Below are 69,542 nucleotides of genomic sequence, written 5' to 3' on the forward strand. Positions count from 1 at the left end.
GAGCCATCCCTAAGTAGAAAGGCTTTTATCTGGAATAATAAACTTGCAGTTGTATCCTTGGCCTTCCTTCCTTCACTTCCACCATTGTAACTACTCACACTTTCTCTTCTGCTGAGTGGAGTAATCACACACACACACACACACACACACACACACACACACACACACACACACACACGCCTGTGCTGTTGTGGTGTGTCCATCCTCTTCGGCTTCCAGCAGAGCCTCTGCTACCTCAACCACTTCTCAGCAAATCCAATTTTCTTCTCTTGTTTTTCAACTCCCTGGAAGCTAAAGGGGATCCAATAAGAGCCACAGCCTGAGACAGAAAGACTGTATTGGTAGTGGAAAGGGACAAGAGTGATATGCACCAGTCAAGACCTTCGTGGACAGGATCAGAGAGAAGACTCAGTTGTTCCAGGATTCCACAGAGGCTCTGGGTGAAGGGGGTACGTTTTCTTTCCAGTCTGAACTCTTTCTTTGAATGAAAACTTCTCTAGCTCACAGGGAGTGGGCCCCAGTATGAGGGCAAGGTCTGAAGGAAGAAATTTTACTATCTCTAGAGACAAAAGGACTTTTGTGTTTTATGATCTATGGGTGAGATGGGGTGGGGAGAGGGGAAATGGTTTATTGGAATGAAAATGACATTGTAAGGAAGAAAAAAGGAGAGAACCAGTCTGTAGAGCCTAAGATGGAAAAATGCACTGTGCAGTGATGAGCAGAGGAAAAGAGAACAGGGCAGATGGAGTGCAGTGATGGGCAGAGGGAGGAGAGAGCAGGGCACATGGAGTGCAGTGATGATGGGCAGAGGAAGAGAGAGGGGACAGAGGGAGTGCAGTGATGGGCAGAGGAAGAGAGAGCGGGGCAGCCAGAGTGCTACAGAGAAAAATGTCAGAGGTAGAAAGGACTCCTTGGCCAACTTGTGGTTGTGTTGTTTCATTGGAGAAGTTTCAGAAAGGGTGAAGAATTATGAATTCAAACCTCAGTGGCTCATCTATGAGACAAGGCTGGAAGCTGTGGTTGTTCTAGAAAATGTACCAAGGGTAGGGATATGATATGCACCAACAAACAAAAACATTGTTAGAACTTGAAATTTGCCCAACCTAGGAGGAAACGCCAGTCCCAGAAGGCTGGCCGGGAAGGCTGGAATTAGTTGGCAGGAGGCAAGTCTTAGGGCAAAGCTGTTTGGTTGTTGTTGTTGATTTGTTACCCTCCACCTTGCTGTGTAGCTGAGGATGACCTTCAGCTTCCAATCTCTTGACTCCAGTCCCTGAACTCTGGGACCACAGGTGTGCACCACCATGCTGGGGTTGTGTAGTGCTGGGACACTCTAACACCGAGCTACAGCCCAGGTTGAGACTATTTGACAAATGCCTGTCACTAGGTGGACAGTCTTGGGGTAGAAGCCTCAGAGTCACAAAGGAAGCTTCCTATTCTGTTCCCAGCAGCCCTCACTGCAGAGAATCAGGCAAATGAAAAATGCAGGTCTTGCCAGGCACAGTGGTGCATGCCTTTAATCCCAGCACTCTTGAGGCAAAGGCAGACACATCTCTGAGTTCAAGGCCAGCCTTGTCTATACAGTGAGTTTTAGAATAGCCAAGTCTACACAGAGAAAACATATATTGAAAACCAAAACCAAAACCAAAACAAAACAAAACAAAACAAAAAAAGTGAAAAAAGAAAGAAAGGAAGGAAGAAAGAAAGGAAGAAAGAAAGAAAAATGCTTGTCTCCCTAGATATCATAGAGAAGAAAGATGTTACTAAGGAAGGAAGAGGAGGCACCTTTGACATGTATCAGACATTTAAGAAAAGGAATTTATAAAGAACTGTAGGGTTGCCCACCCCCTGTTTCCCTCTCAACTTTGGGGAGGAATCTTCCCAGGGTCAGGCCTAGCCAGGGGCACCAAAACATTGGGCCAGTTCAGATCCATGGAAGCCTGTTGGATTTGAGCCCAGAGAAACACATGTTGCTGTTGCAGTTGCCTTGGTAACTGGAGGGACAGGCAGAACACGGCTTCCCAGTCTTGTAGGGTGCCTCCCCAATCCAATTGCCCCTACAAGAGAACAGGCCCAGGGGGGAACAGGATTAGGATACAGGAGAGTTTAGGTGAAACATCCTTCACAGATTTACATGTTTCAGTCCTGGGGTCCACTGCCTATGTGACCTTGAGCTTGGCACCTCTGTAAGCCCTGGTTTCTTCCTCTGTAAACCCAGCAGATTTCTCCTCCATAGGGATGCAGAGAACAGCAGAAAATGCAGCCTGTGCACATATGCACAGCATCATTGTGCTTGGAAAATAGTGACATCTGGTAAGGTTTGGTTTTTTCTCCTTCCCTAGCCTCCCTGGAGGGGGCAGATTTGGGTTCTGGTCCTGAGTTCTCATCCTAGTGACATCCGAGCCACTTCATTTCTTGGAAACTGATATTATCCTTTGGATAAAATAAATGAAACTGTGTCCATGAAAATTATGGGAAATGACCTTTGGGAAAAACCCTTGTGGTATATGTATGCTGTGCAAATGAGAGCTTGAGTAATTAGCTGATGGGGATAAGTAGGCATAAGTGGCCTATTCATAGAGTCTCATTATGGCCACTACCCTCCATATCTTCAAGTCTTCACCCTTAATCTAGATATACTGCTATAGAATTACCCTCTCAAAAGACCACTACCTGCCGGGCAGTGGCGGTGCACGCCTTTAATCCCAGCACTTGCAGAGGCGGGTGGATCTCTGTGAGTTTGAGGCCAGCCTGGGCTACAGAGTGAGTTCCAGGAAAGGTACAAAGCTACACAGAGAAACCCTGTCTCAAAAAACCAACAAAACAAAACAAAACAAAAAACAAACAAAAAAACCCACTACCTTTTGTGGAAGGGAATGGGGAGTTATTGTCTAATAGTTATAGGGATTTCTCTGGGCTGATAAAAGGGGAAAGGGGAAAGTTTAGAAGGGATGGCTGAGCAAACGGCTCAGTTGGTAGAGAGCTTGCCTTGCATGCACAAAGCCTTGGGTTCAGTTCCTAGTACCACATATAACGGGTGTGGAGGTCATGTTTATAATTCCAGCACTTGGAGGTGGGGGCAGGGGGATTAGTTCAAGGTCAACATTAGCTAATTAATGAGTTGAAAGCCAGCCTGGGCTACATGAGACCTTGTCTCAAAAGAAAAACAGAGCAGCAAGACGACTCAACACTCAAGGCACTTGCTGCCAAGCCGGATGACCCGAGCTCAATCCCTAGATTGATAGAAGAGAATCAACTCCATGAAAATTTCCTCCGACCTCCACATATGCACTGTGATGTGTGGGCACCACCCCCACGAACAAATAAATCACTGTAAGATAAATAAATAAATGGCAATGATTGCACAGTATTAGGATAATAATTGTCACTGAATTCTTCACTTAGGAAAGACTCAATGGTATCTTTTATGTTCTTCCTTCTCTGAAAACCTAGTCACCTCCGGCTCTTGCTCTAGGCTACCCCAGTATCTTATCTCTGGCCTTCTGTCAGTTATCGTCAACCCCTAAGGCTCCTTTTTCATACTTTAAGTGAGTGAACACTCCTTATAGCCAGAAATGGAATCTCCTCCTCCCCCAAAAGTAATTGGGTTAGTTTTATGTGTTGCGTGTTTTGTTCTTGCTTTTGAGACAGGGTGTTTTGTAGCCCAGACTGGACCTCACTATGCAGCCTAGGTGACCCATGAACTCTTCTGCTTCCTCCTTCACTGTCCTGAGATTACACCGTGCACCAGCATGTCTGGCAAGTGCTCAGCAAAGTATGGACTTCTGAATTCATAGCAGATCTCATTAACTTCTTCATTCATCCATCGAGCTCTTCAGGATGTCCATGGATATCAGGATTGGTGCCAGATACTATAAACTGTATTTTTTAAAGGTCCTCTTGGGAGCCAGGCATGGGGTGTTCCTATAACCCCAACAATCAGAAGGTCAAGGCAAGGAGGCCCGGAAGTTCAGTCTTCTTCATTGAGAATTTGAGGCCAGCCTGGGGCTATAAGAGAGCCTGTCTTTTTTTTTTTTTTTTTTTTAAAAAAAAAAAAAAAGACACTCTAGGATAAGAAGGGGTGGAGGTGAGGGCCTGGGTGATAGAATCAAAGAAATTCTTTGTTTTTTGTTTGTTTAACCACTTGAGGGTAAGTTCTACTTTCAAAAAAGAAGATAATGGTTAAATTGGGTTGTTACCTCCTATTCCCAGCTCTGGGGAAACTGAGGCAGAATGTAATCACTGCAGGTTTGAGGCTACTCTTGGCTAAGCAGTGAGTTTCAGGTCAGTCTAGGTTACAGAGTGAGACCTGTGTGTGTGTGTCGGGGGGGGGGGGAGTTGTTTTGAGCTGAAAATCTGTAATGTTTGTAAGTCTGCATACTGATATTGGATGAGAATTTTTCTTGCCATTTCCCTGTGTTTCCAAGAGATTTGTGTAAAGATGGCTCCTGATCTGCCTATTGCGGTGATGGGTGAGTCTGGGAGAGAGAGCCGTGTGCATGCGCTGTCCGTCTTTGCTCGCCATCCAATCCGCCCTCCTACAGGGGCAGGTGTTCTTAGTTGTCTGTTTCTTGGGGTGAGCTCAGAGGACTAGCACTGCGCCCATATGCTCAGTGATGCCTGGCATTGGTGTGGAAGGCTAGCTTCATGGTGAAATATTAGCACAGCCACTTGGTGGGCAGATGGGGCAATTCAGGCCACGATCCACCCCCCACCCCCACCTTTCGCCCTCCTCCTCCTCTCTCCTTGGGTACAGAAGAAGGATTATTGGCTGAGGCTGTGACTAAATGGTACAATACTTGCCTAGCTTGTGCAAGACCCAGTCCTGGTGCCACAAAACAAACAAGCAAGCAAGCAAACAAGCAAAAGCCTTGTCAATCGACTCTCTTAAACTGCCAAACCAGTCTGGCATTGCACTGGAGGAACCCTGGTGCGGTACTTACTTAATGGCATAGTTGCAGACCAGGTACACAGCCTGCTGCCAGGTGCTGCCCCACACATTGATGCTGCTGCAGGTGTGAAGAGCACAGCCCAGCCGACTGGAGGATGCCCACACCATCTGCGGAAGCACAGAGACAAGTAGGCCGAGGCTTGGAGGAGCCCCAGAGCCCTGAGCAGCATGGTTACTGGACCCCATCCCAGCTGAGTACAGTATGTGAAGTCTTGGGGCCCCGGGGGCTGGAGGACAGGAGAAGAGGCCATGCCTGCCTTATCCTAAGGGGTTGGGGAATGGCTTGAGACATTTATTCTGTAATAGTGTTTCTCAAAAATAACATTTTACTGAAACCAACAGTAAGGAATATGTTTCATATTGTTACACAGAGAAATATGTGCACAAGGCGCCAAAGTGTGATGAAGGAATTAGGGGTGTTGCTTGTAGTAGAATGCAGGCATGCCTGGCAGTTCTAAGGCCCTGGGTGTACCCAGCATACCAGAGAGCGTTATGTATTTATCTGTATCATGTGTGATGTGTCACTATTGTCTATACCCTTTCATTCATGTTTTCTTAAGATTTTCCTTTTAGTGACAGCCTTTGAAAGTCATTGGAGTGTTGGAGGTTAAACACAAACGTTTGAATCACACACGCTTGAATCAGTATTTCAACATCACCTGCTGTGAGATTTTGAGTCTCTGCTCCTCTCTGTGCCTCTGATGGAGGTAATAATGTCCCATGATTTTGTCGAGTTTTTTTTTTTTTTTTTTTTTGAAACAGCCTCATTATGGGTGGCCTGGAACTTGAGATATAGACCAGGCTGACCTTGAACTCATAGAGATCTGCCTGCCTCTGCCACCCAAGGCATAAATCACCATGTCGGGCTATTGTTTTGAAGATAGTTGGAAAGGCTGGGTGAACAAAACAGAGAGTAGGAGTTTTGGGAAACCGAAAATACCCAAAACATTCAAAACAGAACAGTGGAAGGGTATGATGCCTGTAATCTCAGAAGGTGAGGCAGGAGGATTTCTGTGAGTTCCAAGCCTGTGAGATACAATACATCTCAATTCATTGTCTGTACCACTTTCCAGAAATGTATGCCTTACATAAAGGAAAGCTCACACTGGGAGTGGTGGGCATGTCTGTAGTCCCAGCACTCAGGAGGCTGAGACAGGAGGATGGAGAGTGAGAGACCAGCCTGGGACACACAATGACCCTGTCTACAAAAGAGAAACAAAAGGAAGCCCCCAGGGCCTGCTTGAATTCTCACTCTGCCATCCCCGTTATTCTCTGAGGTGCCAGGGTCTGCAGAGCAGCCCTCTTGGCCGACAGAGGGTACCTGGGTATAGTGGGAGCAGACAGGACCGCTGCAGAGCCAGGGGCAGTGTGGGGTACAATCCTTTGGAGCTGGGAATGAGTAGTGCCGCTTTTCCTCAGACCAAGACTTCACGAGATCTACCACAGACCGGTACCTGGGGAGGCCAAGAACACGGAAGAAGGTGAAGAGAGGGTGGGAAAGTCAATCTGTCCCCAATTTGTCTGGTGAATCACTTCATTTCTTCATCACATTCCCCATCTGTAAAATGATGGATCCCCTAGAACTGGAGTTACAGACAGGTGTGAGCTGCTGTGTGGGTGCTGGGAATCGAACCCAGGTCCTCTGGAAGAGCAGCCGGTGCTCTTACCCACTGAGCCAGCTCTCCAGCCCCTGGGCTGCACTTTTTCTGAAGGGAATTATCTGTTAGCTTTCCTTTCCCCGACTGCCCCTTGGTGTTTTATCTTAGTCTCCATCATGATGTTTAACACTCAGGCATAGAGTCAGAAGAGCAGTCAGGAGTGACCTGGGAGTACTCACACTGGCAGTGTGCAACCTTTCTCTGTGAGCTTCGGAAGGGCTGGCCGTCAGGCCACGGACAGGGAGATGGAACAGTGAGAGAGGGTGTGTGAGCTTGGGGAAGGACCTGGTCACCAAGATCAGCTCTGCCGGGCTCTGAGAGATCATTCATGATTCCCAAGGCTTGGCACTGGTTCTAAGCAGCCGGTGACATGCAAAGGTGCAGAAGGGCCCAATGGTCCCAGGAACTCGGTCATCAGACCAACCTTGATCCCTGCTGAGGTCATGGCAAACTCAGCACGGAGAGAGTCATGTTTTCCTAATGACCTTGGTTGGTAGAATAAAAATGTGACATATGACCATCTCTTAAATGTTTCTGTGTATGTCTGTGTGCACATGTGCACACATATGTGTTCATGAGGGGCATGTTGTATACATGTGGAGGCCGGAAGTCAACCCCAGGTATCATTTCTTAGATGCTATTTACTTTGTTTTTTGAGACAGTGTCTCTCACTGGCCTAAAATTCAAAGATTAGGCTGATCTGCCAGTGATCCCCAGGGATCCTCTGCCTCCATTTCTACAGTGCTGGGTGTGTACCCCTGTGTTCGGCTTTTTATGTAGGTTCTGGGGTTTGAACACAGGTCCTTGTGCTTGTCAGACGAACTTTACCAGCTTCCCCTCAGCCCTTATGAAACCCACAAGTCTAGCACTAGCTAATCTGGGTCAACAGAGGCCCCAGGTTTTGGAATATAGTCAAAACTTCCTCAGGTCGCACATATCAGAACTCAGGCGCCCACATTCTGACTCCGAAGCTGGAATAGTGACAAGAGCCAGGCTGGTGGTTCAGTTCCAGTGTCATTCCATGTACTCATCTCCTCCCCTCCGCCCTCGCTCCACTCCCCACAGCCCTCATCGCCTCCCTCTCAGAAGCAGCATGGACTCTCTTGTTTGTCTACCCCGTTTCGCCTGCATCTCCTAACTAGAGTGAGTTTCTCTGTGTGCAGAGCCTATCCACCCGGTTCATCACAGGAACCACCACTGTGCATAGCACCTGAGCCAGAATAAGGACTTGGCGTACTTTGTCGAATGACTAAATGAAGAAAGGGCAGAGATTCACTCACCGGCCAGAATGGATAGAGAGGTTCTGGCCCACGTATTTCATCAGCTGTGAGGGTCCGTGGGCCCAGATGCACTGGGTGGCCCAGGCTTCCGCAGACCTGGCCAGCTGTTCATCCCAAACCTGATGAAAGAAAGACCGTGAACTTGCCCGAGGGTAAATAACCACGTGACCATAGTGAGGCGCTCACATGCCCATTTGCACTATGCTTTCTCAGTCTCCTGAGATCAACACACACCCGGAGAGATCAGAAAACAGAGGCTCAAAGGCTTTGACGCCCAGGTCAAGCACAAATCCACAGCTGAGCCAGGGTCTGTGCTCCTGTCTCTGGCCCTGAGTCCCGGGCTCTTTCTTCCCCACTAGACCTCAAACTTAAAGCCCCCAGCTCTGTTTAGAGTCCCAGGGCATCTGTAATAGTTATCAGCAGTCCTTCCATGTGACTGAGCCCAGAGTGAGGAAGAATCATTGATTTTAAGTTCGCAGTATTTTCATTTAAAAATCGAATTCACGACTTCTTTTAAAAGTGTAAAAACATACAAAAAATTAAGATTAAAAATAATAAAAGATTAAAAAATAAAAAGGAAGTGAGCACCTTTAATCCTGGCATTCGGGAGGCAGAGACAGTTGGATTTCTATAATTTCAAGGCCAGTCTGGCCTACAGAGCAAGTACCAGGCCAGCCAAAGCTACATAACAAACAGATACTGTTACAAACAAACAAACAAACAAACAAACAAACAAATAAATAAATAAATAAAAGATATCAAAAGAAGGCAAAGTGGAGTATTCTCTATCTCTCATCACTCCTGGATTGTCACTTAAGCCACCCTGTACCCTTCCCCACCGGTCTCCAACAGGAGTATTCCCTGTAACCCAGGTATATAGATACACAAATGGCTGTGAATACTCTGTTCTGTATCCAATTCTTCATTTGACAAGATAGGTGGCCCAGTGACCATTCCACATCGGTGCCTAGTAGACCCCCTCCTTATCCTTCTTCGTAGTGATAGAAGTTTCCTGTGTGGGGTGAGGGGATATCTCTTAAACAAACAAACAAACAAACATTCCCAGGGCTGGAGAGCACTTACTGCTCTTACAGGAGACCTGGGTTTGGTTCCCAGAACCCACATTGCAGCTCACAATTGCCTATAATTTCAGTTCTAGAGTGTCTGACAACCTCTTCTGTTTAAGGGAAGCCTGGACTACATGAGGCTGAAACAGGATAACAAGATAGGGAAAATTATGGGGACGTGGGAAGAGAGACGAGCCCTGTCCCCTCAAAGCCTCCTAGCAGCTAATAACATTTTCCATTGCTGACAAGACCTTGTCTCAAAACCAAGCCAAGGGTAGGAGAGAGATGGCTCATCAGTTAAGAGCACTGGCAGCTCTTCCAGGGGACCCAGGTTCAGTTCCCAGCACCCACATGGAGGTTCCAGGGGATCCAATGCCTCCTTCTGGCCTCCCTGGGCACCAGGCACACACATGGCGCATGGGCATCCATGCAGGCCAAACACCCACACATGTAAAAATAAATAAATAAAATTGTAACAAACAAAACCGCCAGAGCCAGTTTCCTTCCAACTCTGACTCCCTGGAATCCTTTGTGTTAGTTTTTGTTCACTCAGCAAATATTGAACAATATTCCCTGGCACCAAGGACTCAGACTAGCAAGGAAATGATCTGTCAAACAAGCATGACTCATGACAACCCCGGGGCATGTGGGAATGTGGAAAGTGACCCAGATCTTCTTGGGGCTTGGAAGAAAAGGGTTCAATGGTGAGGGTTGCTTGGTCTCACCTGGTCTCACCCTGTTCTGTGGGCACAAGCTGCCAAGCAAACAAGAACGGGAGATGCTAAGAAGCCCAGCCCCCCACCCCACACACACACGCCCAATTGCTGCCTCCCACTTTTTCAGGGAAAGCAGAGCAAAGAGGGAAGGCAGGAACAAGGTCAAGGCACTGAGACCCTCGCCAGCATTCCCGGAGAGAGTAGCTGGCTGGCTTCCTGAGTTCTATACCACGCTCAGTAAGTAAACGCCTGTTGGGGCTATCTCCACCCATACACTGGTGCTCAATTAATGTGTCATTTGTTTGGAAACCAGAGACCTTCTGGGTGGCAGTTTCAGTGTTAATAAATGAGTGAGTGAGTCAGCAAATACATACATGACAGCCCACCCTCCCCACCCCCACCCACCGCAGCTCTTATTCTGGCCCCTTTACAATTACCTCCTGACATGGGATATTGGGCTCTGTATCTTGTTGGTGGCCTTTAATTTTTCTTACCCATCCCTCCAGCCCCCACAAAAGTAGACTTCTTGAGGGAGTAAGCCTTGTTCTCCACAGTACCCAGAAAAGGCTTAGCGCTCTGTCCGGCTCCAAGCAGGAAGTGGCTCATAGGGACCGCTGAAAGGAGGTCACATTTGTTAGGCTGGAGGAGGTCTATCAGCTATCTCTTTTCCTAAAGATGCCTCTGTGGGCCGGCAGCCTGTCTCTCCAGGCTTTGGGGACAATGGTCCCAGGGAGGAGTTGGGATAGGAGGATATTCCTCCTCCACACTGACGGTTTTGGTTTCTGGGAGACTGAGCTAAGAGACTCGAGGATGGACTCTTTGAAGAAAACATTCCAACCAGCACTGAGATTCAGCTCCAGGCATTCCTCAGCTCAAGATACCCTGGTCCTTGCCTGTCCTCCACTGAGACTGGGAATGAATGGTCTGGGTGTGTCAGGCAACCCTCTCTGGTGAGAGACAATAGCCTGGAAAGTCTCCCACCCCCTGCAGGTCCCCAGTGTGGAGGCAAAATTCTTGGACAGCATATTGTGTTAGAGAAAACTCCCACCTTAGCAGACCAGGCTTGCAATCGAGGCTGGAGGACCCTAGGCAAACCTGTCCTCTGACTTAATTCCTTCATTTGGAAAACAGACAAAATACTGTCTTGAAGGAAGAGGGTTATGTGAAGGACCTGGCAGGGTGTTCTACAGATAGTATTCTTTTTTTCCCCACCCCACCCCCACCTCCATTCACTGAGAATTTATGCCATGGCCTTACTTTCTGTATCTGTAAAATGGATTACTCATTTTCACTGTTTGCTTGGACTAGGCAGGCAGATGGTTCAGCTCTTCAAAGCTAGCCAGCCTCTCCAAGACACAGTGAGCAATCTGGTGTTGGCTGGAAGGTGCACCAGGAAGGCTTGGGACTCACCATATACTCCATGTTGGCAGCAGGTGGGTGTACGCTGGCCCGGATGTGGTTGTGATAATCCAGCAAGGCACTCATGTCCCGGGCAGAGATATGGCGCTTCCGGCGGAACCGGGGCACCCCCAAGCCAGACAGGGACCACACAGCTATGTTCTTGGGTTGGCCCAGGACCAGTGTGGTGTTGGGCATCCTTAAGGCCCCCACTGTGTGGCCTGTCCAGAGGAGAAGGCCTGCCAGGCCCAGGATGCTGGCCAGAAGAGGCATAGCTGTCTGGGATCGTGTACCTGGTGCCGAGAAGAGCTGCTGCCTAGAAGAGGTGGGTGTGAGAATGTCAAACCCTGAGAGCTCTCCTTGGGCACTGCCAGTCCAGAGAATGCTCCCTGGTAACTTGGCAGAGATCCTCTGACCCAGCTCTTGTCCAGATACTCAATACTTCCGCCTTCCTCCCCACTGGACTCAGTTGCTTAGATGATGAGAAGAAATGCCCAGACAGTGGCTAATCCAGACCGGGCTCTGGAGCAGGAAGGTGCTACCACTTCAAAGCCAAGACTCTGTCACATTTGCCCAGGAGACAGACGGCCATCTCCTCTGGCCAAACATCCTCTTTCCAACCCCATAATGTTGGGCTCAGCCGATGCCCACAGAAGCAGAACAGGCCCTTTTCTCAGTGCGGCAGCCTCAGGATGGAGGGGGTGACATGGGAAGAGCAGATGCCAGAGGGTGACAGAGGCAGAAAGGACATTGGAGGTCAGAGAAAGAGACAAGAGAAACCAGAGGAAGGAGACCGAGACAGGGACTGTAAAGGAAATGGGAGGGAGGGAAGAAAGGAGAGCTGGAATAATAGAATGAAGGAAAGAACACGGAGAAGTAGAGGCAAAGGGAAATAGAACAGGAGAGGAGGAAGAGGAGAGGAGAAGACAAGAGAGGGCGGGAGAGGCCAGCAGAGACCAGGCATCAGGTTCACTGGGGGCACATACCCAGAACGGGCAGCCCCAGGAGGTGGCCGAGAAGGCAGGGTCTTCTGTACGTGTCCTGGTAGTGCAGCGATTTTAACAGTCCCCGGGGAGCGATGGCATCTGACGTCCCAGCCAGCAGCCCCCTCCTTGTCCAGCCAGCACATTCAGCGAGGGAGGCTCCGCCTGCCTCTCCTGTGGGCTTTGCTCTCCAGCCCTCTCCTAGTCCCTTTGCCATCTGGAGTGTGCAGGGGCTGTGGCTAAGCTGCCAGCCGACTGGAGGTATAGCAAAGGGGTAGGAGTCCTGGGAGGACATGCCCAGGCACCCAGGGAGATCCCAGACCCAGTGGAGGCCTCTACTTGCAGAATAAGGCAGCAGGAGAGAGTTCCAACTTCTTCCTAGGAAGCCCTCCAGCCTCAGAGTGGGCAGATATGATGTGAGCTAAGTATGAGCATCTGCTCTGTGCCGCATCTTGGGATGAGAGTTCTCTACACACAAGCATGGCCAACATTCAGAGGCAGGTGCCACGACCCCTCCCTGTCCCACTCTGTAGAGGAAGACTCTGAGCCCCACAGAGGTGAAGGCAGAAGGTCACAGTCAACAGAGCCTGGGTTCAAATCCAAGTCTGCCTGCTCCCCAGGGCCCTGTTAGTACAAGCAACTGATGTTCTGTTCTGTATCCAAACAAAATACAGATGCGTGGAGTAAGCCCTGGAGAAGGCTTGTGCCACTCAAACAGCGTGGTGTGTGTGTGTTCAGCAAGGGGGTTCGAACCCCTTTCTTCCAGTCACTGCAAAGCGTCCATGAACCACTGTTTGGTGAACTGTTTTAGCCTCACTGGTACAAATGAGAGAAATTAAGGCACCTGCCTCATCAAACTGTTGTAAGAGCAAATGAGTCAATGTTTGTGAAGTTACAACAGCAGCTGCCACACAGCGTGTTTTCTGTGGGTGTGTGCATTCGTGTTCATGCACACCCATGTGCTCCTATTTGACTGTGTACACTTGAGTGTTAGGTGTGTGCCAGTCCCGTTACCTGCGCATAGGCATGCGGGCTTCTGTGTCACGTACTTCCAGGTGCATGCGTGAACACATATAGACATGCATGGGTGTGATTAGATCCCAACTGGTCTCTGAGTTGCTGAAATTGTGGGTTTGGCACTCATTTTTCTCCTCTTTGGTTGCTTGTGTTCTGCACAAATAACAAGCATCCCTTTAACACTCGGAGACAAGAAATGTGTAAAAGAAACAAGGATGAAAACCCCCTAGCTGGGGCTGCAGAGTTGGATCAGTGATTAAGAGCACTTGTTGCAAAGGACCTGGGTTCGATTCCCAGCATCCACACGGAGGCTCACCACCTCCTAGGGCATCAGGCACGCATGTGGTACACAGACATACATGCAGGCAAAACACACATACAGGACGAGGCTGAGTCCCTGCCCAGCTGGTGGTGCAGGGCTGAGGATGGGCTGGGACACTTGAAACCCTAGCTCCAGGCTGTTACCCAGACTGATCCTCCACAGCCCAGACGATGCAGTCGCCAAAACACACTCCTGCCGCAGCAATGTCCCTGGCCACGGCATCCCCAGCTTGGCCAAATGACCACTGGCAACTAAAGGAGGCTGTGGGAGACTGAGCTCCCTGACCTCAGCAGGACCTTCCCATCCCGTAAGGTAAGGAAAACAGACACAAACAGCACTAGCTCTTGGGGACTGGGGACAGTCAAGGCCAAACCCCTCTGGCTGCCCAACCTAGACCACTCCCAGGTGCACTGCCCAAGCCTCACCTCAGAGCTTAGCATCAGTGGTCCCGGTTCACAGGGCATCTCTGCGGCACAGATGGAGACACTGCTCCCCTGTGGGCGAGGCTGGCCCCTTTCCATGAGGCAGGTTTTTCAGCAGATAAAATAGCCAGGGTGAGGTAGGTAATAATTAGGGGTGGCCCAAATTAGGAACTCTTGGTTAATGTCTCTCAGTGGATTCTACTCCCGCTGGGTTCAGCTGCTGTCTGCTGCCTGCCTTCTCTGGACTTGACAGAGGAAGGGACGTTCTCCCAGAGAGTGGCACTGAGGCTGTATAGTTGGTGGGTCACAGGGCAGGCTGAATCCAGACAGCCTGGGTTGCTGGACCATCCACAAGGATTATTGTCTGAGTGGCCACCAACAAACTACTCAATCATTCTGTGCCTCAGTTTCACAGTCTATAAAGTGGAACCACGGGACTGAAGAGAGGGCTTAATGGTTAAGGGTGTGGGCACTGCTCTTCTAGAGGACCTGAGCTTGGTTCTCAGCATGCATGTTGGGTGCCTCACAACTCCTGAAACTCTGCTGGCCTCTGTGGGCACCTTCACACACACACACACACAAACAGACACACACGGAGGGGGGTGTTAAAATAATAAAAATATGGGACTGAGGCCAGGCATGGTGACACACACCTTTAATTCCAACACCCGGGAGGCAGAAGCAGGCTGTGAATTCAAGGTAAGCCTGGTCTACATAGTGAATTCCAGGCCAGCTAGGACTACATAGTGATATTCTGTTGAAAGCAAAACAAAAGAAAAACCTAATTTATCACAGCACACCTGTGAGGGTCAGAGGACAATCTGTGGTAGTCAGCTCTCTCTCTTTCTACCATGTGGGTTCCAGAGATCAAACTCAGGTTGTCAGGCTTGGCCGCAAGCTCCTTTATCCACTGAGCCATCTTGCTGGCCCCTGTTAGTATCTCTTTAAGACACTCAATGAAATGCCTGTCATAGCACAAGCTGCTGATACTTATAATAACAGCTAATAATAGCATCAGCAGGCAACATATGTGGACACATGGGAGGTGACAGGTTCTAAATGCTGTACACACCAAGTTTTGTTAAGTTTCATTCTGTCTTCAGGATATCAGCACCCCTGTTCTCCAGCTGGCAAGGTGGAAGTTCAGAGAGGCTAAGCAGTTTGCTCCAGGGGAAATGGGATTCTAGGCTAGGTCTCTCCCACTCCTGCGCACGAGGTCATATCCGAAATGAGAGTGTGCACCAGGAGACTGCAGCTGGACAGAGGAGCCCCAGCAGTGGGCAGGCCCTCAGAGATCATCTGGGCCCTTCGTCAGTTGAGAAGAGAGGTTCAGAAGGGTTAAACAGCTTGTCCAAGGACAACACACAGCAGCCGGCAGACTCAGGACTGCAGCCCAGGTCTGTCACTCCACATCCATGCAGGAGGAGGGCAGCCATTAGAACAGAAAAGCCATAGGGGTTTTTTTTGTTGTTTATTTGTTTGTTTTGAAACAGGGTTTTGCTATCTAGCCCAGACTGGCCTCGAAATTGTAGCAATCCTCCTGCTTCAGCCTCCCTACAGTTTTATTTTATTTTTTTTTAAATTTTCATTTACAAAAAAATATATTTAAATATGTTTATGTGTATGTGTAGTTTGCTCACATGTATGCAAGCGTATCATGGGTGACTGGTGCCTTCAGAGGTGAGAGAAGGAAGTAGGATCTCCAGGAGCTAGGGTTACAGATGATTATGAGCTTCCGTGTGAGTGCTGGGCCTTTTTCAGGAGCAGCAAATGCTCTTAACTCCGGAGGCAGAGCCAGGTGGATCTCTGTGAGTTCAAGGCCAGCCTGGTCTACAGAGCTAGACAGGCACTAAAACTACACAGAGAAACCCTGTCTCAAAAAACAAAACAAAACAAAAAAAGGATTCAAGGCCAGCATCAATTACATAGTAAAGTTTGAGGCCAGCGTGGGCTTCATAAGACCCTATTTTAAGAATCAGCAACAAAAAAAAAACACACCGCTCACTAGAGATATGACCCAAAGCAACAAAATTATAGAGAAAAACACACCAAAATAACATCAATACTAGAAAATAGTCTAAAAATATGGGGTGGGACATTGAAGGGGCTTCTAATTCTTGACTGGATTCAGGTTCCACGAGTGGCTCCCCCGGCAATACATCTTAGGCTACATGCTCCACATCTGGCTTAAAATTTTTTATGTTTATTTAGTGTGTGTGTGTGTGTGTGTGTGTGTGTGTGTGTGTGTGTGTGTGTGTGTGTGTGTCTGGTCAGAAGACAACTTGTGAGTTTCCTCTTTTCACCATGTGGGTCCTGGGATCAAACTCAGGTTATCAGGGGTAATGGTAGGTGCTCAGTACACAGACACATCTTGTTAGTCCCACACTTGGCTTTTATGTTTTGTTTTGAGACAGTCTCAAGTAGCCCATGAACTCAATATATAGCCAAGGATGACCTTGAACTTGTTTTTTACTACTATTTTATGTCCATTGGTGTTTGGCCTGCATGTATGTCTGTGTGAGGGTATCAGGGGTCCTAGAACTTGAGTTACAGACAGCTGTGAGCTGCCATGTGGGTTCTGGGAATTGAACCTGGGTGCTTTGGAAGAGAAGCCAGTGCTCTTAACCACGAGCCATCTCTCCAACGGTGACCTTGAGCTTCTGACCCTTCTACTCCTCGTCATGGGCCACCGCTCCCAGCAGCATGTTCGGCGCTGAGCATGTTCGGCGCTGAGGAGGGACCCAGGGATTTGCGCCTGCTATGAGAGCACTCAGCCAAGGGCCCAATGAGCTGCACGCCCAGGCCACATTTCACTTTTTGTGTTTGTGTTATTTTAGCAAGCTGACGATAACAATGACAGTAGTTTCCCAACCACATTTCCCACCTGTCACTGCCTTAGCTATGTACAGGAATTTTAATCTTCTTTTAACAGTTGAGAACAAAGCTTCAAAGAGAGAGGCAACTGCCCGAAGCACATAGCAAGTACATCTGGACACCAAGATTTGACCTGAAGCCAGGCCTGTGTCCCCAGAACAGCAGAATGGAGTGGCTGCTGGTGACCGTCCCTGACCTAGGGAGCGGGGCTGGAGAGGCTCACAACAGCTCAGAGTGGCTGGTGGCTTGGCAAATAAATATACATAAAATACCTCTGGGCTCCAAGGCATTGTTCTTTGCTCTCTCTGCATCCGACACTGCATCGGCTCTTCTGTGGCTCTCTCAGAGGGGAGCAGGATGGTGTAGTGGGTAAGGCCCAGCATTTCAGAGTCCAGAGCTCGGTATGACTCACACCAAGTCCCAGGCCCCCTCTGCAACTCTTTCTTGACTGTAAAATGGGAATAAGAAATCGGTGCTTCCAAGCTGGGGCTGGTGGTAGAGGTCTCGTAACCCTGGCTACTCCGGAGAGCAGGGCTGGAAGATGGTATGTTGGAAGTTAGCCTGAACTTGGTGAGAGCCTCTTTGAAAAAAGGGAAAAGTGGGGTCTGTGGCTAAGGGGGAAAGGTGCTTGCCGCCAAGCCTAATAACCTGAGTTTGAGCCCCGTGGGATCTACATGATAGAAGGAGAGAACTAAGTTGTCTTTTGCAAGTTGTCTTCTGACCTCCCCCCTCAAGCCCCCACACTAAATAAGTAAATGTAATATATATGTAATATATATTTAATGATATATATTATTATATATAAGTATGCATATTTAATGAAAATAGGGCTGGGGATGTAGCTCGGTGGTAGAGCACGTGTCTAGCATGTGGGAGGCCCTAGGTTCAGTACTGGGAAGAGAAAAAGGTGCTTTTTTATTCAGTGTAGAAATTCAGTGAGAATGAGACTGGCTAGCAGGGCAGGCAAGGTCTGTCCAGTGTTAGCCGGGAACGGGACCATTCAAACGAGCCCGTGTGTGGTCCCATGGACTGACCTTCAGGGTGGCACAGTGATTGAGCGTGACAGAGATAAGTGTGCTCATCTTTTGGAGTGCTGGTGCAGAGAAGCAGGAGGGGGGTGGGCTGCAATGCTGTTTTCATTGATCACATATTTAAACATACATGACGTGATCTTTTATTTTGAAAAAAAATGTGGTGTGGTGATTTGATACAAATATATAAAATATAGAGATCAAATCAGGGTAATTAGCATCTCCATATCCTTGATTATTAATTTTTTGTCTTGAGAACTGTCCTAGTGTGTGTGTGTGTGTGTGTGTGTGTGTGTGTGTGTGTGTGTGTGTGTGTGTAGATACAAGAGTATGTGTGGAGGCCAGAGGTTGACAATGGGTTTCTTCTTGATTACTCTCTACCCTTTTTGTTTGTTTATTTTTGAGACTGGGTCTCACTGTGTAGCTCTGGTTGGCCTGAAACTCACTATGTAGACTAAATTGGTCTCAAACTCACAGAGATCACCTGCCTATTTTCCCAGTTCTGAGGTTATGGACCTGAGCTACCCTGCCTGGCTCCACCTTTTCTCTTGAGAAAGTATCTCTCACTGAACCTGGAGCTCACCATTCAGTTAGACTGGCTAGCCAGGAAGTCCCGGAGATTGTCCTGTCTCTGCCTCCCAGTGATAGGTAGGAGTATAGGCAAGCAGAGCCATGGCCAGCTTTCTCCACGGGTGCTTAGAGTCTATCTCAGGTCCTTGTGCTTGTGAGGCAGGCAGGCACTTAACTGAGTGTGCCGTCATCATCCACCCCCAATTCCTTCTTGTAGTTTTTTGTGTCTTTGTTTGTACTGCTGGAGATTGGACCCAGAGCTGCACGAATGCGAGGCAAATGCTCTGTCTACTGCTGACCTCTCTCCTCAGGCCTTCTCCAGCTCTTCACACAAAGACTGTATGTAATTTATATCATGATCTGGGGAACATTTGCGCTGGTGACTGCATGTAAAAGATTCACCTAGGCTGGGCGGTGGTGGCACACGCCTTTAATCCCAGCACTTGGGAGGCAGAGGCAGGCGGATCTCTATGAGTTCAAGGCCAGCCTGGGCTACCAAGTGAGTTCCAGGACAGGCACCAAAACTACACAGAGAAAACCTGTCTGGAAAGAGAGAGAGAGAGAGAGAGAGAGAGAGAGAGAGAGAGAGAGAGAGAGAGAGAGAGAGAAAGAAAGAAAGAAAGATTCACCCGGTTGTACACAAGATTGGGTTAAAGCTGTTATACCTAGTACAATTTTAAGGATTATGTAAGGTTTTGAAAATCTGTTTAAAAGAATCCTCTTTTGCATTGGCAAGATGACCTGGTGGGTAAAGGCACTTGCTGACAAGCCTGTGTACCTGAGTTTGATCCTCAAAACCCATGAGAGAGAGAAGTAACTCCTGAAAGTTGCCCTCTGACCTCCACATGCATACCATGATATGTATGTATCCCTTCCTTCCATAAATAAATTAATGTTTACAAAATTAATAAAGTGTTCTGTCAACAAGAATATAATTAAAAAATTCTAAGGAGAAACAAACACGAGAGCTGGAGATATAATGGCTCAGTAGTTAAGAGGGTTTACTGCCCCGGGAGCGGAGCAGCATTTGGTCACAAACACCTATATGGGGCAGCTCACAGTCACCTGCAACTCCACCTCCAGGGCGTTCCATACACACACACACACACACACACACACACACACACACACACACACACACTTTTTAAAAGAGAGATGATGCTGCAGACCTTTAATCCCAGTATTTAGAAATCCAAAGCAAGAGGATCTCCGTGAGTTCGATGCCAGCCTAGTCTATATAGTCGCAGGTTGCGTGCTAGCCAGGGCTACAGTAGAGCGAGGACCTGACACCTGACAGTGTGGGGATGGGGAGCTGTTCTTATCCTAACATACACTTCCTAACAACTGGTAAATACCTTCCCCAACACACCACCAAGAAAATTTCAAAACCCTTCATTACTCTTGAGGGGCTGAGTGAGCTGGGGAGAGTCAGGACTCAGGCAGGGAGAACCACCTCTTCTCCAGGTGCCGAGGGTAACTGGGTTCTCCAGAAGCACTCGGAAAGGCCAGGCTAGAGAAGCATTAGAGGGTGCTGAGACTCAGAGCGAGCCGGGGAGAACAGGGAGGCACTAGGAAGTCCGCAGAGCTGTTCAACAGGGGACCTTGGTGCTGTGCCCCAGACTACAGCTAAGCGCAAGGTTGAGGGTGGGAGATAGCACGGGAGGAAGGATTGGACATAAGACCAGTGCTGAGCCCTCCAGGGAAAGGCGCTTTTTCACCCTACACCACGGCTGAGACAAGATTTCCCACAGCCCCCCTGGAACCCTCCGGAGAAGTGCCCAGAGATGTCCCTGTCAAGGACAGCTCTCCTGAGAGGCAGACAGCAGACGTCAGCCTGGTGTTTGCAGAAGCCAAGCCAGAGAGCCGCTCGCCCTCCTGTGGTGGTAGTGAAGGAGCAGAGCTGGCGTGCTTGAGCGGCCTGCCGCGGATGCCCGAGGGTGACTGGTGTTGTCGCCATCAGGCCCCAGGGATGCTCCGAGGTCCCGCTGCTGCGCCATGGCCCTGTAGTCCCGGGTCAAGGCGGTGCCCTCGGGGCTGGCGGCCGCAGGACTAGGAAATCCTCGTCCTGGTCTGGGACAGCTGCACCCGCCAGGTGTGGCCGCGGAATTTGCTGTGTCGCCTGCCCGCGCAGCTGGAGCGGAAAAGCCCAGGCGTCAGCGCCCCCTGTCTGATCACCCAGCTGCGCATTCCTGCAAGTCCCGCAGCCACCGCCCAGCTGGACCCTAAGAATTCAACAGGGCGGGGTGGAAAGCGACCGTGGGACCCTCTGGGCACAGCCGAGCCACTGTCCACTTATTAAATAGTGGCGGTTACACTGCCTTCTCTACCTCTCCAGTGGCTCTAAATATCCCTCAAAGACCATCTTTATTTCAGAGATGACCGTTTATTGTACCCCTAACTAAATGCTTGACCCCGAACAAAATAAGATTTTACATACTTATGCAGGCAACATATAAGTGTTGTCAGAGGTAGGACAGGTAATAAACACGCAGCTAGACTTGAATCCGTGTGTGTGTGTGTGTGTGTGTGTGTGTTGGTTTGGTTTATGTTTTTTCGTTGTTTTGTTTTTTGAGACAGAATTTCTCTATGTAGTTTCGGTGCCTGTCCTGGCTCTTGCTCTGTAGACCAGGCTGGCCTCGAACTCACAGAGATTCACTTGGCTCTGCCTCCTGAGTGCTGGGTTAAGGCATGCGCCACCGCCATGGGGCCACATCTGTGTTTTTAACCAATGCAATATATGATGTTCATACACTGTTAGCTGTCACTTGGTAAATTTGGCAAAGTGCTGTGGGTGTGAGATTATCCCAAAGCAGGTTGTGTTAGAGCTGCATGCTCCGGACCCAGGACTCAAGTAAGGGGGAGAAATTAAGAACATAAGGATCTTACTTTGAACCCCTGCTCTGTCAGCTGTGTGGCTTTGACTGTGTGTCCCAGTGTTTGCATTTGTAGAAAGGAATATAACAGAACCTACCTGGGGTAGGGGGCATCCTTGTGAGAAAAAGAACAATCTAGAACATCTTGATACAGAGCCCAGTGCCTGGCATATTTCTAGAATCCAGGGAATTTCTTTTACCTAGTGCTTCTTATTTTGTTATGGATGTTATTGATTGCTTACATATTTGTTTTAATGGAGATTTGTGAAATATAACAAGCATACGAGATTTATGAGAAGTCAGAGTAGAGTTTAATGAGTATTTTTTTTTCAAACTCAGATGTAGAAACAGAGACTGTTTAACTGTTCAGCCCAGCTCCAACCCCAACTGCCCCCTCTTTCTCCTCTGGTAGACAACCATCACCCTGGCATGAAGCTGACCTTGCTTCTCTCTCTGGTTTTACCAACGTCTTCCAGGCAATGACAGTTCCTTCTTCCTAGGCCTGGACCCTCCGCTGTCTGATATGGTGGTCTGAGGTCTGTAGGAGGTATGTCCATAGGAGGAAGCCGGGAGTTGGGAGGGAGTTCACGAAGGTGCTTGGGGGTCGTGAGGGTCCCAAACAAGGTCCCTGCCCTTCTCTCGCAGCTGCTGATGAGTGAAGATGCACCCCCACCCCCAGTCCTGCTCTCCCTTTGTCTAAGTTTGTATGTGTTGGAGGCACAGACGGCGTGTGCAATCCTTTCCTGCTAGGAAGGCAGGAGATCCAGCCTCTGGCCGACATCAGCTTTCCTCAGCTGCTCCAGGAGTGACTGGGTATTCCCTAGGCTTGGGAGAGCAGCAGCCAGAGGTGACTAATGAGGGAAACTTTTGCAGAATGAGTTCAGAGGGAAGGAATTAGTGCTGGGGGTGAGCATCCATCTCGCTGGCCAGGAGCCCAGGATGAGGAGAGCCTCCTACTGGGAGAGCTGACCTGACCGTCTCTCTTGCAATCTGAATGAATTATTTCACGGGCACCAAAGGAGAGAAGGGCACAGCTGGCTGGTCACTCTTCCCACTGTTCCTCTGGCTGACCACTGGCCAAGCCATCAGACTTCAGTGTGGGGAGAATTCAGTTTTCCCAAGATTCTCCCTGACCCTTCCCTCTCCTCCAGGGCCTAACCTGACTTCGGCCAAACCCATTGTTCAATCTCAGCATCTTCCAGACTCTAGGGACTACAAGCCATTTTCACAGCCATTCGGAATGGTGGGGACTCCTCAAGATGAAAGTCGTAATCATTTTATAGCTGTTATTTGAGGTTATTTATTTTCTATTCGTAAAGAATCTATTTAAAGAACATAAATGATTTCCTTTTGCTCACTGCATTAGTAATGATTCTTTAAGAAATTTAATACACATACACATATATATGTGTGTACATGGGTATTTTGTCTGCATTTTTGTCTGTATACCGTGCACATGCCTGGTGCCCATGGAGGCCAGAAGAGGGCGTTGGATCCCCTAGCCCTGGAGTTATAGAGAGTTAAGAGCTGCTGTGCAGGTGTGGGACTAGGTGCTGTGTTCTCTGAAGGAGCAGCCAGTGCTCTAAACTTCGAAGCAAGTATTTCTAGTCCTAGTAATGACTCTATGCACTGGATACAGCTCAGGAGAGTGTATTTACTTAGCATGAACAAAACCCCACACCAACAGTAATAATTCATTGATTTATTCAGTAACACAATTGTTTGACTGCTTTGTAAAGGCCGGGTTCCATTCTAGACTCTATACATCAGTGAAGGAAACAGCATACATTCTGTAATCTCTGGAACTGGCATCTAAGTGGGGGAGACAGAAAATAAATGCATGAATAAGTAAATCATAATTTATAGTTTAGGAGACAATTGTGGTGGTACTGACCTATAATCCCAGGAGGCAGAGGCAGGGCGATCTGGATTTCTAACTCATTCTTAGATATACGAGTTCAAGGCCTCTTGAGCTACGTGAGACTCTGTTTTAAAAAAAGAAAAGGAAAAGAGAAAAGATTAATCTTAATGAGAAGATTCTCATTCCAGAGAGATCTCCTTTTTTTCAAATATTTTATTTTTATCACACAACCAAGTAACATGGGCTGATTTGCTTTAAAACGGACCAAAAACAAAAAACAAAAAAGATGTATTTGCCTGAGAGAGAACAAGGTTTCAAAATTGCTTTTATTAGTTAGTTGGGCTTTTGAGACGAGGTCTCACTACAGAGCCGTCTGGCCTGAACTCTCCGTGTAGCCCAGGGTGGCTGTGAACTTTATGTGATCCTCCTGCTTCTGCCTCCCAAGTGCTGGGACTACAGTTGTCCACACCAAGCTGGGCTCAAGACAGCTGTGGTTTGAATCTGAATTACCACTTAGCTCTCTTGCTAAAGGCAGGGGATCCAGTTGTCTAGCATCCAGGAATGACTGGATCCTGAGGGCCCTGACCTCACTGGGGAGTAATCCACGGACAGATTCGGGGTTTGTTAATGGTGATGTCTAGAGGTGGAAGGCAAGAGGAGGCCTGGTTGGAGGAAGCAAGCCTGGGCTCCCCCTCTACCCCATCTTCACCTCTTCCTCTTCTCCCCCCACCTCTGTGAGGTGAGCAATAACAAGATGCCTTTCCTTCAGGATGCTTCAGCCTTGTCACATGCCTAAAAGCAACAGACCACCCGCCACCTGTGAACCAAACCTCCCAAACTGGGAACCAAAGCAAGAGTTTACTCATTCCCTCCCTGGGTTTTGATTTTTGTTGAGTTAACATCTTATTGATTGACCTGGGGGTCGTGTAGCCCAGGCTGGTCAACTGGTCTTGAACTCCTAATCATCCTGACTTGACCTTACAGGTATGCACTGCCAGACCAAGCTTTTTCATGTTTTGTTGTTGTTTGGTTTGTTTGTTTGTTTTTTTGTTTTTTGTTTTGTTTTTGTTTTTTGGTTGGGTTTGTTTGTTTGTTTGTTTTTTCAAGACAGGGTTTCTCTGTGTAGCTTTGCCACTTTCCTGGAACTCACTCTGTAGACCAGGCTGGCCTCGAACTCACAGAGATTCTCCTGCCTCTGCCTCCCGAGTGCTGGGATTAAAGGCGTGCATCACCACCGCCTGGCTCTCTCCACGGTTTTTTAGTAAGAATTTTATAGTTTGGGGTTTTACATTTAAGTCTTTAATCCATTTTGATTCATTTTTTCTAAGTTGTGTAAGAGTTCTGTTTAGCTCTTCTATATATAGATATTATCATCCCCAAACCATTTATTGAAGACACTATTCTTTTCTAGTTGCATTTTCTTGGCATATTTTTTAATGATTAACCCATGCTACACACATGAATTCACTTCTGGGCTTTTATTTCTTTATTCTTTTTAATCATAATATTTTTTATTAATTCTTTCAGACTTTCATACAAGGCATTTTGAACATATTTACCCTTTATTCCCCCAACTCCTCCCAGATCCACCTCTCACCTTCCCACCCCTTCCAATTTTGTGTCTTCCTTTTTAACAAAATAGCACACCAAGTTCACTTTATTCTTCTCACATGCTCAAGAGTATGGGGTCATTCACTAAAGCATGGCTGGCCCACTTGGAGCCACCCTTAAAGAAAACCTACTCTTCCTCCCTTAGAAGCCATCGGCTGTCGATAGCTTTTCAGTTAGGAGTGGGAGCTTGTGAGTCCCTCCCAACTCCTTGGATATAGGGTCTCATGTTGTCCAGGATAGCCTTGAACTGACTTTGTAACCAAGGACAACTCGGAATCCCTGATCTTCCTGCTTCCACCTCCTGTGTACCAGGGTTATAGGTGCATGCTACCACACTTTGGTTATATGGTGCTAGAGATGGAACTCAGGACTCCAGGCATGCTAGGCAAGCAAGCACTCTAACAACTAAGGTCTATCCCACTCATTATTTCTGGACTGTCTATTCTGTTCTGGAGGTCAATATGTATATTTTTAGGGAGTACCATGCTGTTTTAATTACTATTGCTTTGTCATGTAGTTTGAAATCAGGTTGTATAATCAACTTTTTCTTTTGGCTCATGTCTGCCTTGGCTATTTTTGTTGTTGTTATTATTCCATAGAAATTTTAGGATTAAAAGGATGGAGAAATAGCTCAGCAGTTAAGAGCACTTGCTGTTCTTCCAGAGGACATGGGGTTCAATCCCCAGTACCGACATGGTGACTTACAACTATCTGTAACCAGTTCCAGGGGATATGATGACCTTTTCTGGCCACTGGGGATACCAGGCATGCACATGATGGGTGCACAGATATACACAGATATACACATATAACACATACATTAGAACTTTTAGGACTATGTTTTCTACTTCTGTGAAATATCACATTGAAGTTTTGACAATGATTATTTTGCATCTGTAGGTTGCTTTAAATAGTGTGCATATTTTAACATTCATTCTTCTATTGTGTGAAGATGGGACATCCTTCCACTGATTTGTACAGAGACAATGCTTCTAACAAGTATTAGTATAAAAGACAAATAGAGGATGCAAGCCAACAGTAGTGTGTTGTTGGTTGTTTTTGCTTTGAGGGGGCCTGCCACCCAACTCCCACTCATGGAGGCTTATTCTTATTTATAAATGTCTGGCCCCTACCTTGACTTGTTTCTTGCCAGCTTTTCTTTTCTTTTTCTTTATTTTTTCTTTTTTGGAGCTGAGGATCAAACCCAGGGCCTTGTGCTTGCTAGGCAAGTGCTCGACCACTGAGCTAAATCCCCAACCCCACAGCTTTTCTTAACTTATCCCTTCTACCTTTTGCCTCTGGGTTTTTCCCATTATCTTACTTCTGTAAATCTTACTCTTACTTCGTGGCTTGCTGTGTAGCTGGGTGGCTGGCCCCTGGAGTCCTCCTCCTTCTCTGGCTACTTCTTTCCTCCCAGATTTCTCCTTTTATATATTCTCTCTGCCTGTCCATTCTCCTGCCTTGCTATTGGCCATCAGCTCTTTATTAGACCATTAGGTGTTTTAGACAGACACAGCAACACAGCTTCACAGAGTTAAACAAATGCAACATAAACAAAAGTAACACCTTAAAATAATATTCTACAACAGTAGGGTGGTGCTACTTGGTCTTAGGCAGAACAGTGTTCTCTCTCTCTCTCTCTCTCTCTCTCTCTGTGTGTGTGTGTGTGTGTGTGTGTGTGTGTGTGTGTGTGTATGTATTCATGTGTGTGTAAATGCATGCCCATACGGAGGCCAGAGGTTAATGAGTTAATGTTGGGTGTCTTCCTCAGTTGTTCTCCACCTTATTTTTGAGGCAGGGTCTCTCCTGATCCTGGAGTTCACTGACTCTGCTACACTGGCTGCCAGTGGACCCCAGGGATCCTCCCATCTCTGCATCCTGGAACTGGAATTACAAAGGCTCGCCACTGCACCGGGCTGTGTGTGGGGTGTGGTGGTCTAAACACAAATCCTCAAACTTGAAAGGTGAACACCACCTTCTGAGACTTCTCCCCACTGCCACTTACTGTCTTCTGTCCCCCTCTGGTGGGAAATGCAAGGACACTGCTCTTCAGTGTCTTAAAATTTCAAATCCAATGTTTTTCATATATTATTACAAAATAAACAGTGGGTTGTGGTGATATTGTGGCCCCCAATATATTTGTGCACCCTAATAAACTTATCTGGGGTCAGAGAACATTAACAGCCACTAGATGTCTATCTAGAGGCCAGAAAATGGTGGCACACACCTTTAACCCTGTGACTAAGGAGGCAGAGATCCATCTGGATGTCTGTGACTTCAAGGTTACACTGGAAATAGAGCCAGGTGTGGTGGCACACGCCTTTAATCTTGAGATCTCATGTCTTGCTTGGGAAAGACACATGCCTTTAATCCCAGGAATTGATGGCAGGAAGCAGAAAGGTATATAAGGCGTGAGGACCAGGAACTAGAGACTTTTAAGCTTTCAGACTTTTAGCAGCAGTTCAGCTGAGATCCATTTGGATGAGGACTCAGAGGCTTCCAGTTTGAGGAAACAGGATCAGCTGAGTAGTTGGGAAGACAAGGTTGGCTGTGGCTTGTTCTGCTTCTCTGATCTTTCAGCGTTCACCCCAATACCTGGCTCCTGGGTTTTTTATTAATAAGACCCATTAATATTCATGTTACAATGGGTCATGCATGACCAGCTTTTTTTTTTTTTGTACTAGTGATTGAATGTAGGACCTTGTAGATAGGCCTAGGATTCTTTATCTAGACCAGGGTGCCATTAAACTTGCAAGATTTCACCTGCCTCCTCCCAAGTAATGAGATTATAGGTGAGACACACCAGGATGTTTTAAAATTTGAATTGAGCTGTGTAATTGATTAAAAAAAAAATCACAATGCCTTACACATAATGGAAGGCATGTTCTGTCATGAACTCCCATGAAGCTGCATCTAAAACTATACATCTATTAACATACATAATTGTTTATATGCTGCATGTGTTTCTTATGTGTGTACTATATCACAGTGGTTGCTGATAAATGTTTAATATAATGAGCTCTCATGAAGAACATATAAGTATATACATATATAGATTTATTATAAACTTTCTAAAAAATAAAAATCTCTCAATATAAAGACTAGTGCACATGACTTATAGACAATGAAACATACTTTTTTGTTTGCTTTTTGAGAAGAGTGGTCTCATGTATCTCAGGCTTGCCTTGAACTCACTCTGTGGCTGAGCCTCTCTCTACCTTTAGTGTGCTGGGATCACAGGCATGTCCCACCACATGCAGTTTATGTAGTGTGAGGTCTTGAACCCAGGACTTGATGCATTCAAGTGAAGCATTCTACCAACCGAGCTACAGCCCCAACTCCCGCGGAATTCTTTATTGTTAAATACAACTCACTGACGCTTGCAGTTTTATTGATTTTTGCTGGACATTTGTCTCCATAGCCCACCCATGGTTTCAATTCAGCTACCCACTGAATGACAAATGGAGTCACGTCCCGATGAAAACAGTCAATGACAAATAAAACCCTGCTTGTAGCACTTGCCAATTTCCTTGGTGTGAATACCCTCATTGTGGCTGATTTCAAGCTTCCTGTGTGACGTCACAGAGGTGGGAAGGGGGCACAGAGGCAAGCATAATAGATGCAAGTGGGCTCAAGAGCCCAGATAAGCTGGGGGCGATGGCACATGTCTGTAACCCCAGCAGCCAGGAGGGAGGCAGAGACCGGAAGATGGCCACCAATTCGAATCCAGCCGTCTCTACATAGTGAGTTCCGGGCCAGACAGGGCCGCATAATAAGACTGTGTCTCAAAATAGACAAACAAGAACATAAATAATAATAAAAGGTAGTGCAATAATTAGAAAGTGATGGGTTTGAGTTTTTAATCTTGATTTTAAGTGTTAGTTTATATACTACAGTGGCTAAGGAAGGACTCATGGTTGGGAATCCTGATGCTGACACCAACTTCACAGGCCAGGAGCTTAGCTACGGGACAAAGCTGAGCGACGTAGTCACTAATACCTCATGTGACCTCCACCAGCCCCCAGGCCCCAGGATTTCAGTCAACAACAGGGTTATTTTATTATTACATTTATTTATTCGTGTGTGTGTGTGTGTGTGTGTGTGTGTGTGTGTGTGTGTATGTGTGTGTATGTGGGTGTGTATGTATGAGTGTGTGAACAACTTATGGGAGTCGGTTCTTGCCTTTCACAATGTGGATTTTTGATTTTTGATTTTTTTGGTTTTTCAAGACAGGGTTTCTCTGTGTAGCTTTGTGCCTTTCCTGGAACTCACTTGGTAGCCCAGCCTGGCCTCGAACTCACAGAGATTCACCTGGCTCTGCCTCCCGAGTGCTGGGATTAAAGGCGTGCGCCACCACTGCCCGACAACACAATGTGGGTCTTAAGGATTGAACCCAGGTTATTTAGATTGGCAGCAAATGCTTTTACATGCTGTCTTAGGATTTTTATTGCTGTGAAGAGACACCATGACCACAGCAACTCTTATAAAGGACAACATTTAATTGGGGTGGCTTACAGTTCAGAGATTCAGTCCATTTTCATCATGGTGGGACATGGCAGTGTGCAGTCAGACATGGTGCTGGAGAGTTCTACATCTTGTGCAGGCAACAGGAAGTGGTCTAAGACACTGGGCATGGCTTGAGCATATATGAGGCCTCAAAACCCACCCCCACAGTGACACACTTCCTCTAACAAGGCCGTACCTACTCCAACAAGGCCACACCTACTCCAACAAAGCCACACCTCCTAATAGTGCTACTCTCTTTGAGCTTACGGGGAGGGGTGGTGGTGGTGGTGGTGGTGGTGTAATTACACTCAAACTACCCCACATGCTGGGCCTTCTCTCCAGGATCACTGGGGTGGTTTGAATGAAAATGGTCTCCATAGACACATATATTTGAATGCTTGGTCCCTAGTTGGTACAACTATTTGGGAAAGATTAGAAAGTGTGACTGCGGTGGAGGAGGTTTGATGTTTCAAAAGCCCACCCATTCCCAGTTAGCTCTCTCTTGCTAGTTCTCTCCTTCTTCTCTCTTCTTCCCTACCCTCTTCCCCTGCCTGGAAGTTGTGTCTCAAGATGTGAGCTCTCAGATACTACTCCAGGACCATGTCTACCTGCCTGCTGCCATGTTCCTAGCTGTGATGGTCATGGACTCACCCACTGAAACTGCAAGTTCCTGTGACAGTTTGAATAGCATGGCCCCCCAAAGGCTCATACATTTGAATCCTTAGTCACAAGGGAGTGTAACTCTTTGACAGAATGAGAAGGACTAGGAGGTGTGGCCTTGTTGGAGGAAGTGCATCATGAGGAGTAAGCTTTGAGTTTCAAACGCCCATGCCAGGTCTTTGCCTGTGGATGAGGGTGTAGCTCTCAAGTACTTCTCCAGCACTATGCCTACCATGCCTATTGCCAGGCTGCCCACTATGGTGACAGTGGATGAAAACTCTGAAACTGAAAGCAAGCCCCCAATTAAATGCTTTCTTTCATGAGTTGCCTCGATCATGGTGTCTCTTCACAGCAATAGAACAATGACCAAAACGGCCCCCAATAAACTCTTTCTTCTATAAGTTGCCTTGGTCATGGTGTTCTGTCACAGCAATAGGAAAGTAACCAAGACATCCACATTTTAAATGAAAATACATTCATCAATTTAAATGTTAAGTTTAGTTCACTTGAGAGGCTGAGGCAAGAGGATTTCAGGAACTACAGAGTAGAACCCTGACTCATAAAAACAAAGTAGTGCTGGGCATGGTGGCGCATGCCTTTAATCCCAGCACTCAGGAGGCCAAGTCTGGTGGATCTCAGAGTTCAAGGCCACCCTGGTCTACAGTGAGTTCCAGGACAGCCAGGACTACACAGAGAAACACTGTCTCTACAAAACAAAACAAAAGTAAATAAAATTTAGTAATTATCTTGTGGAATTACTTTCCGATAAAATTTATAAAAATAAAATCTCAAACCCCTGTATCTGGATTGCCATAAGGAACTCCCAAGTCCGCAAACTAGCTCTTAAGAAAGATGGATCTCTTGTTTGTCTTTTGCAGATAAGAAAAGCAAGTATCCCATGGAGGTGTCTCTCCGAGAAACCAAATGATGCTCTGACCGCTGATCTAATTCCTACTGAACTACATTTATTCTTCCCCAACCTCCAGCCAAAGCTCTCACAAACTTAAGGAGAGCAGGTTGCCCGGGCTAAGAGCAACCTGCAGTACTCGCAGCATGTCGCCTGGGGGCGCTCAGGTTAGAGAGGGAAGAGCGGCGCAGGTAGCTATACACCTGCACTCTGCATAGGCCACTCATGGCCACTAGAGGGAGAACGTGCTCCCCTCAGGGGGGCGGAGCTTGCGGGAAGCACGCATGCGCCCGGAGGGAGGTGGTGGCACTAGCCCCGGCGAAGGGCAAGACGGTGGCCGAGAGGGCTCTGGGAGGCGGACGGTGGCCGAGAAGGTCCGGCATGGAGCACCTGGAGCGCTGCGCGTGGTTTCTCCGCGGGACGCTGGTGAGGGCGGCGGTGCGGCGCTACCTGCCCTGGGCGCTGGTGGCCGCCATGCTGGCGGGCTCGGTCCTCAAGGAGCTATCCCCGCTGCCCGAGTGCTACCTGAGCAACAAGCGCAACGTCCTCAACGTGTGAGTGCACCAGGCTCCGGGTCCCCGCGCCCCGAGAAGCCGGTTCGCTGCCTGGGTGGGTGGGCCAGTCATCGGGAGGGATCTCTGTCTTGACAGCCGCGTTCGCGTGCGTGTCGGCACCCGGGGACCCTGGGAAAGCGAGTGACACTCGCGCCTTGCGTTTGAGGATTCCGATAGTGGAGCCGAGTTGGCGGGCGGGTCGGTGACGCGGTGGGTTGTTGTGTGTGAGGTGCACTGGAGTGCTGCTCCCCCCCCTCTCCCCCCTAGTTAGGCGCTGGCCCCGGTCCCGTTTGGGAGATGTCACTTCCCTCCTGCCGGCTTGTCAGACACCCATCCCCGAACCCCTGTGATAAAAATCCCACCGTTGTCTTAAAGACTACCTCTAGACCCACTCACCACCCTGGAGAGTTTTCCCCTCTGGGCCGTATGTTGGTACAAGAGTGAAGCCTTTGGTGCCGGTGACCTTTCTCCTGGATCTCCTTGGACTTTTCTCAGTCATCTAAAGTGCATGGCAGTTGCCCAGGAAAGCAAGCCCAGCGGACTTCTTTGGGACATCTCTCTGGCTCCGCCCACTTCTCTCCTAGCCTTTTAAAATACCTATATCGAAAGTTTATTGCACAAAACATCATTGCAGCAATATAAGGAGTTTAGAAGCTGAAACTGCTTCAGTGTGAACCTACCCCTAGAGCTTCCAGCATGCTGAGAGTCTGCCTAACTCTTGTTACTACTTAAAAACGCTGTTTTCTCTTTTGGCAGCTGGGTCAGGTTTCTGGCACACCTTAGCTTTGGCAAGGCTTTCCTTATCAATGCCAGTGGAGGTTTTCGTGACAGGCTCTTTGGTGGTGTCTGAGAAGCTACTGGACTCTAGGGAAGAGGCATTCTGTCCTTGGCCCACCTCATCCTTACCCACTTAGTGGCTGGGCTAAGAATAGAGTGTGAGGTTGATAGTCGCCTCCAATCTCTTTGTGTCTTTTCTGCTGCTCACCCCCAGGTCAGCCCACCTTTCATGGGCACAGGGCAGGCAGACGTGGCAGCTGTTGTTTTATCTGGCCTGATGAACCAGGAGCCCAGCAGCCTGGCACACTGGTCTGTTGTTTAGGGGTAGCCATGGATTCTAATGTTTTGTTCCAAGACGTGGTGCTGATTAATGGGAGGGAACTGGCAGTGATTCGTTGAATCTGGGAGAGAGTTTAAGACTTGCTTGGTGCCCTCAGCTTTATCAGCTGAGGGAACTGAGACCTGAAGGTACATTAACAGATAGAGTCAGAATCAGGATTTGAACCCTGGTCCTGTAGCCTGAAGTAAAGCTCTTTCTTAGAAGACTTACCAGCCTTGTAGGAAATGCCACTGGTGTGGTAGGGAAGGGCTGTGGGACTGGCAAAGTGTGGCTCAATCTGAGTTTGCTGTTGTTTGTGTGGCCCTGGCAAAGTATTCAGTTTTCTGAGCCTCCAGAGTCTGTCTATAAAATGGTGTGGAATGAGGGTTAGGGGTACGTCTCAGCAGATAGAGTGCTTCCCTAGCATGCACCCCAGGTTTGATCCCCAACACCACGTAAAACTGGGTGTGGGGGCACACACGTGTAATGGCACTACTAGGGAGGTGGAAACGGAGGATCGCTAGTTCAAGATCATCCTTAGCTACATAGGCAGTGTGAAGCCAGCTGGGGCTATACTTAGATAAATGGCCCTTTCCCCCTCGGCTAGTTGGGAGTGTTCTGTGGAAGTGACTGTGTGTGTAAACACATCTAACATTTGATAGGTGCTCAGTTACTGCTTTCCTGAGCAAAGAGCACAACTGGAATGTTGCAGGCCCTGGATTTGAACCCCAGTCCACCACTAATGAACTCTGCTTTGTCATGACACATCTGTATGGCTCAAAGTCACCTTACAGAGTTAGAGATGGACTAATTTCACTGCTCAGGAAATAAAGCACGTGTAAGCATTAGAGTAAGGGTTCAAACACGGTGGCTGTTTGGGTGGGCAGCTTTGATCGATTTCATTTCACTTCCCTAACTTAGATACCCGAAGCAGGATGGCACTACTTCCTGTCTGCCATGTCTCCTCTTCACCTGCACTTTCCTCCTCCGTCAGGTATTTTGTTAAAGTGGCCTGGGCCTGGACAGTCTGCCTTCTCCTGCCTTTCATTGCCCTCACCAACTACCACCTGACGGGCAAGGCCGGCCTGGTCCTGCGGCGGCTGAGCACCCTGCTTGTGGGCACAGCCATCTGGTACGTCTGCACGGCCCTCTTCTCCAACATCGAGCACTACACGGGCAGCTGCTACCAGTCCCCGGCCCTGGAGGGCATCAGGCAGGAGCACCGGAGCAAGCAGCAGTGCCATCGGGAAGGGGGCTTCTGGCACGGCTTTGACATCTCCGGCCACTCCTTCCTACTGACCTTCTGTGCGCTCATGATCGTGGAGGAGATGGCCGTGCTGCACGAGGTGAAGACGGATCGCAGCCACCACCTCCACGCTGCCATCACCACCCTGGTGGTCGCCCTGGGCTTCCTGACCTTCATCTGGGTATGGATGTTTCTCTGCACAGCCGTTTATTTCCACGACTTGATCCAGAAGGTGTTTGGTACCTTTTTCGGTTTGCTGGGCTGGTACGGGACATATGGGTACTGGTATCTGAAGTCTTTCTCTCCAGGACTCCCTCCCCAGAGCTCTAGTTTGACTCCGAAGCAAGATACTTACAAGAAATAAAAGAGAGACCCATGGGGACAGGAGGACAATGGCTAATAGACTTCCCACCTACTTTGTCCAGTGACTGGCTGAACTCTCCATCCACTTCAGAGAGGATGCTTATTAGGCCCTTTGGTGGTGGGATGGAGTCTGGGAACCACGTTCAGTCCTCAGACTCGACTGGTGACGCCACCCATGTAGCCAGTATTCCTGTCAGATACTTCTCTCTGGCAAGACGTGACCTTAATCTGTTCCCAGAGGGCGAGCTGAGGCTCAGCAGAGGGACAGCAGACAGCCTCGTCGTGTGGATCACAGGGAAACCAGAGCTCCTGGACCCCCTCTGCTGCTGCGGTCTCCCTGGCTGTGGTTCTCTTGAGAGCTCAGTGGCCATGTTAACGCTGTCCTTTTAACAGTGTTTCCCCGCGCCTGATCCTAAGATAAGCATTTCTCTCTGGCAGGTTCTTGATTAAACACCCTGATGCCTACAGCACGCTCTCTGGCTGTAGTACCCACCTCCTCTTTGGAATATTGACAGTTGCACCTGGCTATGACCAGTTCCCAACAGGGGGCCACAACCCTGCAGTGCCTGGATGACTTTTATGTGGTGGACAGTGATGAGAGTTTTCTGTCCCCGCTGTCTGTCGTTGCGTGTTGGTGTTTGGAGCAGTGCCGGAGAACCCCGTTTCCCCTCCTCTCCCTGAGTGAGTGCTGTGTGGCTTCTAATCGTCACTATGACATTGGCTCTTTGGTGACAATGCTCCGGTACTGCGCTCCAGTACGTGCGGAAGTTGTTCGGGGTTTTTTGTTTTTGTTTTTTAGAACACTAATGTACCTTTTATAAACCAAACTTTTGGCTTATTGCATTAAATTTCATCTCATAGGATTGTTCCCTCTGTTAAGAGTAAAGCTGGAGCCAGGGGGCGGTGGTGGCGCACGCCTTTAATCCCAGCACTAGGGAGGCAGAGGCAGGTGGATCTCTGTGAGTCTAAGGCCAGCCTGGGCTACAGACGAGATCCAGACTAGCCAGGGCTGCAGAGTAAGAGCCTGTCTCAAACAAAACAAACAAACAAAAACAAGAATAAAACTGAAAAGGAGACATTTTATCATTTAGTGAATTTTGAGCTGAGAGAGTCATTCTGTAAAGTGTTTGTTGGTACTGAGGCCTTCCTGCCCACTTGCCAGTGGTAGAGACAGAATAGGGTTCAGGGTCATAGGTTCATAGGACAAGTACCACCAACAAGGAGTTTTTACCCTTGGAGAGGATTATGATAATTTAGAAGTGAAATAAAATGTCTCCCTCTGAAGCAAGAAGCCAGCCGGAATGCAAAGCCACACATATTACATACCACCGCCATGCCACCTTATCCGTATTATATAGTGGCATGACTGGGTCCCGCCTCCTTTTCCTGGTCCCACCAACAGAGCAGCCCTAAAAGGGGGCATTCAATAGCCATGGCATTCTCTTTGCATCCCTTCCCAGTTTCTAGTCATTATGTGGCCTTCGCTGAGACGCTAGGGTTAGGAGTCTTGTCACCGTGTCCCACATGGCAAGCTCCGGTCTCTGAGAAGAAGGCCCCTCTCCTCTCCCAGGTGATCTCTCAAGCCTGTCACGCTGAGCCCGGCCTTCTGGATGATCACCCCTGTAGCTGCCTTGACACCTCTCCTCCAGCAGAGCTGGGTAATGACGCTACCTGATAAGCTTTGGCCTGCCTGTCCAGACTGCAGCTCAGGTAGTTAGGTGCTTAGTAAGTTAAGAGTAATTTCTTTTAATTTATTTTCTTAATTTAAAAAAAAAATTTTTTTTGGTAGTCAGGGTCTCACTATGCAGCCCTGGCTTTCCTGGAACTTACCATGTGGACCAGGCTGTTCTTAGACTCACAGAGATCTGCCTGCTTCTGTCTACTTAGTGCTGAGATTAAAGATGTGCTAATATTAAAACCACCACATCTAGCTACTAAGTAATTTTTTAAATATAAGGATATATTTAAAATACGTATTTCATAATCTGGTGAGCTACAGGTCAACTTGACCAATGACAATGTAAGATGTTGTTACCAGAGGGGAAGAAAAGCAGGCAGTGAGGTGCCACCGTGGTGCTTCAGTGGGTTGACAGTGAACGGAAAGGATGTTTCACTTTCTGGAAGTTTCCACCCATCTCCCCGGGATAGGGATGGGCCTGGGGAAGATGGTAGAGCTGGTCACCAGCTAAGTCTCTCAGGCTTCATGTCCACACAGAAAGGAGCAGCCACATTAAGGCTCCAGACACTTTTCTCATGGGGGTCTGACCGGGTTTAACCTTAAACTGACTACATGTAACTCTCAGTTACTGTGCGTTCTCTACATAGTATGTGGACTAGATTACATGTGCTTTTTCTTGGTACTCCCCCGCTCTGCTGTCTGTGCCAGGGATGGGAACCCAGGGCTTTGTGCATGCTGGGCAAGGCCTCCATCCCTGAGCTACATCCCGAGTTCCTCAGAACCCTTGCCTTCTCAGGAGTTTCCTGCCCTCCTGTGCCAGGAAACACGGCATGAGTGAGTGTTTGGGCAACCGTGAGATGTAGGTTGAAATGTTGGTATCGCTCCCAATTCACCGTCAGTGTGCAAACCTTGCTGCCCCTGTCTGTAAAGTGGAGGTCATTCTTCTAGCACTAAAGGAAGTGACGTGTGAGGTGCTGAGCTTGTGTGCTGTGGTCTTTCTCTTGATGGCTTTGAGAATGGTCTGGCTCATCTAGAGAAAGCAGAGAAACTAACATCTTTTGGGGAACACTAAGAGCTTGGGTCTCCTATTGAAATAGTCTCATCTTTCACCCATTGTCCCTGGGTGTTAAACATGAGCTCTGGGGACATCTGACCCGAGTCATGCCATGCTGTTCTGCTTCCCGGTGTGGTGGTTTGCTCACTCGCTTCCATGTGCATCTGTCATTGTCCAGGTACCAGATTGTATTTAGAGAATGGCTCATGCCACTGTTGTGTGCACACAGAGCCCGTGTGTAAACAAGCAAATTAAAGTGTACTGGAGATAATGGAATCCACACTATGGAGTTTGGTGTATTCCTTTCTGTATTTGTTTTTAATTTAATTTTTTTAATCTAACTTTTTGTTTTTTCAAGACAGCTCTGGCTGTCCTGGAAATTGTTCTGTAGACCAGGATGGCCTCAAAAGTCTTAGAGATCCACCTGCCTCTGCCCCCCAAGTGCTGGGATTAAAGGTATGTGCACCACCACTGCCTGGATTAACTTTAACTTTTAAATTAAACTTGTGTGTGTGTGTGTGTGTGTGTGTGTGTGTGTGTGTGTGTGTGTGTGTGCACGCTATGGCACACATGTGAAGATCAGAGGACAATTTGCATGAGCTAATTCTCTCCTACTGTGTAGGACTTTGAGATCAAACTCAGGTAATCAGACTTGGCAGAAGGTGCCTTCCCCAGTAGTCATCTTGTTGACCCTACTTTAAAATTCTATTTATTATTATTGTGTGTATGATGCATGTGTTTGTGTACACGAGCCACAATCTACATGTGGCGATTAGAGGACAACTTTGTGGAGCTGGTTCTCTCCTACCCCGTGGACCCTGGGGATCAAACCTAGTTCTTTAGATGTGGCAGCAGGTGCTTTTACCCATGAGCCATCTCACTGGCCCGGACTCAGACCACTCTCTGATCCTTTCTTGAATTATGCTCACAGGAGGTATCTCATGGGTGGAGCATCTCTGGCTATTTCACCGAAGCCCTTCGGCCGAAGTATAGACACCTTTCAGCCTGCTTTACTCTTTCCTCTGTCGTTGATCCTGAGGTCTGGGTCAGCCAGGCCTGAGAGCTGTCCCCTTGGCAGAAGGAGAGAGGTAGGTAGACCTCACCGAAAGCTGAAGAACAGTGACGGTGTACTGGGGCAAGGTCACTTTGCAGCCCTGGGACCTCCGCAGACAAAATGGCATTCTGGCCCTTTACGCCCACTCACTGCCAGCCTGACCTACTTGGCACCTCTGTGGAGTGTGTGTTGAAAGCCCTTCAGATCCAAGATTAGAATCTCCTCACGCTGTTTGGTCCTACAGCTGCAGTCAACTCAAGTTCTGCTGTAAGCTGGGTGCAGACTAGTCCCCAAAAACTCAGGGGGAGCCATCCCCTTCCTAGCTAAAGTGGCATGCTGGGATTGTAAAGATGAATGTGGTCCAGGTCTGCATTTCAGGAAAGAACCCATGCTACCAAGTGTTCTGAGTGTTGGTGCAAGGTCAGGACCTGGGAACACTGAACATAGATCCTGCTGCCCTGGGGATCCAGGAGCACGCTCATAGGAGGTAACATTCCTTTTGGTCTGAAAAGATGGAGAATTCAAACACTCCCACAGGAAAGGAAAACCAAGGCAGGAACGGCACACGCAGTCATGTAGATAGTGCCATGACTTCTGTCCAGAGGGAAAGCCCACCTTTCCTCATCTTCTAAAGCCCTGGAGACTGAAGAAAGACTTAGGCAGTTGGTGGAACCTGTAGGCATGCCTTGCTTAGATCCAAACGACCCTGGCTCTATTAGAATGCCTGGCTTGGGCAGGTTCCACCACTGCTTTTTTTTTTTTTTTGCTGTTCTGTGATCTTGAACGAGTAACAGCATCTCTGGGCCTCAGTCTCCTCATCTGGTAAGCAATGGGTAGACCTGAGAGCCTTGGTAACCCTGGGGTCCGCTCTATTCCCCGTTTCTCTGTTTGGCTTGGTGAAAAGTTCCTCCCGAGCTCGTTAGGACTTATTTTAGGAAACGACGTGAAAAGCAACTCCCCCTTGGGTTGAGTGGCAGCTGGCTTCCCAGTGAATGACAGGGAGCAAACTTTGGGTTGCAGCTGCTCACTGCCCACCTCCTTTTTCTCCGTGTGGACGTCCGGATGAGTTCTGACATGAACACTTGGGCCCACACGGGCTTCCTCAGCACAGGGAAGCAAACCTAATTCCCAGCTTAGGCACCGCAGAGAGTGTTCTGATAACCTCTGGGGAATGTCTGGGGAGTTTTACCCTTGAACACACAGTGCTGAGCACAGACACTGTCGTGCCTTAGGGCAAGGGTGGCAGATTGGCACCACCGTACAAATGATGACCGGGCAGTGCTCACACTTCACGCATGCAGATCTAACCATCTCAAGGTAAGGGGTGTGCTGTGAAACACAGACTGACTTCATGACAGCTCCCTGCAAAAATGCCAAGAACCTGGATGCTAATTAGTCACATAATGATTGTAGTTCCTTACTAATAATTGAACACAGTCACTACAAAGAATGAATGATGTATGCTGTGTCAACTGTGAAGGCAGAAGATCTGGGCTGTGTGTCCTTGGTCAGGTCAACCTCTAAGCCTGTTATTGGAGTTCACGCTGGGTGCCTGGTTTCACTCAGCAGACAGCTGGAAGGAGAGGAGCCCCCGTGAACTGAGCTCCAGGCATAGGGGACACGGCCTTCTGTGAGACATGGACTTGCCTTCTGTGAGTGTTATCAACTGGGCAGACAATGAAGTGAGTGACCCCAACCGTGCATGGACCATCCAGAGCAGAGTGTTCCTCACTCTGGGACAAATAACTGAGGAGAATAACGTATAAGCAAAGGAAGAAAGATGTTTTTGTTCTTTTGAGACAGGCTCTCACTTTGTATCCATGGCTATCCTGAAACTCATGGAGATCTGTCTGCTGGGATCAAAGGCCTGGCTTGGATACATATTTGTAATCCTAGCACTTGGTAAGTGGAATCAGAAAGAGGAGTTCCAGGTCCTCCTTAGATACATAACAAGTTTGAGGCCAACCTGAGCTACATGAAACCCTGTTTCAAAACAAAACAAAAACAAAGGCACATCCTCTGGGATCCAACTGGAGGGTCCTCTCGGCCTCACCGTCCACAGCTCCACCACCTCCCGACGATCTGTTTAGATTTGGAGTCCATCAATGGATGAAGCCATTGATAGGCCAAAGTGCTCACGTCTGCTTGTCAGGGTGCTTTCCTAATCTCACAGGCATCTCCTGATCCTCAGGTTGACAGAGTTGACCATCTACTGCCCTGATGTCACCACTTAGTCAGATACACCCTGCCTCGAGCATTTACAAGCAAGGAAGTGAGGAATTTAGCCCAGAGCACCTGAGTTCATACCCTAGCTCCACCCAGCATGCTGGCTGTGTGATGGTGGGCAAGTTCCTAGACCTCTCTGTGCACTGGTTTTCATAGGGATGTGGGAATGAATTAACACTGGAGAAGTCACAGCACTTGGGGGCCACTATATAGATGGCTTCTGGATGCACGTCGAGTCCTAAGCTGTACCCTTGCTGCCACTGATACACAGGAACAGTTTCAGTTCTGACGGGTTTCCGGGTAGGTTAGCGGTGCAGTGTGGATACGGAGAGCCGTGTCCCCAGGGTCTGGCTCTGGTCGGGTGGGTGGGTTAACTAAGAGGAGCAGAAGGCAGGGGAGCTGATTTCGGGGACAGCTAGCAGAAAAGGACATTGGATCTGTGGCGTTCACGTGGCCCGGGTGAAGTAGGGCCATGTTGAAGGTGCTGAGGGCTGCCTGACGCTGACGCCAGCAGCTTGTTTGGGGCTCAGGGTCCCGGAGCCTCCTTTCCAAATGCTGCCCATTGCTGCCCCTTGCTGCCTTCTGTCTGTCCGTGGTGGCCACCCAGTGTACATACTCATGAGTGTCCGAGTGCCCAGGAGGTAAGAGGGTGGGACACCGGGAAACTGCCTGGATTAGACCGTAGTGTCCAGGAGCAAAGACAGTCAGGCCCTGCCCAACAGGCTGCAGTACCCATATCTCCCTGACTTTGCTTGAACTCTCGGGGCATACCTTGACTGTTGGGTACCTCTGTGCACCCGCCGGGCACCCCTGTGCATTGTCAGGTGCCTCTGTGCCCCACTCAGGTACCCCTGTGCATCCATCAGGTACCCCTGTGCCCCCCCTGGGGTGCCACTGTGCATCCATCAGGTACCCCTGTGCCCCCCTGGGGTGCCCTTGTGTATCTATCAGGTGCCCCTGTGTATCCATCAGGTGCCCCTGTGCATCCATCAGGTGCCCCTGTGCATCCATCAGGTGGCCCTGTGCCCCCCCTGGGTGCTCCTGTGCATCCATCAGGTCCCCCTGTGCATCCATCAGGTGCCCCTGTGCCCCCTGGGTGCCCCTGTGTCCCCTTGGGTATCCCTGTGCTCCCCTTGGTACCCCTGTGCCCCCTGGGTGCCCCTGTGCCCCCTCTGGGTGCCCCTGTGCCCCCCTGGGTGCCCCTGTACATCCATCAGGTGTCCCTGTGCTCCCCTGGGTCCTCCTGTACATCCATCAGGTGCCCCTGTGCTCCCCTGGGTGCCCCTGTGCCCCCTTGGGTATCCCTGTGCCTCCTTGGGTATCACGGTGCCCCCTTGGGTGCCCCTGTGCCCCCTGGGTGCCCCTGTGCCCCCTCTGGGTGCCCCTGTGCTGCAGGAGCAAGGCAGGGGAAGCACGTGGGTCAGACACTGATTTTCAGCTGGTGTGATTAGAAGCACTGGCCCTGAGGACAAGCAGACACAGCCTTCAGATTTTATCAGCTTCTCAGCTGTGTGATCCTGTGCCCAACCTTTAGCCTCTCTGGGCCTGTTACTGCACTGTGGGACAAGTATGATGCTTTCTGCTGCACTGGTCTTTGCTTGGCTTAATGAAATCATAGATGTGTAAACATAAGCTTTAAAATGTTGGGTACCAGGATTGGGAATTTAGCTCAGTGGTAGAGCACTTGCCTAGCAAGTGCAAGGCCCTGGGTTTGGTCCTCAGCTCTGAAAAAAGAAAGAAAGAAAGAAAGAAAAGAAAGAAAGAAAGAAAGAAAGAAAGAAAGAAAGAAAGAAAGAAAGAAAGAAAGAAAGAAAGAAAGAAAGAAAGAGAAAGGAAAGAAAGAAAGAAAGAAAGAAAGAAAGAAAGAAAGAAAGAAAGAAAGAAAGAAAGAAAGAAAGAAAAGAAAAGAAAAGAAAAAATGTTGGGTACCTATGAGAACCACTTTTTATTGAAGAAGTTTATCTTTGCCTAGTGAGTCTCTCTCTCTTGGAAACCCAGGGACTATAATGCCCAAATGTCCCCAATAACCCTGAAATGACTTAGTGTCACCCATATAATAAACTATGAAATATTGAATAAGGTGAGTGACTGACATTTGTCATTTTATCGGGGGTGGGGGGGGTGGGGGTGGGGGTGGGGGTGGGGAGACATGGTCTCACTACATAGTAGCTCTGGCTGGCCTGGAACTCTTTATAGACCAGGCTGGCCTCAAACTCACAGACATCCGCCTGCCTCTGCCTCTCAAGTGCTGGAATTAAAGGTGTGCATCATAACATCCAGCTGTTCTTGACTTTTTTAGTCTGGTACCCAACAATTACTTTTCTTCTTTTTTTACTGGACATTTAAAAATATTTTATTTTTACATTTAATTATGTGTATATGTGTGTGTGATTATGCATATAGGTGCAGTGCCTACAGAGAGCAGAACAGAGCGCCGGGTGCCCTGGAGCTGTAGTTACATAGGTACTGGGCTCTGAACGTGGTCCTCTGTGAGATCAGTGTGTTCTCTTAACCGCTGGGCCGTCTCCAGCCCCAGTGCCTGATATCTGATTGTGTCATCTCACATCTGGGTCCTTGACACCTGGACCAAGAGCAAGGGCCTTAGTTCCTAACACGTGTGGCTTCATAGCTCAGCACCGCCACTGTGTAAGTCAGCTATTGCTGTACTGATGCTTGATAGCAACTATCCCCAACCCCAGCAAACTCATTGACAGACGCGAATTTGACCAATGAGTATCTATCTGCTGGCGGACTGTCTCCAGCAGCTCAGTCCTACTTCAGCTGGAGGTCAGTTGTGCTCATCTGTAGGACACACAACAGGCTCATGTTGTGGAGTATTATTTTAAGATGTGTTACATTTGTTTGTGCTGTGGAGCATTTGTTTAAAGATGCAAAGATATGTTGCATTCTTTTATGTTGCATTTGTTTAACTCTGTGAAGCTGTGTTACTTCGCCTGCAGTCGGTCACCCACCCAGACACTGTTTCCCAGCCTCCTTTGCAGCTGTATGAGGCCTTGTATTGAAATTCTTCCGTGTTGGGCCTCACTTGGGCTCCTGTATCGCTCCTTCCATATCCTAACACACAAAAACCTAGGCTTTTTGTTGTTACCATCTAGGGCAGTGGTTCTCAACCTGTGGGTTTCCACCCCAAAGGGGTCGAATAACCTTTTCAGAGGGGTCACCTAAGAGCATTTGAAAACACAGATATTTACATTACAATTCATAACAGTAGCAAAATTACAGTTATGAAGTAGCAATGAAAATAATTTTATGGCTGGGGGTCACCACAACCTGAGGAACTGTGTTAAAGGGTCACAGTGTTAGGAAGGTTGAGAACCATTGGTCTAGGGGTCTTGGTCAGGTTTGTTTTCTCTGCCAGTCAGAGGATTAAAAGGCAGGAAAAAAAAATCTCAAGAGGAGGGTAGCAGTGGAGAAATCTTGAGCGCAGCAAACACAATCAGCAGTTGAAGAAGGGTGATTGTCAGGGGTGAAGAGACACTATGCCCCCAAAACACAGGGAAAAGAACCTTCTTCAAAGCAGAGGGGGAGCTTGGGAAGCCAAAAATCCAGTCTCTTCTTCGGGGCTGGGTCTTTTTTAAGGCTCTGAAGGGTCTTCGTCACCTAATTTGGGGTAAAGACAGGATGGATGATTGGCCCACAACCATTGTGTAACATGTCCTGATCCAGCCTTGAACCTGCCGAGCTAGTTCACCAGCAGGGGCCTACAGGCAGGAGAACAGGTCTACAAAGCCAGTGTCTTAAGCTGCCAGGCTTTTGTTTCAGGTCAGAGGGTGAGGAAAAAGCTGGCTGCCTTGGAAGTTCGCCACCCTTTTCATCTAGGCATAGGTGAAAGACACCCCCGGGCTATCGGTCTGACTGCCAGGGACTCGAACTCTAGTTCCTCCCTGTGACTGAGTTTTGAGGGCTTGTGGGGTAGAACTCAGGGCCATGCTGAGCTAGGCCTCCAGCCCCGGGACTGAGTTTTGACTATACAGATTCAGGCCATGCAAGTGGAAGGCAGAGCAACAGTGTGGGCAGAATGAGGCTGTGGAGGAGGGACTTCCCAGAAGTCTCCACTCATCTTACTGGTGGGGGTCTTGTTCTCGCCTGAGTCCCTGGGGTTATGTACTTCCTGTTAGAACACCTGAGAACTCACCCTCACAACTCAACATCCTCCATCTCCTCCCAGCACCCACGTGGTGGCTCACGACAGTCTGTGATGCCAGTTCCGAAGGATGTGATGCCCTCTTCTGGCCTCTGCCAGCGCCAGGCAAGCATGTGGTGCACAGACAGACATGCATGCAAAACATCCAGACACATAAGGAAAAAAAGAGAAAGGACAGTCCCCCACAGACATGCCACAGCCTGACAGTCCTTCACTGAGACTCTTCCCGTGACTCTAGGTTGTGCCAAGCTGATAATTAAAGCGAACACCACACTCCTCCTGCTCCTGCCAGTGACTCAGCACTTCTGTCCCAACAGGAAAGGCAAAGCCTTCAAAGATCCAGCGCTGGCCACAGCAGCTTCCCCGACTGCCCCAGAATCCTACATACTGTGCTCTTCTGCAGCTCCCGGGGGCTGAGGACTAGGTCTTATTTCTAAAGTGTGGCCTCGGGTGTGTTCTGGGCACGTTTGTGGTGACTCTTCTCCTTATCCTCCGGCCAGAGATCCCGAGCCCACAGCACACTGCTCCTCTGCCCTGCTCCTCCAGCACATAGAGGGGGCTCACACATAGTGTCCTCTCCGGTCTGAATCCTCGGGCCCCCCAAATGGTCATCTTTGCCTTCCCTCTGGAAGTGAAATGGTTAGCATATTCTTTCCAGAGCTCCCTCCCCCCCAAGTGAAAAGTCAGTCCCCGTTCTCACTGCTAAGAACAAGAAAGAGTTGTGCCTAGTTTGGGATCTGGAAGGCAGCCCATACCCACTCGTGTGCGCTGCCAATGCTTACTGAGTGGCCACAGCACTGCCAGTTTTGAATGGGTCCCAGAGCAGATTCAGGTTGCAGCTCAAGATGCTCTGCCAGCCGAGCTTCGCCTCATGACCCCGCAGGTCCAGTGATCTTTAAGTTGTCTTGGAGGTAGGCACGCACTACGGCACTCCCAGAAGAACTGAGTGGGAAAAAATGTCTGTGTCCCGCTATCACTTTGGCACAAGGTCACAGCCCCCTCTGCAGATAAGAATTATCCTTTTGAGAAGTAGCTTCTGGCAGGCCACCGGGCCCTAGAAGAGACTGCACTCCTCTCCATGAGACACCGAGTAACTGCAACCCAAGCACTTGGTCATGAACCGGTGTCAGCTGCTCTCAATCGACCCTTCCAGGCCTGCTCACCCAGCAACACTGCCTCGTCAAGAGAGCGTGAGACGGCGTCAGGAGTGCCAGCTGTTTTACAGTGTTGCTGCCTCTGCCTCATCCTACCCCTGAGTTCTCACGGTGGATTCATTCCTTGTGGTCAGTTGGTGGAGGAAGAGGAACTCTGGCCTGACACCAAGTGGAAGTGGATGGTTGTAGCCCTGAAGGAATTCCCTGGTAGGCATTGTAGGAGGCAGATGCTTCTAGAAGAGGGAATTCTAAGCAGTACCTCTCAGAAGGGGTCCACTTTTCCAAGATGGAGACAGAGGTCTAGAACTACGGCCCCATATCTATGCATGGGATCGGTGGTTTGCCTGGATGCTCAGGAAAATGGTAAGAGCAAGGCTGGAAGATTGGAAGTAGGTATCCACGTGGGAGGGACATGTGGGTGGTGATTTAACAGTAAGTACAGGATGGGAAGATGATCTGGTCTAGCAGAGGAGACCACTGGCTGTGAATATTGGACATGATGCTCTGTTTTGAAGATGCCAGGCATTCTCTTTGCTTTGTGCTCAATTGCTCATACACAGACTGTCCATGGTACTGAGCTACAGGTTGTAAGTGGACATAACATGGCCTTCTTCTCATCAAAACTGATTTAAAGTTCTTGATATGTCCCCATTCACCACAGAAACCTGCTATCCAGATGGCAGACTGGCTAAAAAGAAAGCCTCCACCATGGAGGGAACAGTGCTTTTAGGTACTTATTCTGCAGGTGGGTTTGCCTTCCCTGACCATGGCAGGCACAGACTCATGAATGCGCTGTTTGCAATCTTGCTTCTCATTAAATATTTGATGGTATAGCCACAGAAATGTGAGTGTGGTTAGACCCACACAGCGTGATGCTACGTCATGTGTTCTTTTAGCCAGCAGCGGGAGTTACAGGACACTCAAGTGGCCCGCTGAAGGCTGTGTTTCAGGGTAGCTGGGAAACACCAAGTGTTAGAATTCTGAACTATAGGATGCAGCCGATGCTTGTGTGTGTGCCCCTGCAGTGGGGCAGTGGGAAACCCCGAGTCCAGCAGTGCTGAGGTGGAAGGGGGAGTCTTGACTCCCATGATTACTTGTATCCAAGTCACAAAACTGTTGCTTTCTGTGCTGGTTCTCTTCATTGTCTATTGGACCGGATTTAGGATCATCTAGGAGACACACCTCCAGGCCTGTCTGTCTGTGGTGGAGTTCTCAGAAGGTGTGACTGCAGAGAGAAGACCCACCCTGAGTATGTGTGGGTGGAACCATGTCATGGCTGGGGACCTGGACTGACTTCAAAGAGAAAAAGGAAGCCAGCTGAGCACCAGTGTCTCTGTCTCTGTCTCTGTCTCTGTCTCTGTCTCTCTCTCCCCGCCCCTCCCTCCCTCCCTCCCTCCCTCCCTTCCTCCCTTCCTCCCTCCCTCCCCTCCCCCTCCTCTGGATACAGTATGAGTAGCTCATGTTCCTGCTGCCTTCTTGCTACAATGGGTCTCAAACCAAAAGCCAAAAATGAACCCTTCTTTAAGTTGATTTCTAGGTATTTTGTTATAGCAGTCAGAAAAAGGAGCTTGCTTCCCAGCCTGAAACTTTATTTGAAAAAAATTTTTTTTTTAATTTATGAGTATTTTGTCTCAAGGAGGTCAGAAGAGGGCATCTGATCCTCTGGAACTGGAATTACAGATGGTTGTGAGCAGACGTGTGGGTGCTGGGAATCCAGGCCAGGTCCTCTGGAAAAGCAGCAAGTGCTCTTAACGGCTGAACCATCTCTCCAGCCCTGTGGGTTTTGATGGTTTAGAGATTATAGTTCCAAGTGGAAGTACATCAATGGTGCCATTGAATTAAACCCTCCGAGTGACTATTTGGGGCTTATACCATTGGCACTATAGGCAATGTAAAACACGGTTTACTTTCCTGGCTGGGCATATCGGTCCTGACTGCTAAGGCACACTGGGTTGCTGCTCCACCATGGTGACACAGAAGAGAATGTATGGAAAGGGACTGTTTTCATATCCAACCATAAAAGATCAACAGAAAATTACAGCCACCCAAGGACTATTGGGGTTTAAAGTCATTTGCCAGATAAAACACCCAAACTGGCTGAGGCACAGTTGGAAGCAGAGAACCTATGGGCAATGGGAAAGAGAGAAGTCACAAAGATCAATGGCGGCCAGCCTAGGGGTCATTTCAGAAACTGACATGAGGATTTTCTTCCATGCGAGCGTGAGTGTGTGCGTGCGTGTGTGCGTGTGTGTGTGTGTGTGTGTGTGTGTGTGTGTGTGTGTGTGTGTGTGTGTGTTTTGCAGGCTGAATAGAAGGTGGCTGGCAACAGTTACACTTCTATCTAATTTATGTACTACAGTATGTGAGGGAGGATTGTGAACGCTGGAAGTAAAGGAGGCCTGAGTAGAATCCAGCCTCCTGCCTCCTCCAGAGACGAGACTGACGGAAGGGAGGAGGAGCATGTCCTCTTTCATCATGGGTTTAGCCCACTGGGATCCATGTGTTATTGTCCATGAGTAGAACTTTCATTAGTACTGAGAAGGGTTTTCATGGATGTCGATAGACCAGTAGGGCAGACAGCGCCAGACAGTTTCTGTGTCTACAGACTCCACCCTGCCCTCTCTCGGCCATGGCTATTTTTATGTGTGTTTTGCACACCTAGTACCTGCAGAGGTCAGAAAAGGGTGTCTAGTCCCTGCATGGGGAGTCATAGATGGTGGTGAGCCACCATGTGGGTGCTGGGAATTGAACCTGGGTCCTCTGTAAAAGGGACAAGTACTCTAAACCCCAAGCCATCTCTCCAGATTTTTGAGACAAGGTCTCAGGTAGCCCAGGCTGGCTTCAGATTCGATACCTGAGTGAGGGTGACCTTGAACTTGATCCTCTTGTCTCTACATCCCAAGCGCTAGATAATAGGTGTGCACCACCAGGCCCAGTTTATGCAGTGCTGGGGAGTCAAGCCCAGGGCGGCTTCATGCATGCTAGGGAAGCACTCTGCCAACTGAGCCACATCCCCAACCCTATTTTTTTCTTGTAACCTTTCTTGAAACCATGCAAATTCTTATACTTTATTTTTTTGGCAAAATAAATAAACCTATGCCCTCTCTGGAACAAGTTATACTCCCAGTCTGAGCATTTTAATGTTTCTCCCCCCTGGAAATTATGGTGGGAACACGTGCCCTGGCCAACCCCTAAGAGGAATGTAAAGGAACGGATGCAAACACAGTCTATAAACTGTGAAGTTCTGTGCCCAAATGAAGTGGACTTAGGACAATGGCTGCAGCTTTTGACTGTACGTGAGGCTGCACTCCGTCCTTCCTCCACATCACGCTGTGGAACAACAGGCACTTGCCTCCTTGCCCAGCTGGCTTGCTCTCCCAAAGAGCTGGACCTGAAACCTCGCACCTCTGCCCTCCTCTCCTGACTTTGGAAATGAGAGTTGGGGAGACCACACGGTTTAGAAATGAAAAGCGATTGCTCTTCCTGGATGCTTTATTGGAGGCTCTAAGCGTGAGCGGCACTGACACCCAGACTCTTTCCCAACATGCAAAAGGCACAGGAAAGTGAGACCAGAGGGGGCAGTGTGGAGGAGAGACCCCACTGCATGCAGTATGGGGAGTCTCTGGGAAACATGGAAAGGTGGAGGTGGCGAGGGATGCACCCCTGCTCATGAGCTGAGACTGACCTTCAGAGGGAAGGCCAACATGGCTTTTGCTGAAAAGTCCCACCTGGAAGGGTGGGAACTCAACTCAAGGTAGGAGTGGCTGGTGGCGGCTGCCCTTTGGGATTTCTGAAGTGCCAGACTGCACCAGCTGGCCAATGAGAAAGGGAAGGGGGTGGAGGGGTGCCCATGGGATTAGTTGGTCCGAGCCATGGGTGGGTTTGGGGGTGCCACTGCTTGGCTTGAGCCAGTGCTGTCTCAGTCCTTGTCCAGGAGAAGAATGAGACCCCTTTCGATCTTCAGAGGCCTCCACAGGGACTCTGGCTCTCCAGTCCCAGACAGAGGTACTGGTTAGATGAGTTGGGTCTCGGTGTTGGCTTTGTCCTATAGACGAGGTCCCTGCCAAGAGGGAAGGGGAGGCTGGGGTCAGGCTCTCTGAGTCCCCAGCACCTCCCAGAACCTGGGCCCTGCTGGGTGGAACGTCCTGGGACTCACCTCAGATCCTAACCAGTCCCCACAGTAACGTCTTGAGACCTTGAATCAGAAGCAAAGGCATTCGGGTTTCTTTTCTCTCGCTTTTTCTCTCTCTCTCCTCTGGTAGAGCCGTGGCCTCAAATCACGGCGTTGGCAATGTCTACTTCTAAACTATGAAATGTCGTCACACTGACAATAGAATTACTGGGAAGAAGGGGCAGGAAGTTCTGTCCAGTGCTCATGGGACAGTGAGTTACTGAGAGGGAGTTGGGAAGCACACAGCACAGAGACACCGCCAGTCACACACCAGGCCCCAGCCCAGCTCTAGATGTATTTTTTCTTGAGGTACCAGTAGGCAAAGTAGCCCATCCCACCCAAGGAGCCCATGAGGAAGGATGCCCCAAAGAACGACGGCGGCTTCCGCTTGACCAGTCGGAACGCGTTGGGGATGACGGCTGACAGCAGCGTGGTGTGGATGTCCCCCAGGACTTTCCGGAAGGCGAAGCGTCTCTGGACCCTCTCAAAGAAGGACTGCAGGTTGGGCCGGCTGCCATCCTCCCAGTATTTCTTGGACAGTCCCAGGAACTTGAGGCGGTGCAGCGTGGCTCCCAGGAGGACATCCGCCAGGGTGAAGGCACAGCCACAGAGCCACAGCTCACATTTCTGCCCTGGAGAGGGAGAGGACACCTCGCACTCAAGCCCTGGCTCTGATCTGCCTGCCAGTGTCTCCTGAGGCCACCCCTCCTGAACCTCTTCAGTGGCTGCTGCCACGTCCTTCCCATACCGCCTTCCCTCTTAGGTCAACTGACTTGTAAATTGCAAACATCTACCTTATTTCCTTTCTTCCTTTTTTTTTTAGACAAGGTTTCATGTAGCCCAGGCTGGCCTCTAATTCACAATGTAGTGAAGATAACCTTGAACTTCTCATCCTCCTGTCCACACCCAAGTGTTAGGATTATAGGCTTATACCACCATACCAAGTGTGTGCAGGGGGGGGGGAGGTAATGGGAGGGGTCAAATCTAGAACTCTGTGCAAGCCAGGCAAACACTCTGCCAACTGAACTACATTCCCCCAGCCCTTTCTTTTTCTTTACTTTTTAGTTTTGGAGACAGGATCTATAGCTAAAACCGGCCTTACACTTGTTTTCCTCCTGCCTCAACCTCCAGAGTGCTGGGATTACGGGCTGCACCACCCGAAACTGTAGACTTACAGCCTAGCTGTTGGCCGATAGCTCCACCTAGTGTCACTCCCCATTCCAAATGTAATGTGTCCAGCAGGGACTTCCGGATTGTTGCTCCCCAGTCCACCACACACACCCCTTTGCTGTACTATCTCTCCTTCTGTTCGGTACCAGAGCCATGGTGCCACCACCAACTCTTCCTTCTGTTGCCCCCATAGTCAGTGAGCTGGTACTTCTTATTAACTTTATCTTCAGAACACATCCAGACTCCAGTGTCTGCCTCCACCACCCTGGCCTGAACAACCACTCTCTCCTACCCACATGGTCACAATGCTTTTTTTAAGTGATTCCCCTTGCCTCAGCTTCTGCCCCCTGAAGTCGACCCTCATCACAGCAGCCAGGGGGATGCTGCTAAGATCTAAATGGGATCCTGTCAAAACTGATGCCCTGTGGTCCTACCTGTGTGGTTTGCCCCAACTCCCTTCCGGGTCTCGGATTCTGCTTCCCCCTCAACTCTTACCCACCACACCGATCTCCTTGCAGATCCTCACGTCAAGCCGGCTCTCACCTCAGGGCCTATGCCTTGGCTGTCTCCTCTGCCTGGAGCAGTGTTCTCCTACCGAAGTGATGGGCTCAACTTATCTCCTCCATAGGCCTTTGCTGTCTTTTCAGGGGACTTCACAGACTATCAATTTAAAACTGAAGGGCTGAAGGTACAGCTCAGTTAGTAGCGTGCACTAGGCCCTGGGTTTGAGCCCCTGCCCTGAGTAAACTGGACATGGTAGAACACACCTGTAATCCCAGAATTTGAGAGATTGGGAGCAGGAGGAGCAGAAGTCTGTGGTCATTCTTTGCTGCAAAGTGAGTTCAGGGTGAGTCTGGGCTACTGGCTAACGGGGCAGGGTGGCGTGACAGGGACACCAGGCTAGGGTTGCTGCAAAGGTGTGGGTTGATGTGTCAGGGTCAGAGACGTTCTCTGCACCAGGCAGAGCCCCCGACATCCCCTTGCAGGGCCAGGTGACGCCATGAGTGCTGACAGCCACAACACCATCCTTTTCACACACAGGAGTAATGCATGTCACCTGCTGCCCACCCTGAGCACTCTGGATGTCTCTCACCTCACAGTGTCCCAATAATTCTGTCACTCTCCCCACTCTGTGTATGGGAGACTGAGGTCCCAGTGCAGGGAGGGACTTGTCAAGGCCACTGCTCCAGCCCTAGAACCTAGGTCTGCCTGACTCCCCAGCTCTTGACCCTGACAACTGGGAGGGCTCTGGGATCTCTGGGAGAAAGGGACTGGGGGTTGGCAGAGTGGGTCGGGAAGCAGGTGGGCTGAACCCTTTACCCCTGCTATGACACCCACCCTCATTCTCGAGTTTCCTCTTCTCCAGCTCTGCCTCAATCTGGTCAAGCACCATAGCCAGCTCCCCAAGGATCTTCTTCAGGTAGCTCACATCATCGTGCTCCAAGATCTTGGCCTACAGGCGGAACAGGCATCTGCTCAAGCATGAGCTGGTCTCAGGGGGGCCATGATATCCAGAGATGGAGTACTGCCTGCCCTCCCCCTGCACGATCCTGCCTTCAGACACCCACTCCAGTGTATGGCATGGCCCACCATCACAGTACACCCTCACCCAGGACTGAAGCTTGCCCACACTCCCTGGCACAGGGCTGGAGCAGTGCCACCACTGCTGTGTGCTAGGTGTACCAACGTTCTTTTCCCAGAGAATGGCTCTCTGCCAGTGAGGAGCTGTCTTGCTTCGAAGCACACGGAAGATGATCCGCATCCCATCAGGCAGTCTGTAGTCAATGGCAACTGATATGGGGGTATGAAAGCCTGCTATATGTGTGGTGCCTTTTACATCCCCATGTCTGTGGGGTCAGATGAGGCTCAGTCACATCCCCTTCCCTACCTTTCCCCTGTCCCTGGAGCGCTCTTACATACTGTCTGATGCAAGAACCTGTGCTCAGGGCTCTGTTTTCAGAGACAGCACAGACCAGAGGCAGGGGTGGGGTGGGCTTAGCTGTGGCTTTTCATGGCCAAGCAGACACGATAGATGAGACATGATTGGAGGATCAAACCAGTACTTTTTCCATGTCAAAGCATCTGCTGATCCTCCATCTAGAACCTTCTTCTACTTGGAGGGAGGGGACATAGTCAGAGCACTCACCATAGCTGTCCTGTCTGTGGGAGGGAGGGGATGTAGGCAGGGTGCTCATCATCGCTGTCCCTGTCTGTGGGAGGGAGGGGATGCAGGCAGGGTGCTCATCATAGCTGTCCCTGTCTGTGGGATGGAGGGGATGTAGGCAGGGTGCTCACCATAAGCTTCTTCTGCTTTGAAAGGTAGGGCTCAGAGAGCTGTGGTTCCTCTTCATGGTCCAGTTTCATGAGGTCTGTGGTGGCATTGGCCAAATGTCCTGGAACAGAACAGGAAAGGTCCTGTCTCCCTGCCCCCCAGGGCCTCTCCTTCCCACATGGCCAGGAGAGGGCCACCTGCCTGGGGCACAAGGGGCCAGTAAACCTTGTTGAAGAGGACACTGTAGCCTTGAGGAGGAAGAGGAAGAGGATGAGGAAGAGAAGGAGGAGGAAAAGAAGGAGAAGGAAGAGGAGAAGGAGGAGGAACAGTAGGAAGTAATGCTGGAAATGTGTAGAACCTGAAACCCAGAGCTGTTCACCTTCCCAGAATCCCCTCCCCCAAATGGAGCCAGTCCCAGCTGGAGGTGTCTTCAGAGCTCCTCACCTCAGATCAGGCCCTGTAGGCTTTTCCTCCAGCTCTCTCACGTTTACGCGCCTCTTTCCGATCTCCATCGCCCAGTGTGCACCTGTAAGCTCTCGCTTGGGTGAGTCTCACGGGGTTTCCTGTGTAGCCCTAGCTGGCCTAGAGCTTGCTGGATAGACCAGGCTGGTCTCAAGCTTGTGGTGATCCTCCTGCCTCTGTCTCCTAAGTGTTGGACTAGAGGTTCGCATCACCCCACCTCTCCCAAAGGGCTTCTGTGTACACCCTCCTGCCCCTGCCCCCTGTCTCCAGCTCATCCTGGGCCCCGTCAGGTAAGTGCTCCAGCTCTCAGCTTGCCTTCAGGAACCACGGGATCCATCTCTCTCTCAGCTGCTCTATCTCTCTGCCCCCATAACCCTGTCCCCACAGGGTACATCTCAAACACTCAAATCATTTCCCATGTACCAGACCACTCTAAACCTCCTGGTCCACATCTCATTTCCTGGAACAACCGTGTCCTCTATTCTTTTTTTTTCTTACAATTTATTAGTTTTATTTTGATATGTATGGGTGTTTGGCCTGAATGCATGTCTGTGCACACGTGTAATGCTCTAAGAGTCCTGAAGAGCGTGTCAGAGCCCCTGGAACCTGAGTTACAGTTTTAGCTGCCATGTGGGTTCTAGAAACAGAACCTGGGTCCTTTGCAAAAGCCACACCTGCTCTTACCTGCTGAGCCATCTCTCCAGCCCCCAGACCCTCTGTTCTTGAATGCCTCTTTCTGGATCTAGCTGAACATCTCCCCTCTATGACCGCCCCCCCCCCCCAGCTTCCAGATCTGACCTCAGGGCCTTTGTTCCAGTGTATGTTCTGCAGACTCTGCCGGGAGATGCAAACCTACCAACCTGGGCTGCCACAGCCCAACACCGCTCATCTACGGCCTCCGTGAAAAGCGTCCCTTGCGCAGTGCAGTGCATGGCCTATATTGTTTGCCGGATGTGGTCATTTGATGTTGGTGTACTTATCTGTTTCATAGCCTCTGAGCTCGTGCTCAGCTATAGCTAGATGAGACTCATCTCTGTTCCCCAAAAGCCCAGCACAGGCCTGGCCCAGAGCAGGATCCAGTGAGTGTTGGAGAAAGGAAGGGGATGGGCAAGAGTGTGAGAAGCTGCAGCCGTCAGGTAGCTGTCCTCCGAGGTCTCTTCACCTACCCCCCACCATGGCCTGATGCAGTCAACACTGTCAGCTCTTCCAGCTCTGGGCTATATTAACTCTCACTGACGTTTCATGAATGTGAAGGTCAAGCCAATCTCTCTCCATGGCTGCCCCTGTGCCTGTCTTTAGACTATGGAGAAGACCTTGGAACACGTTCACAGTCACTGCGGGCTGACTTTGCTCCTCTGCACTCTGTGAGGTGCCCCCGCCTTCCCTGTGGGATCCTAAAATTATCTCTGCTTCCTCAAAGGGATGAAAGCTGGGCCCACTCTGAACCCCACTGCCTTCCAGGTTCCATCAGATGGCTCAGGACAAGATCAGGCCTGTCACCTTATACCTCCGCTCTCAGGGCCTCTGTCTCCAGGAAATCCAGAACTGCTCATGTCAGGGCCCATAGCTCTTTCTCCGTAAAGTGCGCCCCTCTTCCAAGCCTGCTCCTCGGATTCACACGAGACCCTGCCACTGTCCTATGCTCCGCTCTGCCCAACTATACGTCCTTTGGCCACAATCCCAGGTGCTAGGACCAACATTTTCTGTTGCCCTGAGACCTCTGTGTTGTCCTGATCTTGATATTGGAACTATATCTAAAAATTTTTTTTTTGTTTTCTTTTGTTGAGACAGGGTTTCTCTGTGTTGTTTTGGTGCCTGCCCTGGATCTCACTCTGTAGACCAGGCTGGCCTTGAACTCACAGAGATCCACCTGGCTCTGCCTCCTGAGTGCTGGGACTAAAGGTGTGCGCCACTGTTGCCCAGCTAAAATTTTTAACTAATTGATTTGTGTACAGGTTATATATACAGACTAAAAACTCAAGCAAAGGGAAAGATATGCAATAAAAATAAATCTCCTTAGTCAGGTGTGGCAATGAATACGTCTGTAATCCCAGCACTTGGAGGCAGGAGAATCAGAAGTTCAAGGTCATCCTCAGCTACATAGTGAGTTCGAGACCAGATTGGACTACATGAGACTACATGTCTCAAAAACTTCCAAACCAAACCAAACCGTAATTACCTCTCTATCTTCAGACTCTCAGCTTTACTCCCTGGAGACTAACAGTACTGCAGTTTCTTGTACTCCCTGAAGCATCCCTTGCACCAAGAGTCCAGGGCATTCTTTAGTACTTGCTAGAGCAGGTGGCACACTACAAGCTTGTCCTCTCCACTTTTTGCCAGTCATTAGCATATCTTTGAGAAGATCCCATGTGTCTATTATTTTTCAGTATAAGAGCCCCATAATGGGTTTACTCTGTCTTCAACTCATAGACGCCAAGGTTGTTTCCAATGATGTTTCTCACCACACTATGGTGAGAAATTTGTATACACTTCTTGGTGCACAAGTTCAAGTGTTAGCTTGGGATAATCTTCAAGGCATGAGCCCTTTTGGCCTTTGGTACAGAGCGCCCTCACCCCCCATCCCTGGCTGTCCAAGTCTCCTTAGCTTGCACTGTCGTTACCGGACCTTGTCTTTGCTTCCAGGAGTGATGATCCCAGGATGGAGGAAGCTGCGTTTATCTCTATCTGTTGGCAGCCTCACCCAGGGCCCCGCTGATACTGCTGACATATAGGGGCAACAGCATAGAGACAGCTCCTGAGTCTTCCTCAAGGACTGAGATTCACAGCCTCCTCCTCCCTGCCTTCGCACAATGGTGAGACAGAGGGGGATGGGAGGGGAAAGGAGGTGACCACTTACGGAGCATCTAGGACTTATTAGACATGGTCATGGCTCTTCTGCCTACAGGACCACCAAATTCTATACCAGAATCTAGATGCAAATCCCCACGAGAAAACAATTGATGGGTCAACTGACTGGACCTAATTTTTATTCATTGAGTATGGGTAGGCTGCTAGTTAGGAGAGTACATGGGTGACCTTGGATCAGAGAACAGAGACCTACTGGGTGCCATGCCTGGGCAGCCTTCTGTGGAAACCTTAACCCTGATGTCACTCAGGCTCTTGGCTACCTATGCAGGGCCCTCCCCTTGACCTCAGTTGTCTGCAGCTGGGACTCCCTAGGAGGTCTCACAGACCTGGGAGAAGAGCCACTGGTGGGCCATCTGTGCAGTTATCTGAATGGGGCGGCAGGAGGGGGGTGCGCACAGGGAGGAAAGACAGAAAGGAGAGACAGAGGAGGGGAGGGAGGGATGAATAGACCCAGGAACCACAAGGAGGAAGTAATGGAAGGTGAACGGAGGGCTCTGTGGGGCAGGACTCACTGCGGATCTCAGCCGTGGCGTACTTGGGGATCATGGAATCCGTGGTGAGCTCAGGATGCAGGATGCAGCCGTGTGTGTAGGCGTCCATGGGCAGGGCATCCAGCAGTTCCCGGTATTGCAGCACTCGGGCGTGTTGTGGGCTGCCTGCCTCAGGCATCAGGGCCACCACATGCTCTGTGGGTACCACCAAGGGCTAGAGCAGGGTCCGTGCCTAGCCCCACCCATAGGAACCCTGAGCCCCAAATGCCATGCCTGGAAGTCCCAGACGTATCCTCCTGGGACTCAGCCACTGTCTATTGGGAATCCTGGTGACCCAGTGGCGACTCTGGGCTTCACTAAGCTATCCCTCATGGGGCCAGCGACTCCCAGTGCAGGATAGTAGCCAGGTGGAGGGAGGTGTGTGCCCAATGCTGCCTGCTTTCCACGGGCTGAAAAGCTGGATGCTTAGAACTTAATCCTCCTTGACTTGGCAAATAATTATTAATTATTCACATCCATGCTTCTTTTTTTTTTTTGAGATGGAATCTCACTTAGCATGCATCCCTGCCAATTCTCAAACTGGAGATTCTCCTGTCTCAGGCTCCAAAGTACTGGAAGTACAGAGTGTAAGCATGTGCCACTATGCCCAGAAAAAAAATATTCTCTAAAAAAAAAGTTGTTTTGAAGTTGGGTGTCATGGCACACACCTTTAATCCCAGCACCTGAGAAGCAGAGGCAGGGGAATCTCTGTGAGTTTCATGCTAGCCTGGTCTGCATAGTGAATTCTAGGCCAGATAGAGCTACATAGTGGGACCCTATCTCAAAAAAAAAATGTTATTTTGAGTTGAGGTGGGTCTCAGCATTGCCTCACACTGAGCCATGCAACTGAGCCTGGCCTTGAACTCCTGATCCTCCTTCACCTTCACCTACTAAGTGCTTAAATTACAAGCATGTGCTATCATGTCCTACTTGCTAATTCTTGCTCTTAAAAATAGTGCAAGCCTGGGCGCTGGGCCCACTGTCCCAGCCGCCTGAACCTCTCTCTGTCACAGGCAGCAAGTGCCTGAGCCTTAGAGGCCAGAGGGAGGGAGAGGTAATGGAGAAGTTCTGGGGTGTCTTGTGTGTATCTTCAGGGTTCCAAGTTGCCTGAGAGCATGCCAGCGGGGTTCCTGGGAGTCTGGTTCTAACTATGCTTAGAAGGTTGTAGGATACCGGGCCCTGAGAAATTTGATTCTGTCTATGGGAGCACGAGGGAATCCTGAGGTCCAGGGCTGAACCCGAATCTGCAAGGGGTCCTGGGGAAGGAATGGAGTTGTACCCCAACTGATCTGGGGTGCCAGAGAGAGATGTGTGGCCCTGGGGGCATCTGAGCCCTGACAGTAGCCTGTGGTTTCTTTGGGGGAACACTGAGTCCTGCCCACAGCTCTGTGGCTTGCTTAGGTTCAAAGATGGTGTCCGAGCCCATGGAATCCCTGTTGCATACCCCGCTCACACCTATGGGACATAGCATACCTCCTGTGAAGGTGCGTTCCACGTAGTCAATGATCTGGTCGTAGTCACTGATAATGTTGTCTCGGTGGATAATGACTGGCACCTCCTCACCCAGGTTGAGCCGCATGAACCAGGGCTCCTTGTGCTCGCTCTGCGGCAGGCTCACATCCCTCTCTTCACAGGCCAGGCCCTTCTCTGCGATCACCAGCCGCACCTGCAGGCACCAGGGTCAGAGCGGGGGAAGGCGGGTGGACACAGGGGACACTCTGCCCGGGTGGGGGAGGCGTGCAGGAAAGGAGGTCAGAGGTCACACACAAGAGGGGACACTTGCTTGCAGCCCATTCTTGGGCATTTGGGTAGGGGGTTATGGCTCAGGGTCATGTGCTTGGGGGTTGGAGAGAAATGCAGCCCTAGGCTGAAACACAGGGTAGTGCCGCCTGGCGGCCAAGGGGCTAACATGTTGGGCCGGGGTTCCAGCTGTGCATATGTGGGCGAATCGCCTCAACCCCCAAGGCCAAATGAAAGTATTAATAGCTCCAAGTTTGTGTCTAGCACACAGATGGTGCTCAGTTCATGTTTATTGTTACCATGATGCAGACACTCAGGGGTAGATCTGGCCAGGAAATTCACAGAAATTTCAAGTGTCATTATAACCAAGAGCTAAATGTCTCAGATGATTTGGGGAACCAAGTGCGGTAGAAGATAACGTGCCTATATCCCCACAGTCCTGCTTTGCTCTAAACACTGTCCCATCTCCATTGCCTGGTTGGATGCTGGCAACAGCCACCAGAGGACAAAGCAAGGGGGCATCTAAAGCCAAGAGAGGGCTGGCATCGTGCCCCATGTCACATAGCTGCTTAGCAGCCAGCTTATAACTAGAAGCAATGGTTCTAGACCAGGGTCCTCTTTTGGGGCGTTTCCTCTAGGGAGCTGTGGGGCTAACCTCTCCTGAGTTTTCCCTTATGTCTCTAGAAGGCCAATGTGACTAGGCACACACCTGACTCATGCTGTGTCTGGGGACCTGGAAGACGCCCAAAGTTCTTGTAGCCCAGTTGCCCTCACAGGTGGGGTGAGACTCGGGAAAGAGGATGGTCTTGACCCAGATCTCTGGGAAGGGGATGGTGGCAACCCACTCCTACACTGCCCTCCCATCTTTTGGCTCCAGTCCAGAGCCAGGAGGCCACCTCCAAAAGAGGCAGAGGCCATTCTCGAGCATCCTGTCCACCCACACCAGAGATGGCAAGTCCTGGGCTGAGCATCCCGACCCCCTCCGAGATCCCAGGCATCAGAAGAGGAATCTAGGGTCAGAATCACAGGCTTGTGTCTGTTCCAACCCAGAAGGTGGCTTTAAAAGTCCTCTTACTTCTGGGAGCCTCCTCCTGTACGGAGTCCCATTGTGTCCCCTCAGACGGCTGTGGGAGGAGTCACAGCCCCACCCTGTATGATGCTCCCATACACTGTAGGGGTGATGTGTTTTAGCTCCTTGGATTAGACCAGGTTAGACTGGAGTCGTTTGGGAAGGCAGACTCTCAATGGCTAGTGTTCTGTCAACCTGACACAGACTGGAGTCATTTGGGAAGGCGGACTCTCAATGGCTAGTGTTCTGTCAACCTGACACAGACTGGAGTCATTTGGGAAGGCGGATTCTCAATTGAATGCCTCCGTACCAGCCAGCTGTAGCCAAGTCTGCAGTGCATTTTCCGGGTTAATGGTTGATGTGGGAAGGCCCAGATCATTGGGGGCAGGGATACCCCTGGCCATGTGGTCCTGGATGGTAGAAGGAAGCAGGCTGAGCAAGCCATGGGGAGCAAGCCAGTAAGCAGCTCTCCGCTATGGCCTCTGCCTCAGTCCTTGACTCCAGGTTCCTGCCCTGCTTGCGTTCCTGCCCTGACTTCCTTCAGTGACTGAAGACTGTTCTCAAGACTGTTACTTGAGAGTTATAAGCTAAGGTAAACTCTTTCCTCCTCAAGCTGCTTTTGGTCAGTTTGGTTTTTATCACAGCAATAGACTAAGACATGTGGTTTGGGAGACAGAGAGACTTGGAATTGAAGCCCCACCCTACTGGATGTTTGCTATGTGATCTGACAAGTCACTTGACCACTCTGATCTCTGTGTAGCCCTGCTGTCCTGGGACTCACTCTATAGACCAGACTGGCCTTGACCTCATGGAGATCTGAATGCCTCTGCCTCCTTAGTGCTAGGATTAAAGGTATGCGCCACTACCACCTGGCTGACTACTCTGATATCTGTTGGTATAGTTTATTTCTGTAAGATGTGGACAGAGTCTCAGCACAGTTAATCCATGGTCCTAACATGGACACACACACACACACACACACACACACACACTGCACTCCCACCTGGAGCCCTTCATGGTTCACACTCGCAGCTAATGTGGACACCCTTCCTTCTGTTTGGTGGCTGTGCAAAGAGAGGTCATTCACCCTTGAACTTCCAACACTCACTCACAGCTTCATTTGCTCTATTCGCCAAATGCTAGTTCTATAGAACTGGGCTAGACATGGGGACCCAGCTCATCCTCCTGGCTCTGCTGTGTGACCACAGCTGTCACTGACTGCAGAGCGGGCAGCCTGGGGCAGCATCTGTTTGCTCTAGGTGTGTGAGTGGGCAAGTGTGTGTGCATGTGTACAGTGTGCTTGTGTGAGTGTAAAGGAAGTGTGTGTACTCGGCCTGGCACAGCGTGTGTGTGTGTGTGTGTGTGTGTGTGTGTGTGTGTGTGTGTGCATATGTGAGCCCACTCGTGGGGGGCATGCTGTACTGTGTAGAGGCCCCTAAGCTTTGAGGTGGAGCTGGGCAAGAGCAAACACCTGGTCCCTTCTTCTTGTGTATCCCAGTGGCCTTCGGCTCTGCCAAGCTGGGGGAGGGAGGCTCCTGGTCAACCTGGGACTTCCCAGTGGCTGGAAAGAAGACCAAGCCAGGCCTTTGTCCTTGGCCTTGGCCTTCTGCCCCATCAGGGCACTTTTCACCAGAAGCCACACTCTGGGCTGTGCCCCGAGGCTCCCTTGAGGGAGTCAGGTAGGGGCTTCTGCCTAGGGAGGGACTATCTTTAGAGACACAGTAGCCCTGCTTGGAGCTGCCTCAGGTCACGCTGGCAGATGGCCAAGGAGACTTTCACCTTTAGCGGAGCTGAAGGCCAGAGCCATGTGCCATCTTGCAGGGGAGAGAACCCAGGCCCAAGGGAAGGGCACACAGCCACCACAGCCATCTGCCACTCCATCTCCTGGAGACTTGGCTAGACCCAGGGGGTCACCACTCTGTGTGACCATCTCTGGGGAAATCTGTCTCCTTTGTGGGCACCTGGAAAGTGTTTCCTGGTGCCTCATTGGGGTGTCTCAGAGTGGGATGGTTGTGATGGTCTGGGTTGTCTTTTCTGCACAGTAATGTAGTTGCTGTGTGACTTTGTAAAAGGCACTCAGAGTCTCTGAGCCTTATTTATTTTTCCAACGCCCCTTCCCCTTAATACTATTTATGAACAGCTGCCAATTTACCAAAGCAAATACTTTTTAATTTAATTTATTATTATTATTATTAATTTTTTTTGTTTTTTTGAGACAGGGTTTCTCTGTGTAGTTTTGGTGTCTGCCCTGGATCTCGCTCTGTAGACCAGGCTGGCCTCAAACTCACAGAGATCCACTTGGCTCTGCCTCCCAAGTACTGGAATTAAAGGTGTGCGCCACCACCACCGCCCGACAATTTTATTATTATTATTATTATTATTATTATTATTTTTTGAGACAAGGTCTCTAGCCCAAGCTGACTCTGCCTCTCTAGATAGTCAAAAATGACCTTGAACTTCCACCCTCAGGCCTCTGTCTCCCCAGTGCTGGGGTTACAGGTGTGTGCTACTACACCTGGTTTTTCAGACACCAGTGGCTTATAAATTTCCAATGCTGTTCATTGGGCACCTACAAGCCAGGCCTTGCGCTAAGTGCTGGAGGCCCTGTGGTGAACATAACAGACCCCCGTTCTGCCATTGCTGACATTCCCACAGGACAGATGGAGGGAGGATGTCAAGACAACAGGGCAGCGCCATGGGTACAACTTCGAAGAGGATGGAGTATCTCAACAAAACTCCAACAAGGTAATGGAGTGGTCCACATGGGGCCCTGGGCAAGGGAGCTGCAGAGGAAGAGCAGCCATTGCAGAGGCACTAAGCAGAGCCGTAGGGACATGTCTGAAGCAACGGGAAGCCAGGATGGGTGGGGGAGGACCAGGGATGGAGTACAGGGGGCGTAATGAGGAATCCCAGACTCAGGTGGGGGGGGGGCATGTGCAAATAAATGCAGGGAGCCAGTGAGGACAGGAATGCCATGTCTGCAGTGACAGAAGCTACCTGGCTGCCATCCTCTCTTCAAGGATGTGGGCCATAAGGTCTGGTGTGGGTGTGGCTTCACAGTTGTAGTTACTCAAAGTATGTATATATTCACTGGGACTTGAACACGACCTGCTGCCAGATTGTGTTAGATCGTGGGCTAGTGCAGAAAGACACGTCATTACATAAAAGAGTGGTATTAAAAATATTTCCATAGCTGACCTTGAAAATGACTGGTTCCCTTTCTGCTCTAATAACCCTATCGTGGAACATTATTCAACTGAAAGCAGCATGCTGAGAAGGGTCCATGGGCCTTCTGTAACTGACTGCCAACCAGGTTAGACCCCTTCGGATCACTGTGAGGACTCGGAGTCTCTCCTGGAGGGAGCAGGGAGCTACTGTGGGTGCCTGGGCCGGAGTGTGCTGAGCATGCCGCAGGCGGGTCGGTAGGAAGTGCCCAGAAGTTTCTAAGGCAAGGTAGTTAGTTGCCCTTCCAGTTCTTGCATGGTGTCAGGACTGGTCCCTGGCAGGACCCAGACCTAAGACTTTTAACACTGGGAGCTGAAGGCTGGGATACAGACTTCTTATAGGTGCTGCCAGGACAGAGGCAGGACCCACAAGAATAGAGCGGAGGAACCTTGAATGTTGCAGGGGGCCAGGGTGGCCTGAGATTTGCTCTCATAGGAATAGCAAGACCATCAGCAGGCCACTCTCTTATATCTTTCTCCTGTGCCAGGTGCTGTACTGAGAGTCTTATGTGAACTAAACCACACGTCCCCTACAGGGACTCAGGGATGTGGGACCAGTACTCATGAGTCCCCTGGCACTGTCAAGATCTGTCAAGTTCTAAACTTTACAAGAGGAAACAAGCCCAGAGACTATGAGTGACCTGGTAAAGCTACTCAGTAGCAAGTAGCTTAGTTCTTAAAAAAAGGAGGGGACAGGTATAAGGGGAGTGGTGTGTGTGTGTGTGTGTGTGTGTGTGTGTGTGTGTGTGTGTGTGTGTGTAAGGCAGAGTACACTGAGTAGGGAAGGCTATTCTTTCTGCACGGGGAAGGAGAGATCCTGACAGGTTGTAGCTTTGATTTTTTTTTCCTATGGAGGAAACTGAGGACCAGAGACGGCCAAGGGTGTACCTAGTTAGTGGAACTGTAGTCCTCTGACTCCCTGATTTCTGCCCCTCTCGGCATCCCTCTTGTCCTGAGAGGCAGAGGAAGCCAGAGAAGGAACATCCTTAGAAGCCATGATCATAATCCCTGTATTCAGTCACAGCTTCTCCCAAACGCCTTGGTCTCCAACGATCAACCATGATGGTGTCTGACTATCCCCTGTCAGTGTGCAGCTGTGTGAGGCAGGTATTCCATGTGTGACTTTGCATAACACCTTTCCACCTCACACCCTCAGACGGAGGTGCTATTGTTGCCCACAAAAGACCAAACAAAGTGAAACCTAGAGAGGTTATGATACCACAGGGCCATGAGGCTGAGAGGGACAAGGACCTTGAATCTGGCTCACGACACAACCGGTGTCTTCATGGCAGTCAAGGATGACAGAATCCTCGGCACATGCTTTCTAGAAGTCCATGTATTGCCTCCTTTCAGTGACCTTTACCCTCAGTTTACCAAATGCATAACTGAGATATCAGAGTCAAAGTAATGTATACATATCACCCTGCTAGTCAGGGGCAACCCAGCTGTCTGGGCCCAAAGTCTATGCCTTGGGCTCCTGCCTGGTCTTGCTGCTACAGATCTCCAGTGCCCCCAGGGGTTGCCATGAGTCTCTGCAGTAGGCCATTTCTGCAAGTAACAGCTCAGTACCACCGAGGCCAGGTTTCCCAGAGGCACCTGTGGTGAGAGTCTGCCGCAAGCATGGCCTCAGGGCCAAAAGGGATGATGGAACGCACCTGCTGAGTTCCTACTGCACACCAGGCTCTTACCACACACCTGAGTTCTGGAAACCCCTCCAGGAAATCTACAGGTCTAGAGAGAAGGGCCTGTTCGCAGGCGGGGATGTGGAGTCACAACCAGGGGAAGTGACTTGCCCAGAGTCACTCAGTGGGTAAGCGGCCGAGAGAAGAACCGCCAAGCTCATCCTCCTCCTGTGTGCTGCCTCCAGGCTGCTGTGCCTCTACCCTGGTGGGGGAAGCAGGAGGATGGATGCCTAGGCTAGCTGCAAAGACACTCAGCCTAAAGGATGCTGCCGTGAGCAGTCCCTTCCCTAACTCAAGCCCACCTATGCCCTGTGCTCAGGCTGAGGGAAGAGCAGGAGACCCTCTCAAGGGACAGGAGAGGGATGCCTCTCCCTGCCCCACCTTGTGTCTCAGTCACTGAGGCCTGCTTCTTGAAGGTCTGGCTTGGGGAAGGTTCTGGGATCTGGAGGTCAGTCTGACCCATCTCCAAATCCTCAGTGCCTTCTACAACCCAGGGCATGCTCAGCAAGCAGGTAGGTGCTTGGTAAGCACATGCAAAATGCATGGACAGGTCTCAGAATGACCTTGGCTAACTTTGACTTTTCTTTATCTAGCATTTTTTATTTTACTCGATGCTGAGACTTCAGCCCAGAGCCTCAGGCAGGTTAAGCACAAGCTCTTCCACCGAGCTGATCCCCAATCTCATTTCCTAACACTTTAATAACTCCTCACACCCTATCAGCAGACCCTCCATCCCTCCCCAGACACCAACCAACATCAACACTCTGTGCACAGTCTCACTTCATCTTCACGGTAGTGGTGTGCGTCCCATTTTACAGATCAGAACACTTAGCCTTTGGAGAGGCAAATGGGGGCATCCAAAGCTCCATGGTGGGCCAGCAAAGAAGAGCTCACTAGACTCTACTTGCCCTCAGACTCAAGGACTCTAAACTGCGTGACCAAACAGTGATGGGTGGCCCAACCTTCTCAGTATCACCTATGTGGGCCTCTAGACTAACCAAGCCATCTGGGGCAGAATCCAGCGAGCTGTGTCTTAGCCAGGATCACGAAGTGATTTCAAGGCTCAGTGGGGTGTGAGTAGAGCCAGCCTGGAATACTGTTGTGTCACTCCTTAAACAGCCCTTCCAGCAACTCTACCGAGGGGCTGAAGTTCCTGGTGGCTATTGTTACCGCTATCACTATCCCATTTTCCAGGTTATAAAACTGAGTCTGGGCCAAAACGCAAATGCAAGTCTGGTTTCCAAGGCACTTATCTTCAGCAACCCCCACCCCCGTGTGTAAAATAAATGTATGGAAAGAGGGGAGGAAGAACTGGGTAGTCAGATTACAGCGCGGGCTTGGCTCTAGCAGGACCTAGCTCTGGGCTCTGGCCATGGTGCTGAACCTACAGGGTACATACAGGGCTATCGCCCAGCTGGGTATTGGGGCGCAGTATCTGGTCTCACTCCCACAAAGCGGGAAACCCAGTGATAGCACTAGGGTGTACTCTCAACTGCTCCTACCCCCAGCAAGTCGGGAAAGGGTCTAAGGGGCCAGAGCCAGTCTGTGCCTTTAAGAGCAAAGCACAGATCTGATGGGCTGCTCTGAGGGGATGGATTAACTCCTTCCTTCTCGGAGCAAGAGAAAAGGGTGACGGCTGGGACAGACTTTCCAAGCCCAGACTGAAGAAGACCCCCGCCAGAACCGAGGGCCTGGGAGCTGTGTCTTGGGAGCTCACGGTGTCTGGGACAGCGGGTGGGAGGGAAAGCTGGCCCAATGTGAGGCTTCCTCGGTTCAGTCCCTGATATCAGGCCGCTTGCCGGCAGGGCCGGTCTGTCCCCGGCCTTTGTCTCTTGGTTCAGGTGTCCCCAGGAGGGAACGAGGCCTAAGGAAATGCTCCTGGAACTGGGGCTGGGCTCTGCGGTGGACAGGACAGACCCCTCCGCGGAAGCTGGTGCCACCTGCCCCTCGTGGCGGTCCCCTCCCAGCCTCCCGTCCGCACCCTGCGCCCCCTCTACCTTCTGCGAACTGAAGGACTGGGTCCAGTGGTACAGAACCAGGCTCTCCTTGGGCCAATGGGCGGGGCTGGATGCCTCGGGCGCGTCGGGGGCCTCCACCGGCTTGGCTGCATCGCTTTCCAGCGCTGAGATGGGCCACCAGCTGCAGTTGGTGGGGGTCAGATTGTTGGGGGTCGCCATGACAGCCCGCGATCGGAGGAGGAAGGAGGCGGCTCGGCAGCGGCTCGCTGGCGCCCAGCATCACATGGCCTCTCCGAGCCTGCCCCTCTTCCTCCTCCCCCTCCCCGCGATGTCATTACTCACTGGGTGCAGGGGGAGGGGCAAGGGGATCCCGGGGCTCTTTCCTCCTCCTCCTCCCATCTGTGGGTCCTCCCTGAGGGCCCCAGGGAAGGAAGGATGCAGGAAACCGAGGCGAGTGGACCGCGCCCCCCAGAGCACTCACAGCTGGCCCGTCACCTGCGGAAGACTCCACCATCATAATACATTTGTGTCTCTCAATCTTGCAATAGCGCCTCTTAGTTTAGATAAAAGGCAGTATAGAGGTCTATTTAACCCTTTTCATAAGTAGTGTCAGGAAATAACCCCATTTGAAACTGCTGTTTTCTGACTTTCCCCCTCCTAAAGGGCTTCCAACAGCAGAAGGGAATAAACTACAATTTATTAAGCACGTAAGTGCTTCCTCTAGCAGGCACCTCACTAAGGGTTTCACAGCTGTCCACCCTTTGGCCTGTTTTACAGAGGAAGAAAGGAAGGCTCCGAGAAGTGACCTTGCTCAAGGTGACTGGGCTGCTGACTGGTGGGGCCGAGATTCAAGCTCAAGGCTAGCTGCATGCAGGACAGGACCGGCTGGTGACTTAGCAACCCTGCAAGCGGCAGCTCAAGCCCTTTAAAGGAATCTCAGCTCTGTGGACATGACTTACCCAGATGAGAAGGGAGAGGTACCATTAGTGCAATCCTAGGTTACACCTTTACTCCAGGAGATGTAGCCAGGTAGGAGTCTGGAGACAGCCCCTGTGCCTCCCTCTTTAGGTATCTTGAATGTTCTTTGGAACTTTATGTGAAGTTCCTTCGCACACTCATGCTTCTCTTGGAGAACCTTTTATCTTTTTTTTTTCTTTTTAAGATTTATTTATTTATTTTTATGTGTATAGGTGTTTTTGTCTGCATGTGTATGTCTGTGTACTATATTGCATGCCTGGTACCCTCAGACGCCAGAAGAGGGCGTCAGATCCCCTGGAACTGAAGTTACAGACAGTGTGAGCCACCATGTGAATTTGAACCCCAGTTCTCTGGAAGAACAGCCAGTGCTCTTAACTGCTGAGCCACATCTCTTCACTCCCGGAATGATATATCTTAATTTACCTTTGAGAAGTGGACCCGAAGACAGTAGATGAAAATACACTTGCTGAGCCAGGCGGTGGTGGTACACACCTTTAATCCCAGCACTCAGGGAGGCAGGAGGCAGATCTCTGTGAGTTCAAGGCCAGCCTAGTCTACAGAGTGAGTTCCAGGACAACCAGCGCTACACAGAGAAACCCTGTCTCAAAAAACAAACAAACAAACAAAAACAACCCCCCAAACAAAACAAAAACAAAAAACAAAACAAAAACAAACAAAAAGAAAATACACTTGTTGGCCCCTTAAGGAGCGGGAGAAATTCCGAGAAATATATCCTTGGGCAATGCCTGCAAATGTCACAGAGTGAATTTACATAAACCAGTTTTACAGAGAACCACTGTCATGAGCCTCATTGTTCAATCCTGCTCTTAGGACTTAATGTCACTGGGAGAGCAGGCCTCTCAGTTTGCTACTTTGGACTCCCATGTACCTTACCTCACAGACTGTAAGTGTGTGTTAAAGAAAGGTGTTTCTTCCTTCTACTAGGTGAGCAAATGTCTGCGGCTTCCATTTTTCCCTTTCTGCCATGGCTGCCAGGAAGCTTGGACCTGCATTTTCTAAGTCTCGTCACAGCACTAGCCTCCCTGTTCAGGAAATTCTTTGTCATATCCTATGATTTTTTCTTCTTCTTTCTCTTTGGAGAGTCTTGTTCACAGTTTGATTTTGCAGAGAAAGATGTACTAGTCAGAGTTCTCTAGGGGGACAGAACTGACAGAATGAACGTATGTCTCAAAGGGGTTTTTGTTAGCTCGCTCCACATGGACAGGCTGGGCAGTCTGGTACGCTGTGCATACTGGAGAGCCTGGGAACCCAGGTGCCGCTTAGTCAGTGAGGCTGGATGTTACAGCACTTCTGACTTGGTGCCGAAGCCCGAAGGACTCCTGGAGAGCCACTGGTCTTTATGTCAGAAGGCCAAAGAAGCCGGGGTTCTGACACCAGTGAAGGGTGGTGGCAGCGGCGGCAGCAGCAGCAGAGTGGATGCACTCTCCAGCAGGGCACAAAGGCAGGCAGGCAGGCAAAAGGCAGCACTTCCTCTCCTTTAGATCTCTTTATACTGGGTCACCAAGAGAAGGTGCTCATGGCAGGGGAGGGGCAGTCTCTCTCCTGCAGTTAGTCCTTCTAGGAAATACCTCCTCTGTACTAGTCAGGGTTACTGTTGCTATGATGAAACACCATGGCTAAAAGTAACTCGGGGAAGGAAAGGTTCATTTAGAGTACATATCCTGAATTGCCGTTCAGGGAGGGAGGCCAAGATAGGAACTCAAACCAGGCAGGAATGTGGAGGCAGGAGTTGATGCAGAGGCCATGGAGGAGGGCTCCTGAATGGCTTTCACCCCATGGCTTGCTCAGTCTGCTTTCTTATAAAACTGTGTACCATCAGCCCGGGGGTGGCCCCCACCCACAATGGGCTGGGTCCTCCCATTAATTAAGGAAATTCCCTACAGCCCTATCCTATGGAAGTGCTTTCTCAATTGAGGTTCCCTTTCCTCTGAGATGACTATGGCTGTGTCAAGTTGACATAAAACTAACCAGCACTCCTGCGCAGATACAACCAGAAGCTTGTCTCTTAGTTGATCCCAGACTCAATCAAACTGACAATCAAAATTGGTGCGTCTTGTGCAGAACAGTCAAATGATTGTGATTGTAAGGAAGCATAACCCCAGA

General features: G+C 49.8%; 3 protein-coding genes and 1 long non-coding RNA gene across 6 annotated transcripts; 1 reads left to right on the forward strand and 3 right to left on the reverse strand.

The window, feature by feature from the left end:
• Window positions 1-1,767: 1,767 nt before the first annotated feature.
• R3hdml (R3H domain containing like) lies at window positions 1,768-11,340 on the reverse strand. Its single transcript, XM_006971028.3, has 5 exons — window positions 11,080-11,340; window positions 7,887-8,005; window positions 6,270-6,402; window positions 4,941-5,056; window positions 1,768-2,054 (listed from the first exon to the last, which is right to left on the reverse strand). The coding sequence occupies exons 1-5, from the start codon at window positions 11,338-11,340 to the stop codon at window positions 1,922-1,924; spliced, it is 762 nt and encodes a 253-aa protein (XP_006971090.1). The 3' UTR covers window positions 1,768-1,921.
• An 11,506-nt stretch (window positions 11,341-22,846) lies between these two features.
• Window positions 22,847-32,127, reverse strand: LOC107401667 (uncharacterized). Its single transcript, XR_013050954.1, has 2 exons — window positions 31,655-32,127; window positions 22,847-23,144 (listed from the first exon to the last, which is right to left on the reverse strand). It is a non-coding gene; the product is annotated as an uncharacterized LOC107401667 (long non-coding RNA).
• Fitm2 (fat storage inducing transmembrane protein 2) lies at window positions 28,253-36,975 on the forward strand. Its single transcript, XM_006971029.4, has 3 exons — window positions 28,253-28,374; window positions 30,676-31,258; window positions 33,349-36,975. Exons 2-3 carry the CDS (start codon window positions 30,930-30,932, stop codon window positions 33,962-33,964), a joined length of 945 nt encoding a protein of 314 aa, XP_006971091.1. The 5' UTR covers window positions 28,253-28,374; window positions 30,676-30,929; the 3' UTR covers window positions 33,965-36,975.
• An 11,775-nt stretch (window positions 36,976-48,750) lies between these two features.
• Gdap1l1 (ganglioside induced differentiation associated protein 1 like 1) lies at window positions 48,751-67,157 on the reverse strand. Of its 3 annotated transcripts, XR_013050955.1 has the most exons (8): window positions 66,922-67,157; window positions 66,480-66,621; window positions 58,241-58,433; window positions 56,750-56,923; window positions 52,931-53,028; window positions 51,974-52,088; window positions 49,451-50,097; window positions 48,751-49,354 (listed from the first exon to the last, which is right to left on the reverse strand). XR_013050955.1 is itself a non-coding variant. In XM_006971030.4 (6 exons), the coding sequence occupies exons 1-6, from the start codon at window positions 66,657-66,659 to the stop codon at window positions 49,754-49,756; spliced, it is 1,104 nt and encodes a 367-aa protein (XP_006971092.1). In that variant the 5' UTR covers window positions 66,660-66,828; the 3' UTR covers window positions 48,751-49,753. The 3 variants fall into 3 exon arrangements, 1 of the variants encoding a protein (XP_006971092.1); XR_001578548.3 differs by lacking the exon at window positions 66,922-67,157 and having other exon boundaries at window positions 66,480-66,828; XM_006971030.4 differs by lacking the exon at window positions 66,922-67,157 and having other exon boundaries at window positions 48,751-50,097; window positions 66,480-66,828.
• Window positions 67,158-69,542: the final 2,385 nt, after the last annotated feature.

The sequence above is a fragment of the Peromyscus maniculatus genome, chromosome 4 (assembly GCF_049852395.1).
Source record: "Peromyscus maniculatus bairdii isolate BWxNUB_F1_BW_parent chromosome 4, HU_Pman_BW_mat_3.1, whole genome shotgun sequence".
NCBI lineage: Eukaryota > Metazoa > Chordata > Mammalia > Rodentia > Cricetidae > Peromyscus > Peromyscus maniculatus.

Bases quoted from the DNA above. Each gene is read 5' to 3' on its own strand.
- R3hdml (XM_006971028.3), bottom strand. From the start codon at position 11,340: ATGCCTCTTCTGGCCAGCATCCTGGGCCTGGCAGGCCTTCTCCTCTGG. The intron at 8,006-11,079 runs GTGAGTCCCAAG...TTCTTTCATCAG, and splicing joins CTGCCAACATGGAGTATATG to GTTTGGGATGAACAGCTGGC. The intron at 5,057-6,269 runs GTACCCTCTGTC...GTGCTTCCGCAG, and splicing joins TCTGCTCCCACTATACCCAG to ATGGTGTGGGCATCCTCCAG.
- Fitm2 (XM_006971029.4), top strand. From the start codon at position 30,930: ATGGCCACTAGAGGGAGAACGTGCTCCCCTCAGGGGGGCGGAGCTTGC. The intron at 31,259-33,348 runs GTGAGTGCACCA...CTCCTCCGTCAG, and splicing joins AAGCGCAACGTCCTCAACGT to GTATTTTGTTAAAGTGGCCT.
- Gdap1l1 (XM_006971030.4), bottom strand. From the start codon at position 66,659: ATGGCGACCCCCAACAATCTGACCCCCACCAACTGCAGCTGGTGGCCC. The intron at 53,029-56,749 runs GTGAGTCCTGCC...GTTCTGTTCCAG, and splicing joins CGCCACGGCTGAGATCCGCA to GACATTTGGCCAATGCCACC. The intron at 50,098-51,973 runs GTGGGTGTCATA...CTCCCTCTCCAG, and splicing joins GAGGAAACTCGAGAATGAGG to GGCAGAAATGTGAGCTGTGG.